The sequence below is a fragment of the Rhipicephalus sanguineus genome, chromosome 10 (genome assembly GCF_013339695.2).
Source record: "Rhipicephalus sanguineus isolate Rsan-2018 chromosome 10, BIME_Rsan_1.4, whole genome shotgun sequence".
Taxonomy (NCBI): domain Eukaryota; kingdom Metazoa; phylum Arthropoda; class Arachnida; order Ixodida; family Ixodidae; genus Rhipicephalus; species Rhipicephalus sanguineus.
Genome location: NC_051185.1, coordinates 144,851,071 through 144,923,159, shown reverse-complemented (window position 1 = coordinate 144,923,159; position 72,089 = coordinate 144,851,071).

Genomic DNA, 72,089 nt, shown 5'->3' with positions numbered 1-72,089 from the left:
CAAAGCTCTAGGCTGCAAGGGGCACCTCCTGTACTAATTTAAAGAAAAGAAAAAGTCAATTAACAGCACATTGCTAACAGGAAAAAATAAGTTTGAAAGAAGCAATAACAACACTTGATAGCAAATGAAATAAAACATGATGTCAAAATATATTGAATTACTTGTGAGAATTTGAATGAATGAGATAATCAAGGTAATACAAACGAAAATGCAACGAACAAGTCCAAGTACTAACATGTAACATGGAAAGATAGAACTCATAAATGGAGTACTGGTTACACTGTATCTGATATACCAATTAATAATAGTGAAACAGAAAAAAAGATCAAGTGTTGTGTCACAAAACGGCATAATTGCATAACCTTCAGACTTATGAAAACAAGGGAACTGTATTATGATAGAAGATTGAATAAACGTCAAAGACAGCAAAATAATATCAATAGACAGCCTAAATTACAAAAGAATTAGTTACAAGTAAGTACGAAAATTGCTTTTTAAAACTGCCAATACTACAAGACATCTTTACATCACTTGGAATACTGTTCCAGAAAGACATTGCCTAAATTTAGTCTATAGACTTTCTATAGACTAAGCAAGGCAAATAAAATTAGACATCTTATTGATTTTCGTTTATAGAAAATCTATGGTATGGAATAAACAAATATAATATGCCAAATTGTCTTTTGTCTATATATTGCGTATAGACTGAAAATAAAGAAAAACAAACACACTTTTTTGACTTTTGTTTCTACACTATCTGTAGACTAGAATTATACAAAAAATAACATACGCTTTTTTATTGTTCTTTGTAGACAATCTATAGAATACAAGTAAACAAAAAGGTAACATGGATATTTTCGACGTTTATCTATACATTGTCAATACAAGGTTTGGAAAAAAATAGTAAATGTAGACAAAGCAAAATCGTCTACAAAAAGTCAACAGGCACTCCATAGAATGTCTAAATCCATTTTTGTCTGAGCTAGCACTCTCCTACCGCTCTGAGTGTACATGTACTGTTGATTGTCTGAATAAACTGTATTGTTCAAAGTTAGCTGTGTGTGTTTTGTGTCTCTCACTTTATCCCGTCTTCGATGCGCTATACCTTTGGATGCACAGGTCCGCTTGCTTCAAAGCTTTGTCACTGCCCACAGTGCAAGAAACTGCTCCCTTACCTCCTGTACAATGATCGAAGTTGAATCAGTAAGCTAAACGTGGAAAAGTTGCTGATACTCTTACTAAAAACTCACTAGTTGTGGCTGGCTGAACACTGCTTCCCTACTGTTTGCGACCCCAGACCCGTCATAACAAAGAGCACGATATGGCTTTTTTACGAATAGCGCTGACGGAGCTTCCACTGTGGTACTTTTGGTAGGAAAAGAAGTTGGTAGTACTGCTCTTGCGCATGGGCATACATTATACCGCACGTTATCACATGACGCTGCGCGAAAGAAAACACGTCTTTTTCTCGCAGCTCCGTGTTTATTTTTGGTGGCAGCGCGTTCTGGGTCTGTAAACCAGCTCCCGCGTGTTCGCTCCCAACGTAATGCCCAAGAAATTATCGCTGAGTCGCGCAGCGCCGGCTGGAGCTTCGACGGTGAAGTGGTGCAGAATGTTTGCGAAGTAGATGAGCAGTACCATGGTGGCGACGGATTCTCCCGGGCACGAGCGTTTCCCTGCACCAAAATTGCAAGAGGTAGAGACATACTCCCATTAAATGTGTACAACCATGTCCTCTCCACCTTCCAGCTATTTAGACCGAGCAATATAGCGATCTTTGGGTACCTAACCGCGTGTAGCGTCACACGTGCGAATGCCCATGAGTGCCGTCATCGAAGTGTATATACAGCTAAACTCCGATATAAAAAAGGCGGTAAAATTGGCAACTTACGGCGTTATATGGTAACTTCGTTAAATGTAAATTCGGCCGCTTAAGCATAGTGTAGTTGCCATAGTCATGTTATTATTCCTTGCACGGGAAATACCTTATGTATGTTTGAATAACATGGCACAACAAAATGTAACTTCAATAAGTCGAAAAAAATAATACTTTTTAACCTGAAATCTAGCGGCCTTGGCTTGACGCTACGTCCACGACGTCTTCTTCACAGCGGCCAAACGCGACACCCTAATACGAAAGAAAGGCAGGTGCTATGCACTGTCGTAATGCGCGATAACCAAAGGTATCACGCCTGCTCTGCCGCCGCGACTTGTCATCACAACCTCGTGTGTGGTTCGGAATAGTTCACCATGTTCACCAAACCCAACCACCTGCTTTCCACTCGTTTCAGTTAATACGCAATGTCGAAAACAGTCACACGTTACAAAACCAACAGCGTGGCGGTCTAAAATCGCATAAAATCAAGGTGAAAGCCTGAGTTACGGCACCTCCGTTTATGGTGGCGACAAAATACCGTAAACTTGGGCTTGTTGATGTAGCATTTCACCCCACAGGCGCACAAACACGACGAGGACAAGAACGAAGGACACGCCACCGCGCTGAACTTACAACAATTTTATTAGAAGCACATAATTCTTACATATATAGCCAATCAACTACATCATTGCCAATATCACGAGATTTACGCTATTGCGTCAGCTTCTAAATCAATAGTAATAAACAGCGCGAGCGAAAAACTATAGACAAAAGGGAACAACAACTCGGGACGAGCGCTGACTGCCAACTGAAACATTTATTACGCATAACCATGCTTAAGTAACAGGGCTGCATATCACGTGCACCAGATGGTCCGGTTAGAAAAGCAAAATAAGACCAGTTAAAGAAAAGAAGAGCAAAACGATAAGTATCTTCGTACGTTCAGATAATCCAGCTCTTTGTCAAGTAAGGCAGTTGAGGCCTGAGCGACGCATGTATCTGACAGAGCACTGATGAGGGCAGCCTTCACAATTTCCCGCTGCGTCTGCCCCCCGTGACGGTACTAACGGGGACGTTTGCAAACAAAGGAACACATGCGCAATCACGACAGTGTAGCGACAAGTGCGAGCTGGCTTGGCCTTTGACAGAATTGTTGTGCTCACGCAGGCGCACATTAACGCAGCGCCTCGTCTTCCCAACATACACACGGTCACATGAAAGTGGCATCGAGTACACCACAGACGTACAGCAAGGGATGTAATTATTGGCGTGTCGGATTTGACAGGCGCGGTCTTGCGTTGGCGACCTGCTCACGATACTGCGGTCTACCTTCGCACAAAACTTACCCAGCTTATTAGGGGCAGACATTAAAACTTGAACATTGTATCCAGAGGTGACCTTCTTATTGCAGCGGGTCATGCCATGCATGTAGGAGAGGACAGCCATGCTATCTGAGCGTACGAAGGTAGTTATCGTCTTGCTGTTTTTTTAACTGGTTTTATCTTGTTTTGCTAACCGGACCCTCTGGGGCACGTGTTATGCAGTTACGTTACTAAAGCATGGTTATGCGTAATAAATGTTTCAGTTGGCAGTCAGCGCTAGTCCCGTGTTGTTCTTCACTTTTGTCTGTAGTTTTTTGCGCTGTTTATTACTAAAAATACATACAAACTAACCCAGCTTACCACTCTCTTGTAAATCCTACTCGCAGAAATTGCAATTCTTTAGCAGATAAAAATTCCGAAGCCGAGCTAACTGCAAACGCACACTAGCCTAATTGGGCGCTTCAAGGACTGCAATCATCCTTAATAGTACCTGCACCCGGACAGTACTCCCTTAGGTTGTAATGAGGTGGGTGTAATAAGGTTCTGCGTCCTCAATTTTCGTTACAAAATTATGTGGAAGAAAGGAGGTAAACTCACTTTCTGAAGCCATTCCTCAAATTGAGTTTAACAACAAAAAACTCCCATCCCACTTCCTGTGTCATGTTTTCTCTATTTTTTTCCGATGCTTTCTATAATGCCTGCAGTGCTTGAGGGCATGTATGCAGCTGTGCGGGTTGGAAAAGTAAAAGAAAGAAAGATATAAGAATGTATATAAGAGGAAAAGCGCGCGACCCTTGATGTGACTTATCGGCACCGCACGCACACTCAGTTTACGCTTGTGTATAACGAATTGGCTAGAGGCGGCACACTTAAACGCGCTGAATAAAATCCCGTGCACAAATAGCCCAAAGAACAGGATATACGCGACTCTCTTCGAGCGGCCCCACTGAACGGTTTCTGTATGCGTTTGAGAGAAAGCGAGAAAGCATATTAAGGTACCTAAGCACTGTACCTTGATACGTATGCATGAAGGAACAGTGAAATAGCATATTATTGTACATTAACGCGATTATCTTGGATTCATTTAGCTAGAAAGAATACATTATGTTAAAGCTATATAATGACGACCATATCATGTGGCAGACATCTGCTAAGTGACAGTGAGTATTGTGAAGCACATGCATTTTATGGTATTGAATGAATGAATAAATGTTCATTACAGCAAAATACAAGAAATGGGCCTCGCGCGAAAAGCTACAATGGTAGCTTGAGAAGTACACAAGGCCAAGTAGAGTAAAAAATACAGAGCAGCATAAACGTGTGCACATTCAAAGGCAAAACACATACACATAAAAAAAAAGAAAAGACAAAGCAGGAGAAACGTGCACATTCAAAGGCCAAACACATACGCGAACTGCAAAGTGATAAAATCAAAAAGGGTGAAAATTCGCGCTAGTAAAAAACTCAGTTTCACCGCAAGGGCGAAGCAAAGAATGCGATAGCAACAAATTGTAGTGTTACACGAAGTGAGGATGGCAGCTAACTGTTTTGTATTCGATCTCGCGTAACATCAAAACGATGGTGTAAGAGAATACAGGGAAAGATGCTCTCCAGGGACAGATGCTCTACGTATAGCAACTTCGCGTTGAGAGCGCAGCACGTAGAAGGCTATACGAGCCGCCCGCTGTGATGGTTCTCGAGATAGCGCGCGGGACAACGATAGCGACCGCGCCCTTACATACAAAGTTCAAAGTTGCTCCTCGCGCGACCCCTCCCCCCCCCCCCTCCGAGCGAATGCACCCTCCGAGCGACGGAAGGTGCATGCGTCTTTTTATGCTCGTTAAAGACGGGCGGGTCGTTTCCTCTCTGCTTCGACGGCAGGCCTCCCGAGCGGGGTGATGTTATCGCATGCACTCTCTGGGCGACGGAAATTGGCCGGCTCGTGTGATCTCTGCTTCAGCCGCGTTCGTCGCCCCCACTCACGCGCTTTTACCCGCGGTAGAACATACGATGCGCGGGGGAATCTTATCAATTCGGACTTCATACGGGAGGGACATGACGGCGATGGCGACAGCGACGGCAAAACCCGTCGAGACTGTCCATATAATTGCTATCGCAATAAAACAATGAAAGTCAGAAGACAGTGAAAACAAAAAAGAATGAACGGCCGTTCAACGGCCTGGACAGAATGCAACTACATTGGTCACAAAAGAGCAGTGGAACTTGCGATGGTTCCATGTACATATTCTTAGCCATTAGGAGATCTGCAAGGCTAATTTAATTGCATGGATATGTCAGTTGAGTCTGTCAAACCACATTGTTGAATCACCTTGTGTGTTTCCTCTTGTTAGTTTGCTGTTTCGCATTATGTTACCAAAGTTTTTAAGGTCAATACATAGTATCATGACTGTTGAGACAATTTGACAAGGTGAAAGTGCTGCTATTGTGCCCAGGCCTTAGTTTCTCCTCATTAGCACTGCGCTGTTTATTTTTGCCATGGTTCAACACCAAGTGGCCCAATCTTCACTCCTAAACAGAGTAGCTGCGGTTGATGAAAACCTTACTAACATTTAGAACCCTTTAAAAATGAAATATATTGATAAATGTACTTAAAGGCCAAGCTACCCGGATAAATATACTTGAACAAAAACTACCCGGATAATGGTAAACATGACAATAGTACACTTCTGGTGGTGTTTCGCATTTTTTACCTCCGTGTAGTTCTCGTCCTGTGCACAGTAAGTGAAAAGCTCACAAGGAAATAATTAGCAGCATCTCACTTTTGCATTTATTTCGTGTTTTGACAAAACGTATGCAATAAGGATAGTCAAGTGCGAGTCTTTGCTAAGACAATCATTTTTATGAATACGCTAAACTTAATGAACTTGTTTTTTTGCGTATATTTCAGGAATACACTTGTGGCAAAGCAGCAAGAGTTGCTTCCTAGCGGTTTGTGTTCAAGACTGTAATGGGGGCATAAGTGTCGGTAGGATTTTTTCTGGGGGTGCAAGGCGGTGTAAAGTAGCGGCCGGGTGAGCGGGAGAGCATTGGTGTAACTTGGGTGGGGTCAAGTGCTGGTGTGTCGTGAGGGGGGCTGGTGCCCTCTTTGCAACCCCCTGCCGACACTCATGATTGTAGGAACACTCTGATGTGCTTCACTGTACACTATGTTGAACAACTCGTACATCTTACATTTGGGCCAACACTGGTATTGATGCAGATTGTTATGCACAATGCTGCGTGCAAACTTTCAGATATTGTGTGCGATTGAAAATTTCGCATTGTTTAAAAAGACGCTGAGTAGAGGCAGTGTTATTCAGCAAACTTAAGTCCTAACAGGGACAGGTGGGCGAGTTGGTGTATATTCATAGTTACAGAGGGTGCAAAAAAATGACAACACAGAGGAATGAAGAGGACAGGATGACGCGCTACTAGTAACTGAAATTTGATCGAAACCACAGAGACATATAGGCGCACTATATGAGAAAATTACAAGACTAAACAATCACACATCCACAGAGGAATAAAGGGGACAGAGAGGGCAATGCGCTACCAGAAGCCGAAGTTTCATCGAGACCAAAGATATAAACACACAGTATGGAAAACTTACAAGAATAAAAAATAATGCATCCACAGAAAGACGACGAAGATGAATAAAAAATGCAAACACATGTTCAACTTCAGTTGTTAGTAGTGCGTCGTCCTGTCCCCTTCGTTGCTATGTGTTTTGCTTTTGTTTTTGCGTTTTCCTTACCAATTAACATAACTCCTGACTGTTTTACAGCCTCTATACATGTGTGGTCAATTTTTATTGAACCTGATGGCTTATCAAATCCTAGGATCGAATGTGCAAGGCGGCCAGTCACTATTCATAGGAAATTTTTGATTCAGTGCATGTGAGTGCCTAAGTCTAAATTGACTTTGCAGCCATGGTACTAGGATTATCTTCAATGGGGTAATTATGCATAAGCCATAAAGAGATGAATTAAAGATGAAAAACGTTTGAGTTGCAGATGTCACTAGCTCGCATAAAAACATTGAAACATAGCTGTACTAATTATGCATGATAGAAATATTTGTACATTGCAGTCATGTGATAATGCCAACACGTTCCCAAGCACACTTCCAGAAATTTACGATGGCTCTCAGATATCTGCGAGTATTTACAGGAATATATGAAGTCAACCTTGTCATTTTTTGGGCATTGCTGAATGCTTTTATGCATCTTGGTAAGTGGGCCTACCGTCAACATCATAGGTGTAGTTTGGACGTTTCTGCAGGAAATCGAATGACCCAATCATGTGTTACATGTTTTGATGCCATATGGCAAACTAACGCAACAAAAAAAAACGTACAACCTGCCTTTCTTCACGGTTGCATATTTCTCAAAAATGATGCTAGCCTTTTGTACCAATTTATTTGTCTACATGTGTAGGCTGACACCAAGTTTCTCGGGTATCCCTTTTCTTTGAATTGTACTTACATACTGGCACGGTGAAGTGCACATATCAATGTGCATTATGATTAGATTTTACGCCCTACTTTAGTGTTGCTTGCTGCAGTTAATTATGTAGAGTGCTCAGGTTCTACTCCATTTGTTGTTCCATGCGTTCAGTATTGGGAGTAGGTTGTGTGCGTCCCGATGGAAATGCAGTAAAGCCTCGGTGATACGAATCTCGCGGGGCCACCAAAATAATTCGTATCATCCGAAATTCGTATCACTAGAAAATATGAAAATTAGCATGCGACAAAAGAAAGCTGTCGTACATTTTCATTTATCATTTTACAGGGTTGCTGCAAAGTCACGAACAGCTCTGAATGATTGCCAGTGAAGTTCACATAAAAAACAGCGCTAAAAAACGGCGGACAAGAAGGACACAGACGGCGGCGCTGACTTACAACAAGATTTATTTGCTAGCACCGCGCAATATATACTTGTGCAGTATCTGACAAATATAGGAAGAACAATAAAAAGATAAAAACAGTGAAAACCTATGGAACATAATCATCGTGATAGCACGCTATGAACCTCAGGTGTGTAAGCGTCCTGAAGAAAATCAATTTCTTTTTGTGATAAGGCAATCGAAGGCCTGCTGACACACGCATCGCCCAGCCTAGCCGTTTCCGCAGCCTCGAGAATTTCGCGTATCATCTATTCCCGGTGACACTTGACCACTGCACAATGCTGGAAGTCGGGAGAACAGCCGCAGTCTCGGCGATGAATGCCGAGGTGCCCCGAAACCGTTGAGGAGACAATGTGAGCGTGCTCTTTCAGCCGCTCATTTAAACACCGGCCTGTCTGGCCGATGTACCTTTTGCCACAGGACAAGGATAGAGAATATACCACCCCTTCAATGAAGGAACGAACTTGTTCCGATGCCTGGTCTCGCATGCTCGCTCTCCCCTGGAACCAGGATTCATGGCCTTGCACAACCTAGCCAGCCTTTCTGGGGCCGAAAAAACAAAGTCAACTTCACATTTGCTGGCCATGTTTTTGAGGTTGTGAGTGACGCCGTGGATATAGGGAATAACGACAAAGTTTCGTTTGTCACGTCCCTTTTTCTTTGCACGGGTGCAAGCATTAGTCTCAGTGCTCATTCTGATTTCCCTGAGCAGACGCTCATCAACGGCGGTCAAGACATATATCGGGAAACCAGCCTCAGTGAGGCGTTCAGTTTGCTGACTAAAGCTGCACAGAATCATGTGATGGCAAGACCTTCGCAATGCGCGTGTGTAGCAAGTCTTCGCAATAGCGCGCTTCACCACTTTTGAGTGTGCCGATCCAAAAGGAAGGATTGGCTTGTTTGCGCGCGGTTCATATGCCCAACCGAAGAGCAGCAGGATGTCGGGGGGAAGTTGTTTGTACCGGACACGAAAGGAGAACCTTCGTGCATCTCGAACCTTCGAACCTTCGTGCACCTAGGCCTTCATTGCCGAGACTGCGGCTGTGCCCCCGACTTCCAGCATTGTGCAGTGGTCAAGCGTCACCGGGAACAGATGATACACGAAATTCACGAGGCTGCGGAAATGGCTAGGCTGGGCGATGCGTGAGTCAACAGGCCTTCAATTGCCTTATCACAAAAAGAAATTGATTTTCTTCAGAATGCTTGCACACGTGAGGCTCATAGCGTGCTATCACGATGATTATGTTCCATAGGTTTTCACTGTTTTGATCTTTTTATTGTTCTTCCTATATTTGTCAGATACTGCACAAGCACATATATTGCGCGGTGCTAGCAAATAAATCTTGTTGTAAGTCAGCGCCGCCGTCTGTGTCCTTCTTTCTCTTGTCCGCCGTTTTTAGCGCAGTTTTTTATGTGAAGTATGTCGTACCAACTCGCCCAAGCAACCACTTTAGCTGCCAGTGAAGGTTTTAGACGTCAACAATCATACCTGCACTCGTAAATATACGGCCCGTGCGCGCGTGTGTAATAATTGAACCAGGTGTGTTGTGACCCGCGACAGCTAGTGGCCCCTTCCAAATCCAAATATGCTTTTTTGCAAAACAACGGACTACTGCAGTGAAAGTGACTTAAGGAGCGCTTTGACGCGATAGACGAAGGCGAGAAAATTTCGCAACCGCGGTGCTACGTTGTTATTTTATTATCGCGGTGGTGTTGAGGATGTTTTTCGAGAGATTTACGGCCGTGCCCGCACAAGTGCGTCCTCAACAGTCGTCCAAGTTGGCGTTGTGAGGCCTAGGTCCTACACTCGTCCGTGTCTTATTTCGGTCCTCGTCCACTTTTCATAGGATGTCCGATGCACGAGGACATCGCTTGTATGAAGGACATGGCTTGTAATCTAAATGCGAAGGCACACGGAGGCGCATTAGGGCCTGAAAGATTCGCGCACATAATATCGGAGGCTACGACGCGTCGCTAAAGGTTTATTCTGATGACTGTGTAAGAAAAGTATTGATCTTACACCGTGATTCTGACGAGTTTCTGAAGAGGGGCGCAAAGGCAGCCGCATACATTGACATAATAGGGAGGGGGGCGCTGCGACGAACCTTCGCCCCCCCTGAAGGGGAACCCTGCGCACGCTTATGCATACACTAACGGAGAGCAGTGGGAGACCGCAATGCTAAGCCCAGACCCAGAAGTGCAACTCCAAGTCCTTCGGCAAGCCGAGGGTGCCGCCAGAGCTCAAGGACTCATGGCTGCCACCTAGGGAAGGGAGCCATTCCCTCAAATCTTGCCGTCTTAAATAAAAGTTATTTCCTCCTTGTGTTTTCTTATCAAACAAGTTGAACAGATGATTCACGCATCATGACACATTGTAGAGGAGAGACAGGCAGTGGAAAGTTAGGCACAAATCACAGTGTTCTAACGTAGAATGGGTGATCTTTCGTCAATAGTGGCATAATTGGAGGTGTCTGTTGTATAAGTAAAGTTTAACATAATGAGCAGGTGAACGAAGGAGTGCACATATGACAGAGTTTTTCCAGTTTTTTTGCATATTTGCTACAGCCCTCATGGTTCTGTGTTATGAATGTGAACTTCATAACTGCGAACAAGCTAACCTGTCTGCCGCTGTGAAAATACTATACTAGTAATTCAAAAGAGCCATTATTTTCTGGATAACCGCTGTTTCATTGAGGAAGACGGTAATGCCTACTTCTTAGTTTGCACGGCATCATGTGTGCAAGAGGAGGGCCAAGTACACATCGGCGTTCACAAGAAAGAAGTGCAAGCACATTAAATTATTGATTTTGCAGGCGGCCTGTCACTGGTAAACTTGGGGAGGTTGAGCTTGACCTTGGAGCACGCGTTAGGGATTCGCTTTAACGCGGTGGCGTGATGCTTAACAAAAAATGTCATAGTTTCGCCGCAAGGGCGAAGCAATGAATGCGATAGCAAGAAAAGCGGCCCGTGATGGACGCGCTGCAACTACCGCGCGTCCATCACTGCCGGGCAGCTAGTACCGCGCGAGCCGACAGCGCAAGGGCAAGGTTCTCCCTGCGCAAATATTAGAAGCGATCGAGCTGGCCGACGCCTCGAAATGCGCTCGTTGCGCTCCTAGCGCCATCTCGCTGGCAATGAAGAAACGCTTATAAGCGCCTGCCGTCTCTGAGTACTGCGGTAAAGGGTGTGTATATAACGCTCGCCGTTAGCTGCGTGAAGGATCTGCGTTCTGTGGCATAGTGGTTAGAGCCTCACGCTGCGGATCGGAAGGTCGCTGGTTCGATTCCGCGCCTCGGAAGCTTTTTTCGGAATTATTTTTATGCGGGACTTTTATATGCATATACATACATATACGCAGCATGATGGCGGCGACGGCGACGGCAAGAACCAGCCGAGACTGTCCATATAATTGCTACCGCAATAAAAAGGTTAATGAGTGAGATAGTATGTAGTCTTCGAGTATGAAAGCAACTAAATACTGAATATGAGTTATAGAGAACCACTGCATGCCGCACTAGAGCGTACATTGCGAATAAGCGCTAATTGCGGAAACAGATCATCGTTCAGCTGCTGAGAGTGCGCTGGTGCCCCTGCGTGCGGCTCGCGACAGTACGCGCGCATTAAATGCACTTAACGTAGGCGCATTACAATGTCCGTGTAAGTCAGGCATCTGGGTGTGTGACTTACATATGAGAACACAGGCGGTCTTCAAACCGCTCAGAACACGCTGCCGCCTCTGGACGCGTGCAATTCGCGGCTCCAAAAATAACGAAAATTGCTCACAGCATACGCTCATGAAATGCACATACGTTCGGTCATCTGAAGGTACCTTTGTCACGCTGGCATTCACGAACTTAGGGCGAGCGAAGCATTGTCGATATACGGAGAAACACTCAAGAGGGCACATGTTTATAATTTTTCTAGCGGCACGACACGATGAACCGAAGGATTCGGAGCCGAAAGTGTCTACCTTGACCTGCATGACGTCCCGGAAATTATGAACTGACCTTACGCAAGCGCAAACACACGCCAATGGTACAAGAACAGAAGTTCGGAGATCCGCCGAGGGGTTACCAGCCGCTCTGTACATGCATTGGAACATATATAGGCCCACAAAAAAGTACGCAAGAAATTGGTGGCACTGTGGTGTAATGGTTGTAGTGTTTGCTTTTGTTGCGTGTGGTCGCGAGTTCGATTGCTGTGTCATGCGTACTTGTATGCAAATGTCAAGTTTGTGCATGAATACTTTGAGGTCTATTTTTTATTATGTCATGGTGAGGAACAGTAGCGGGAATTGTTCGTGGAACGCTAATATACTGCCTGAAATATACATTTATTTTCATGTCGCAACCGCAAAAAAAAGCACTCAAAAGAAGCAGAAAAACTCCCAATGCGCTCCGTTCAAACCCCAAAATTAGTGAAATAAAAACACAAAATTTACCTCCTAAAGACTGTCAGTTCGCTGTAATCACTCTCTTAACAAAGGGTGTAAATAAAGCCTCATTTAGAAGGGGGTTTTGCGCAGTACTTTTAGGATGCACGTTATGCGTGGAGCCCCAAACTCCCTAAAAGACTCAAACCCGTTCACAGTGATAGCGCGTTGCTCGGCCGGCACGCGCCCTCTTCGTCCTCTTACTAATCGCCTGCTCGCTCCTCGATCACGTGCGCCCGGCTGATTAGCTCATTGGCTGTGTGGTACACCTAGCTAATTCAGCCAGGACATGCCATCTTTTCCGTGGTCTACCCATGGCAGTCTTAGAATGAACTGAATGAGTTGCTAGACATGTCTCCCTTTTATATATGAAAGCGGAAAACACACGCGGGGAAAAGGAAGGGCCGTTTGACCTCATTCGAAGCCCTCGTGTGAAGTGTTAAGCAGCTGCAACCTTATCATTACCGGGAAAGTGTGGGAGGGTGTTCCCATTGTTCACAGGTGCTTTATCATCCAGCATGCTGTTTCGATGCTTGTTTTGTGGTTTTCTTTGTTGAAACGTATTGCAAAGATACACCTTTTGCTCTTAATTGTTAAAGGGCCCTCAAACCACCCAGAGGTTGAAATTTAGTTCTGGCGTTGCAGTTCTGCACGAGCCTACAACGAATGCGTTCGTCGGCTCGTCTGTCCACCTCTAATTGAATGCCCTTCCTCAGCGTCCGAGGTGAAAATGCAACGACCGCTCGTATCTGCTTGCATAGGTACACGCGAGCGCGAGCGTCTGTTGGTGGTTGAGGGGCTTGGTGTTTTCGTTAACGACATGTAGGCCACGTGGTGTTTGCCCACGCGTTTTCTGTCCACGAAGACGAAACCGTTGCGGGGTGGAGGTTTACACCTTCGTTGTAAAATAACATATTATGTCCCCTAAGTAAAATAACTCAAAGGGCAACTTATGCAACCGCCTCAGTCGACTCGAAGGTGAAAGCCATATTATGTTTTTTTCTTCTATGTCAATGCATTGTACCTACCGCGGCCCCCTCCGAAAGCTTTTTGCAACTAACGTGGTTATGCGATGCCTCTAGGATTGGAGGCATTGTAACCTTTCTGCACCTCACCTTGTTTCGCACTGCCTCCGTGATCGGCCCACCTTTGACCAAAAAATGATGTCATGTTGTGACGTCACCATGTGAAGTCAGGTTATGTGACGTCTCAGGGACGTCATGTGATGACGTCACGTATTTTGATAATCTCTGACGTCTCGAAGATCTAATACGATGACGTCATCGGGTGATCATGATTTTTGCATCACTCGTGTTGAGGCCGCCGACGCGAGATGCCGGTAATTTTTCGCTTTTCATAAGGCATCTAAGGCTTTCGTCTCAATAATGTGAGCATAGCTGGCGGTTACCTCCACTTACTGAGAACAATAACTACCAGATTTTCCTAGCGTAACGATGACCCTCTTTTTATAAAGCATTGGTGCTCGATAGCTAGAACGCATTGTGCAATAAGCACATACATGCCAAGGATTATGTTTTAAAGAGGAAGTCTGCATTGCAATAAAAACGTATACGTCTCAGTAGATGATACATTACCGTACGAGAATGCAATCAGTTCCATGGGCTTCACCGCTGACTTGCCGTCAGTGGTGAGAAACCGTTCTGGGCGGAACACTTCCGGGTCTTTCCAAAACGCGGTATCGTTGAATAAGGACCATAATGATGGAATCACGATGCTGCCGCGGGGGATGACGTAGCCGCACAAGTTTACGTCGTCCATTGCACTGCGTCAACAAATACCAGTACTGTTATAAACATGCCATCTAATGTGAACGCTAGAAATCCACTGAAGGTACCAGAAAACGCCTGTCATGATTATATTGACATGGGTAAAAAACAAAGAGAAAAAGAGGAAGAAGTAAGATAAAAGAACGTGTTCCAGATGAAGAAATAGGAAAAAGAAAGAAAAAGAATACATATTGAAGAGGGAATTAAGAAAAGAACCTGAGGAAGAAGGAAGCAAGGGGCACGAGAGGCGACGTGGCCGGAACAGGACAGAGCGCGCTTGGAAGGAGAAGTGGCGTGGGCGAGCGGTAGCGGCGGCATGACGTGCGACCCGAGACGGCTAGCAGTGCACCTGGCAAGGACGTACCCCAGCCTTCGCAGCAGCGTCCTGTGAGCTGCGGGAGCACGGCCAGGAGCAGAGCTCGGCCACAACGACGTCATCCCCGTGAGGACACTCCAGGCTTTCTACGGCTACGCCCCGTAGGCCTCGCATCAGAGTGGACTAGCGGTACAGCCCCTGCGGAGAGCTGACTTCGACGTCGCTCCTGAGCTACATCGGCGGTACAGCTGACGGACGTACACCCGCGACGCTGCGAACATCGCTGAAGCGACGAGCCGTACGACGTGACCCCGAAGCAGCAGCTACGTCAGGGCAACGCGCTTGTGACAAACTGTAAATATGACTATTAGTTTTTTGTACATGGTTGCTTAAAGGGGCCCTGCAACACCTTTCTTAGTTATATTGGAATAGTCTCATTATTGACGTATGACTCTTCACGAGTCATATGCCGCAAAATTTTTTCGAATCCGTCAAGTCTAAGTGGTGTTACCAAATTATAGAGATCACGTTCCGCAGCTTTCTCCCTCAACTCAACGCCGCGAGCGCGCGGAGAGCTAGGCAGCGACTCGAGAGAGGGAGCGCAGACGAGCGAGGCTCCGCCCAAGAGCGCCGGCGGAAATTTTTTCTTCATTTTTTTCTCTCTGACGTCTGGGCGCAACCACGTGGTCTGTACCGCCACTTCCGGTCGGCTTGCGTCGTTCTCGTCGAGCGGAGCCGATGTGTATCGCGCGTGCTTGAAAACTGCGCGTCGGTTTGGTAATGTTGGGTGTGCACCTCGAACGCCGTAGTGTTTTCATCGCTCTGCCAACCATGGAAGCAAACCTGCGCGCTCGTTTGGAACGAATGACAGCTGAGATCGGTTTCGGCCCATACTCCGATACACCGCCTCGTAAGACGGCACTGGCAGACGACCCCGAAGCGCCGCCATTACCGGGCGCCAGCATTGTTATCGGAGACATGCTGCACGGCTGCCTCGGTCGGTCGTGAGAACGTGCCGACGATGCAGTTCCCAGCTGACGAGGCAACACTCGAACGGCTGCCACTCTCAACGGCAACCGGCGATGGTCAAAAGCACAGAAATATTCACGTTTTCGGCACTGCGCATGGCGAAGAAAACGGAACCACGCAACTACGAGCAGACGAGCTGTCGGTGAGACCGGAAGTGCTAATATTAATGTTTCTTCGGTGTTTTTAACGCGATAACAGAATATAAGCATACATATTATCTACTTATTGAACTCAAAATTAACAACGAAAGTAATAATGAGGGTGTTATCGTGATTATAACATCAGCCAATGGTGGAACTGCCGACAATCGCGTCATATTTTGCGGACTAATACATCATTTGTCGAGAGAAGAGGGAGCGATTTTCAGCTGACTTTGAGAATTTATTGTAAATTCCAGGCCGTGCGCATCGCTATAATATTTGGCTCGCGTGTTCTCGGGAGCCTCGACTACCGATCGGCAGCGCTTTTTGAGCATGCTCGAAAAGTGTTGCAGGGTCCCTTTAAGGGAGTTTTATAGCTATTTTGCATGACTTGTTTCATACTGGGGTTCTTAATATATACGCTTTTCAGTTATAAAGATTTTTCGTGATCCGCAACGTTCCTGTGTCGTGTGTTCCACCTATGAGACCATGACAATTGGCGAGCCTGCCAGGATCAATCCTGCCCAGTCACTTATTATCGGTTGTTGCGGAGATGGATTGGGACAAGATATTAACTATCATTCGTGAGCGAAAGCTGAACAAAGAACAGGGCTTAGGGTTCATCGAAGAAGAGAGAGCACGCATTCAGAAAGAGCGGGAGCACGTGAAAAAAAGAGCACAATGCCAAACTTGAGGCAAGACGCGTCGAAATGCAAGCAATCTATGCTAGGGAAAAGCAGGCACTAGAACATCAAATAAGATCGGCACAGGCCACGGAGTGCATTAGACCGAATGAAAGAATGCCCACAGAGGTTTCATCGACAGACATTAGTGTGCCAGATTTTGAGGTCTGCGCTTCAGTTGAGAAAGTGGGTAGTGAGCACAAGAGTTGTGTAAATGACAGCAGTCTTTTAGGCACTGAACACAAGGACGATGACTTACATGTTGTGTACAGCTGCAGCAAGGCGACGCTTAGCGAAGAGGACGCGAATGTAGCAGAACAGTGTGTGGAGGAAGTGAACGTGACCCATACTGGTAGCAAGGAGATAGAGAGTAGCTGTTCGCTGATAGGCATGCATATTGAAGGAAAAAGCACGACGCATTCGCGAGAGATGATTCCAGAGGGTGCTAGAATGAATGACGTGCTTCAGACGCACGTTGTGAAACGCGTGAAACTAAGACAAAATGTGACAGCTCCAAAAGCACTGAGAACCGTTCATAATTATCAGGACGCAAGGAGGGTGGTGCAAGTTGTCAGTTGTGGACGCGTGAGACGAAACAAAAGGATCGCTTCAAAAGGGCTGAATATAGGTCCCAATCATCTGGCTGAAAGTACAGTGGGACAGAGAAGTAGTGATGAACATAGTATTAGGACGCTGCCTAGAAAAGTTGTTCAGAAGAGGCGTCGGGTGAGCAGAAATAGAGGCATCAGCTGTAGTGAGCGTCTGAGACGTTGGGTAGCGAGTAGACACAGGAAGAAGCTGAAAAAGTTGCGAAATGTGAAAAGGCACAAATTTAAAGGTGGAGTCGTAAATTTGTGGACACCCATAAAGAAAGCGAGATCTCGTGAGTGGGAGGAGTTCTAAATCGAGCAAATGTATAGTTTTCTTTGTAGTAGAGCAAAATTGCTATGAGCATTTATCTTGCGAACATTTGTACAGTCAGATAATTTGTACCTTGGTAGTTCTTTTTTGCATGCGAGAGAGTATCGATATTGTGTTACGGACAATGAATTCTTGGACATTGAGTGGTTCAGTGCAGTGTTTGGTGATGTGATTCCAGAAAGGCGTAGTGATGACCAGTGAGTGAACGCGAGTTGAAGTTACAGATGAAGGTTATGGCAAGCTCAAGATGGGGGCAAGAAGTTTTTTTTTTTTAGAAAAAAACTTTTGAAAAGGGGGCGTATATGTCACGAGTAAGAAAGAGCCCTTCGCAAGAAAGAAGACGATGAAACGTTCGAAACGGCGCGAGCGCGCTCACCATAGCGTGGAGAAGCCGGAGGTGCGTGACCCGAGCTGTGATCGGGGCGCAAGGAACGACGCGCTGGCATTGTCTACGTGGACTTGCCAGGAGAAGGTTGTCTCGCCAGCAAGCGCACTGGCGACGGGAGCAGCAGGAGTGCGACTCGGCAGCCTGTGACGCGGACGTCCCGAGAGGTGGCCTGACTCCTCGATCCGGTTCGAGTGAGGCGTCTCGGGATGCAGCAACCGCGCATAGCCATCACCGACGTTCCTGGCGCAAGCGCCCTTCGAAGCAAGCCGCCGAAGACAGTCCCCGGTGGGCCACGTCGGCTCTTAGCACTGGGCATCAGCGACCGCCGCTAGGCCTAACCTCGGAGGCCTCCGCCACGTCAGCGACGACGTCATGCGATGACGACGACAGACGACGATTCGGCAGCGGCAAGGACGGCAATGGTCGTCAAGAAGGTCGAAATCACCGACTAGGACACGACGCGACCGATCCCGAACTTTGACAGGAAACGCATCAACGGTACCAAGTAAGGTTGGCCCGAGGCATGAGCAGCACAAGGTTAGAGCGCTATAGAGCCACCTGACTTTTTCTTTATGGGACAGTTTAGTTTGTAGTGTGTTTTCTGTGTAGCTCTAGTTAGAATTTGCAGTCTCTTTTGGCATTTGTTTGGTATATTCTTTGTGTATTCTATGGAGTGCCGTGCATGAGTTCATTAAATGTGTTGTACCGTTAAGAGTCCTGTCTGAATCCATCACCCGCAACTACCTGAAATTCGTGACAACGCCTAATGTCATTTGTGATAGCAATGTCGAGAACACTGCGTTGATTGGTTACTATTATGTATAACAACGTCATTCATAAGCAGGACCGCTATATATCTTGAAAATGAACGCTTCATTGTCAATTATATAACAGCAATCTTTCGCGTAAGAATTAAGCCAGAGGGTGTGACTGCCTAAGTGGTATTGCAAAGTGGTAGAGAATGCCGGTTAAAATACAAAATAATTCATGCGACACCGCACTATTCGAGAAGTCTGAAACATGTTGTTGTCAACACTTTACCTATCCTGTAATTTTGTCGAAGAAACATCTTAGTATGTGCTCATTTCACAATTTACCGCAATATTCGCGAAAATAAGTACAACAGGTTCAAAAATGTCTGATAAGCAATAGGTCAGGAAACCTACGTTTACCAGTTCCCCGAGAACTTCACTTACGTTTTTAACAGCTAAACTGGTATAGCCGGTCGTAAAATGTCCATGGTCAGCAGAAAACTATCATCATCAACGTGTATGTGGCACACAAATTCGGCAAATACCACTACTCAATCCCGGTCCATTAAAAATGAAGAAGGCAACAGTTAGCCTAAAAAATGGCTGCGAAGTAACGGCGGCGAGCCATAAAAAGATAAAAAGAAAAAGAAAACACAGAAGAAGAGAGACATTAAGCGATATATTGAAAGTGGAACATGCAGAGAAATAAGGCAATTAAGACATAGAAACACACAAAAAGAGATGGAAAGAAATAAAAAAGTTCGAAGAAACAAGGAAGGCCACATGGCTGCACTCTTCCTTCAAGCTTGGCACCGCTAGTGCAAAGCTGCCGTAATTTTTGCAACACCGTCATAGTGCGACACTTGGCAACTTCACTCTGCGTGCTTGCCAGGTACACATCGTTTCTATTCGTGCTCTCTGGTGAGAAAATATTCATTTAGATAATGCCGTTGAAAAAAAAAACAGACAATACCTTATCGTTACACCTTCCAGATCTGCATCTGTTTTGACTTTTCCCCCTAAGCTTGAGCACCTCAATCTGCACGCTTCCAGCATTGACAACCGTCGCGCTGCAGATACAAGCAGCAATGCACTCAACGGGCCCTTCCGGACATTGTCCTTACTACCTTTTAACAGTATTGAACATTTAGAAGGAAAGCTGTTTGATAGGTTCATTTGCTACGGGATGACACCTCTTTGTTTTTGTGGCACATATAAGCGTTAAACATATTACCGATAAAACACATGCAGATGCAGTGACTAGGTAAACTTGGCACGAAGATCCTGGTGTCGAGGATATGTGTATCTTCGCGGAGCTCCAAGGTATGGGAAGTTATGGAATCACAGGAACACTCAAAGCACGTTGTAAGTTCTATTTCCAGAGCCGGCGCGTTTCCCTGGAAGAACGAATTAGAACACCACCGCACACTGCGAAAACAAGAGCAATATTGCTGTGCAGAGAGCACCCCGGCGCTGTCCTAACTGCTATATCAGCTGAAACGTAGAGAACCCAGGAAGCATATGTTACTTCTAAAGGCTGTATGATCGTTTGCGTGTTGTTCTTTTTCAGTCGCCACTCATCCGTGGCCTTCGCTAAAACTCAGCTAATCGATCGCGGACAGAAAGTGTAACTAAATGGGGGAGTTATTAAAGAAGTAAATACTAAAGCAATAAGTTTCCTTGGTGAGTCGAGGTTTGTTTGAAACCGTAGTCTGACTGTCCAAATCTACAGTGCCATAACCGCTGGGCCTTGCATCCACGCTTCCACATAGCATGAATTCATGGTAAGCACATGTATGCAAGGGGGAAGTAGCCACGTGGGCCAGTCATCTCTCCCATTTCGCAACGAATCACACGGGCGGCTGCGGGGGTCTTTCTCGATCCGACATTGAGCAACAGGGGGGCCCCCGAGACGCCGAGCGCTAGCGACGAGGCAACGGTGGCGACACTTCCGTTCGTTTTGCCGGTGTGAAAACGAGCTTACCAGGAGAGACGCCGAGAGCAGCGAGAAAGAACGCGCCCGAGACGCCGAGGCTAGCCACGTGGATGCGGCGACGACGCTTCGGGTAGTTTCGCCGATGTGAACACGAGCATACGTGGAGAATCGCTTGGTGGCAAAAAAGTGGAGAGACGTCGGGGAGAGACGTCATCGTTAAAAAAAAAAATTACAGCCCGTTTAGTTGACGGTAATGAAAGGAGCACAGCCAAAAGCCCATGCTTTCACGAGATGCTCATTAAATTACCTCATTAAATTAATTTTAAAAAGGGGGATGACCCCCGCCACTATACCCACATGAACCACGTTGTACTCCTTACTATATGGCAGTTGGAATCCTCTATTCTATTGCAATATCGATATCTCTTCAAGGGGAAATGAACGCACCGAAGACCCATGAGTAAAACGCGTGAATAAACACATATGGTCTTAGAAATATCTTAGCACGTGAAAATTACCTTGTAGCTTTTGTTCGTGTTTAAGCCTGCGGACCTTGACGGCGATACGTGCAAAAACATAAACAAGAAAGCACAGGTGCTCATCGTTGCCCATGACAGGCTATAGAAAGCATCGAGAAGCTGATTTAAATTGTTTAAAAGAAGCTTGTGCACATTATTCATATTCGCAAGAACAGAGTGGTTCAGGTCGGGAATGCGTAAACACTTGAAAAGAAGATTCACAGCTTACCAGCTCATAATGCTTAAAGGGTTCACAGGTTTGCAGCGAATCGTTTCCCAAATGAAGGCCTTCGTGTAGGGCATTTTGTGGTGATCATTCCACACGATGGTGGACCCGGGTTCCCTCCCTTTCATAATGTCATCTGTCTCGGCCCTCACCCGACCCTGGAGCTGGGGATACGCAGCACTCGTCAACAATAGCCACTGAAGTGCAGTGTACGTTGTCGCAGTGCCTCCACCGATGTACGATGCTACGTTGCCGACGAGAAGCTTCCCTGCAGCACACAACCAAAACAACGAATGATTTGATGTATAATACTTTGAAACGATAAGCGCGACGACGACAACAGACAAGACGGAGAGTCATACACACACGGTGCACTGAACACGCATAGTCTGCCATTCTTAGGACGTTTAATATGTTTCCACATATGCCCAACATAAGACGCTCAGCCGTGTAACTCAATGTATATTGGAAATAAGTCATACAACTGAGATAACATCCGACAAAATAAACATCAAAATGATGCCAAAAACAGGTGTCCAAATCAATGAAACCAAACTGAAAGTTGAAGTACTAGCATGAGGCAGTATACCAATCATGGGAAAAGTCCTGAAAGTGCCGTCAAGCATGAGTTATGAGTAAACGATCTAAACTCTCACTATCACAAATTGAGTTCTCTTTCTTTCTACCAATAAAGTAGTGGCCGTTTGTGTAAGTGGAGCCGAATTAGTGTCCGCACAGTAATGTTGAATCACAGACGGATAGGTGCGATGTGATCTGCAGTTAGTGTTGAAGGCGGTAGGAAGCTTTCGGAGGCGGAGAACACTTTTGCTCAGGTGCAACATTTATTTCCCAGTTAATCAACAAGTAAAATGGACAGTGGCATTAAACTATTGATGCTTACAAGATTTTAATAAATAGAACGTGCTAGACGTCAGGATGGCTTGCTTGCAATGCGGTATAGATGGACTTCACCTTGTGAGACAATAACTTGTTCTCGTTTGCGTAGTGAAACGTGGGCCACATCCACTGTGACAGATTGGTCATGAATTGGGTTGTTCTATAAAATGTTACAAAAGTTGAGAATAACGCAAGCATATGATTTTGTCGTGTTTCCACACTTACGTGTGAACATCGTTCCCTGTGCTCCTCCACGCTTCATCTCGGCCAAGAATCCATCGGTGAAGTTCCGGACAACGCCATCGACGTATGACTTCTCGTTCTCGGTGACTGCCCATCTAAGAAAACAAAAAGTCACAGTTTCGCCACAAGGGCGAAGCAATGAATGCCATGGCAATGAAATGGAATGTCATACGAAGAACGCAAAGCAGCTCAAAACTTGCAGCGCGCTGACCGAGCCGAAAGGAAGCACGAAAAAAACACACATGACGAGCGCAAACTAACAACTGTCATAGCTCAACAAATGCAGCGTGCTGCTCAAACACAAAGAAGGACGCACGAAAAGAACGAATGCACAGGTATACACGGGACCAGCGCGTACTAACAACCGCCACAGTTGTTACTTCTTTGTCACTGAGCAGCGCGCTGCAAGTGTCGACTATGCACTACCAACTGGCCCCTACTTTGGCTCTTCTAGCTAGCGGATCACTCCTTTCGCAAACGAAGCCGCTGCAGCGAGCGAAGTGGCCTTCGTGCGGTTTACAGCTTCAACGCAATCTTTGCGGTGAAAGCACAAAACGTAAACCTCCCCCCCCCCTCACGAGATACGGTCGACCACGCCCTGCAGGAGAAAATAAAGGCCGAACCACATGCAGTGTTTTTCCGGCGTTTTCTGGCGTTGTCTCTCGGTGTCGTCACATAAACGTGCCGCCAGAGAGGGCGGCCAACCACATGAGAAGAGCTGGCCCCGCGTCGCACCGAGGGAATGAATTTGACACCTCGAAAAGCATCGTGCAGTTTCCGTCAATGGACCAACAAGAAATATTCCTTAATATAGCTTTTATGTCTCGTTTGGCGTTTTGTACTACAAAACACGAGTCACAGTGCTGCCGAAAGGTCAATTTCCTTTCTTTACTTATAGCGCCAGCTCTTGAGAATAACGAGAACCACACATCTGTAAATATGGCCTCTGAGTTTGAAGTTGTCGCACATCTTTGAGTCCATCTATTCGACCAATACACTCATTACTGCTAAGCTTACCAATATGCTTGAGTATGGCTCTCGCAAACAGTTTAAGGATACAACGAGCGCTTTGCTGTCGAAGCTTCTAGGGAACAAGCTAAGCTAGGTCACACAGTGCACGGCGACAACTTAATAGATCCGCGGCGGGCAGCAGCCATTTCGGCAGCAGCGACGATCCCATTAGGTAACATGACCCCGTTAATGTTCATGATCTTCGCATGTGCTCGGCCGCTCAAGAGTCAGGACACAGACTATGGTCACCAATGAAGTTGTTTGCTTCAAACTGTACAAGCAAGAAGGTGTCACTGTGGCTCATGAAAGACCATTTGTGCAGTTACTCACTCACTGAACTGATTCCGGCGTTGAAGTGCTTTTCTCAACCTTCCGCTGATCCCAAGTCCAAGGTACGATAGTGCTGATCGCAACCACGGGAAAAAGTTTATGGCTAAGACCTGGGTGGAGAGCATCAGCACAGTAGAAATAAACTCGTCGATGTAGGCTCTCTTGGGATGATCCTGCCCGAATCGCCGGCTGAAGAGCAACTCCATCAGGATGTTTGAAGCGCTGGCACTGAGGACGTCTAGTGGGATTGCACGTTTGAACTGGCGTGCTTCCAACTCTCTCAGCAGGAAAGACAGTTCGTTCTGCGCATCATGACCTGCCATAATAAATCATCTGTGAAGGCGTCAACTGAGTAAAATGATACACTATATCGACCAATTTCTGCTCCGAAGGCCAACTCATTCATGCCGAAAAAAAAGTACCAACGTTGAAAGCATAATTTAAACAGTGACAAGGCGAGTGTATCCGTCATTCAAATCCTCACTAATAATTTCTCAGCAATTTAACCGGGCACAAGCGCTGGTACTGCAGGTAATTGCTTGCTCGCTTGCCTATTCTAGAACGACAATAAATTAACCTTGCATGATACCGAGGCTAAAAATATCCAAGTAATTAATGATTAGCGCTTGCTATACATAGCACCAAGTCGAAGCTGAACTGTATAAATGAATATATATATATATATATATATATATATATATATATATATATATATATATATATATATATATATATATATATATATATATATATATATATATATATATCGGTCAGAGACTGCCAGTTTTGCACATTATACGCCTTGTTCTATAATACCTTTGAAACCGACAGTTCAGCATTCATGACAGTATACGATGGGCATACAGCCCTAATCAATACAAAAAAAAACGTTACAATACGAGTGGAGCGTTAACTTTAATATGTGAAATTTGGTAATATCAGCTTTACTATTACGGCAGTTTAGCACTAGTGGTGCCAAGCCAGAAGGAAGTGCGCAGCTGGGCAGCCTGCCTTGCTTCTCTTTATTTTTCTCTTTCTTTCTCTTTGTCCCTTCCTCTCATTTGTCTTTTTTGTTTCTGTTTGTACATATTTCTGTCCCTATCCATGTCATTCTCTTTGCGTACCTTTTTTCTCTTTCTTCCGTTTCTTTCGCGCGCTCTCTCTCTATTTCTCGCTTCCTCCTTCTTTCTCTCTCTTTCTGAATAAGAGGCTGGGTCCGAGCTAGTTGGTACACTGACATTATGAAACCGTTAAGCGCACAAAGACTCTCTTTCGCTCTCTCTATTTCTTTCTCTCTTTCCTTCTCTTTCTGTCTGGCTATCTTTTTCTTCAATCTATTTTTGTATCTGTTTCTATACCTTTATCTCTTCGTCTTTTTCTTTCTCTGTCTTTTTATCTTTTTCTGCCGTTCTTCGTTTTATCCTGTCAATTTCTCTCTTTTTCTTTTTTTTTACACCGTAAATATTTCTTGGCGACTTCACGATCAGTGCAGAATGTCTTATAATTCAATGGCACATTCACATTGTGGGGCTCCCTGCTGGAACTACGACTCAAAAACTTGCACAGTAATCTCATGACTAATGTTCTCACCTATCTAATATGTACACAAGCCGCTAGCGTTGCCTTGAGCAAGCGCGCAGTTTGTCCACCAGATGGAATATAATGCTCCATCGAACGGCAAACGGGATTTCTACATTATCTCGCCGTGCGTTGGACAACACTGAACTATTGGCTTCGGTGCTTGGAGTTTACAAGAATGTTTCCATAAACACAGGCACCTATGAACAACACATTTGGAAACGATTTTCCACACCTGTATGACCACCTGTATGACTGGAGTGCCTGCTCCGAGTTTCTTGAACATCTTTAGGAAGAAGCGATGTTGTTCTTGCCAGCAGGGTCCATTTAAAGTAATCAAACCTGCACATTTACATACGCACGAAAAATGTATATATGTCCATGTATATACGCTATGTATACATGTCTGGAAAGTATATTTCTTTGGCTTTGGGCTTTCGCCATTCACGAACTCTTCGCAAGTGTGTATACATTAAAGATTGTCGTGTACTTAGTTGTGATGAAGCTGTTTCGCACAAGACACATAGGTTGCAGAATTTCGAGCGTTGCTTGATCGCAAAAGCTGCAACTAAATGTAAAACGACTGTGCGGAAATTCGCTTTTGAATTCACCGCACACTCCTTTAGACTTTCCACAAGAGCAGCACGCATATTTTTTTCCGCGAGGTAGCTTATCTTGTCTGCTTGCCGTATGCGCTTGGCTTCTCGCGTACGGTCTTAATTAGGGTCAGCGGATCGTGCGCTCCGTCTTTCACTTTTAGTGATCCAGTAGTGAGTATAGGGGCTTGCCCAATTCGTGTGGCAGGCATTGCCGCCCGCTTGTTCCATAAATTTTAGAGGAGGAGTGGCGAGTATTGGGTTTTACCTTATTTCTGGGCCACATACGTTTCTTAAAGGTGAACATTTGACAGCGTTCTGTCTTTTTGGGAAGAAAATATAATTGAAAAAGTTACACCAACCAACGAATCATAAAAGTAAAAAAACTTCTTTTACTCTAAAAAACCCGACGTTTCGGGTCCAACTCGGACCCTTCCTCAGGGGTGACTGTGGGGCGCCAAAGAGCAACAGAGTTTAAAAAGAAAGGAAAGAGCCTTCCTCTCTTTAGTCACCCCTGAGGAAGGGTCCGAGTTGGACCCGAAACGTCGGGTTTTTTAAAGTAAAAGAAGTTTTTTACTTTTATAGTTCGTTGGTTGGTGTAACTTTTTCAATAACACATACGTTTCTGCCTGTCGACGACTTAATTTTTAAAGCACCAGAGGTAAGTAGTGGAGTTTGCGCAATTTCTATGGCACGTACCAGCGTTAGGAGTTTTGCACACAGAGAGACTGAATTTCCTAGCCATGTACAGTTTAGCTATAGAAACCTCAGTTCGCCTGATGATTCATCCATTTATATTGCAAATAATGTTTTAACGAAAAAAATGTTTGGTGATTGCTTCTTTGAATAATACACTTGCGCGTAAATGAATGTAAACGTCATGTTCACTTATTCTACTTGTATTGCTACCTTTTCGCCTTGACGTAGGAAGTGCTTACTTTCGTATGGGTTGTTGCTCAGGGGAAACTCTTTTGGTCTGTATAGTACAGCTGGATGTGACAGAGCAGCCGTGATTGAGTTGAAGTCGCACAGGAACACCACGTAGCGAGAGCCAAAGTGCACGCTGCATAAAGTGAAGAAGATGAATTGCTTGAATGAAGTCACACTTTCACGTCAAGGCCGGTGCAATGAATGCTAGAGCAGCGAATTGAAATGTTATGAGAAGAAAGCCTAGCAGTTCATTCATTTAGCAAACACCATTGCTGCAGCGACAAAAATGACCTTCATGTTTTCTATGGCTTCAGCGCGAACTTTGCGATGAGAGCACAGCACGTACTAAATTATGAGCTACCTGCTTAACCCTCAGTTCAGATAAGAGAGCGAGTAGAGGTGACTACGACCATTAAGCCAAAGTGCGGGCGCCCTCCGGCTCCTATATCTATACGGCGCGACGAAACGGGCGTGGGGGACGCCCTTTAAAGCTAAAGTGACTTTATTTAAAGCGTGCCTTTTGTGCCGCCTCGCGGGTAATAGAACAAGCCCCTGCCACACTGAAGCACCTTAGAGATGTGCGTACCACCAACGGTAAGTGGTCTATATAACAAGCTCGCCATTAGTAGGTTGCAGTGGATATGCGTTGCGGCCGGCCGGTTTAACGCGTCGGCCCGCGGAACGAGTGGTCACGGGTTTGAGTGGTCACGCATATGGTTTGCACGCGGAACGTTAGAGGTCACTGTAATCACAACGTGCAAGCGTGCATGTCACGTGTAATATTCTTGCATTTCGCAGGCATCTTTACCAAACGGAAAAACACAAATAATTCGACATGAACTGAGAAAGTGTCGAAGCCGATGTTTTTAAGCTGATCCAACTTTCTCATTGCAATTTCTCGCCTAGTTTCGTTGCTTCAAAACTTCATTAAATATTCTTGCCTAATTAAGCAATTAGGCAGCACACAAGAAATAGTGTGTGCCTACTCCGTGAGACAGTCAGAAACAAGCATTTGGTCGCGGCCTCATAGAGCGCGTCGGCATATTTATAAACTCTGGCTTGAGATAGCTGGGGCACCCTGTATATGCGTATGTGCAACATGTCGGCGACGGCAAAATACCCGCGTAGAATGCACAAATAATAATTGCCACCAAAATAAAAATTACCAGTCATAAGTTTAATAAATAAGGGAGGCATGAGAAGAAAACACTACGTAAAGGACAGGACGGACGCCAACTTTCTACCTATTAATTAAGAAACAAATTAACATCTCTTACGCTATGCGAAAAAGACAAGCGAAGCTGCTTGTTATGTTTTAATATATTTAAAATTTTCTCTGTTGAGGCAGACATTTCCCTAGAAGCGTCATCAGTTGCCCCTAAATGCCAACAGGCCACTGTGGTGGGCGAAACGGCGCATGAACATACCGTTACAAAAAACATGGATGACACTTCAGCTTCGCCTTCAAGAGTGGAGCGCGATGGCGTAATCGGGCCCAATGCGCATCGCCTTTGCAATTGCTAGTCTGACTTCGGTTCTTGTTGCGTGCCTGAACCGTACCGTATGGAAACGAACGACTGTGCGCGTAACATTGGCCGTTTCAAACTATCCTGGAATGCCTGCTGCGAGTACAGTTGTTGAGTTCCTACTACATTACAATCCTTTCTTCTGTGAATCAGCGAAAGGCCCACTACGCGTCCGTAAGGCAACACGCGAATGAACGCAGCTGCTCACTTTGTTGAAGCTTTTGTAGCTGATGATTAAATATGTACGAGCGCTTTGTAATGGGAGAACCTTTAAAGCACCCACTCGATGCGCAAGTCAGATGTTGTGACGACTGGCGCGATTCTACGCTTCTGCCACGCAATATTACATGCGCTAAAGGGACCCTGAAACGGTTTTGACAATTTTGTATAAACGCATTGAGCCCGTAAAGCAAGTCCTAAGGATCATCTGAAGACCAGTTTAAGCTGTCTGCGTCAACTGCGTAATTTAACACAAGATTTAAACATGTGAAACGCTACAGATCGCAGCGGCTCAGCCGAAAGGTTTTTCAACTTCTCGCGCCTTTTACTCGTAGGATTGTTCTAGTACACATAGCACGCAGCGACCTATCTGATTGGATATGCCCAGTCCACGTCACTAAACCTCCTGTGGGCAGCGAGCATCGTCTGTCTTTGCCACAACGTGCTCCGTGTTGACGTGAGCTGAGAGAGAGAGAGTAAATCGTTTATTTGATATTCTTGAGAAGATCGGTGAGTGGGATCGTTAGTCCGGGATCCCATTGGCGCGGGCCGCTGCCCTCACCCGTTTCACGAGGGCTCTTGGGTCTTCGGATTCGAGCTGGGCAGAGCTGCCTCCCACCCTTTTATGTTAAGTTGTGTCCTGGGTTGCAAGGGTGGATTGTGGGGACATTCCCATATCATGTGGTACAGGGTGGCTGTTTTATTGTCGCAGAACCTGCGCTGTCGTTTGTGTGTGTGTCGGGATCTATCTTAGATAATACGGATGGGTTAGGGTAGGACAGTGTCTGCAGGCGACGCCACGCTGCCTCCGATTCCTTACTGAGGTTTGGCCCCGGGGGCGGAAGTTTCCGTCTTTCGAGTCATTGGTATTGTAGAATTTCTGCATATGTGAGAAGCGGGTCCATACGTTTAGCCGAGGGTGGGTGCCATATGCCGGGTTCGGAGGTCCGGAAGAGTAAATCTCGGGCCGAGGCGTGGGCGAGCTCATTGCCCCTAACGCCGCAGTGGCCGGGTATCCATATCAGCTGTTTCCATTCTATCTCTGACCATGGGGACGACATCTGTGTGAGGATTCGGTGCGCAATGGGGCCAACGTGGCCTTTGCAGAAATTTCGGTAGGCTGCTTGTGAGTCTGTGAGAACGAAGGTGGACCCGGGATTTCGTAGGGCGCGGGCAATTCCTGCGTCTTCCATGGGAGTTGCGTCTCTGTCCTGGGCTGATATACAATCAATCTGTTTTCCTTGATGAATCAGGCTTGCCGTGTATTTGCCGTTCACTGGTCCAGCTGCATCGACAAAGAAGGCGCCCTCAGTGTCTGGGTATTTGTCGTGAGCCTTCGCCCGTGCCCGACGTCGATGTTCGTGGAACTGCTGAGCGACAGTGTTTATCTCAAGGTTTCTTTTCTTGGACAAAATGAATTGCCCTAGCTGTGTTGTGTACCACATATCTATCAATTGGTGACTTGTAAAGCTGCGACATCGTGTAATGTTTGTGAGGCATCTGGCGAGCGGAATCCCTTCAGCTCGTCGCTGCAATGACCGTCGCGCTCTCGCTATCCGTTCAACGCCACGATCCACTTGTCTGCGGCTGTAACTTCACCCCTGAAGACACAACCACATTGCCCGAGTTTACGCTCATCGGTGATCATTCTCGAATCCTTTTTGTTTGTCCGCATGCTTTTGCAGGTTGTTGCCATGCAGGCGAATAAAATAACATCGGTTGGTAGTGTGGCGGCACTTGTCAGATCAGATATCAACCAATCCGCGAGCTTCGTCTATGTTGCCAGACGGTGTGCTGCCGGGCACACTGGGCCTGCGATATTGCGCGCAACCTGTCGGCGCGCAATATTGGAAGCCGTGACTGGGCGAAGCGCAAACCATCGAGTGCGCTCATGAGAGCGCTGCGATCGCCAGCGATGCCAGCGTGTCGAGTTCAGGAGACAAATCAGTGGTGAGAAGTAGGGTATAGATATAATTGTCCGTAGCGGCGTCGGTACACGGTGCGTCGCTTAATTTGTGGTGCGAATGACTTGATAATGCTCTACTCTAAACGCTGAAAAAGCTTCAAAAAGCCGTTTCAGAGTCGCTTTAGAGACTCCTTTCGCTACATGACATTCATATAGTCATTTTTTCTCGAAGCAGTTCCAAGCAATAGCGGGGATCTGTGGTTGAACGCCTGCTTGCCACGCAGACTGCTTGGGTTGGATTCTCTCTCGAACCGAAGTTTTTGTTAATTATTTTATCTTTATTCATATTTTGGTCACAGACATGGTGATAATTTGTCGTTCACAACCAATGACGCCGACGCCCACACCGGAATTTCTACGTAACGAGCTCCTTTACGTTATCGCATTATTGGACTGCTTTTAGACGTCTTTCTAACGCTCTACACAATTTAAGTGCGGGCTATAAACTTATATGTTCTATTAACATACCATTAAAAACTGCTTTATTTAGATGAAAGACAATTTCTCTAAAGGCAGTCAAAATAATGACAGCAGTCGCTGTCACCACGTGATCCTCCCGTGCAAGTCATACAGACGATGGCGCCAGCTTTTCCAGTGGTGTGCCTCGCGCCTGATATCTCAATGGATTATGAGTGCTCCGCAATGATCAAGAAATATTGCCTTCAATACCAGCAAGCACTTAGTTTACTGTCCCGGCGTATTAGTTTTCGGTTGGTACTTTACTATCAAAGGCAATCGATGCATTGTCGCGTGATGCCTCAATAAAACTTCGCCCTCACTCTCAAAGTATGACATCCTTAAGCTGCGCTATTTACCTGTGTATAGGGACCACTACTGCATTTATGCACCAAATAGCAGCCTTGCTACACCCAGTTCAACTCTATTGGAAGGAAGGACAGCTTACGTGCAAACTAATCAGCAGTATTGCGTTCTTTCCAATATCCTTCCATCTGGACTGCTTGTTATCTTGTAACGTCAGCCGAAATAAATAGCATACATCCTTCTCGGCAGTAGTGGGCGCTAGAATTTCAACTTTTATTTTCTACTTTAAGAAATATTCGGGAGCGTTTATTTATATTTTGTTTGATCTCCTACGGTAGACAAGGTAAGACAAATAGGAAGACCGAAAAAGAAACGATACCACAGGGAAATCCAGTGATGGAAAATGCGCTGTATTACGTGCAAGAAAGTACGCGTTAGTCTTTTTTGGGACCTGAGCTGCCACGCAAATGACTCTTTTATGACTCTCTTTTTGGTACCGCAACTTTTAGAAGAGAGTATAATTATGTCCAATGACCCTTTCAAGAGAGTCATCTAGGTGGCCACTCAATGCTCACAAAATGAGTCGAAGGCATTCTTTTTTTTGGGGGGGGGGGGGGAGGGGAGGGGGGAGTGTGCTTGGGAAACATAGGCTACACGAAGATTATGCAAAGTCTCTAATGTACGCACCCGATCACGTTGCCGTACTTCTTTTTCAGTGCCTCAACTTCCAAATGACCATCCTTGAGCATGAAAGGCAGGTAACCAAAGAATGGAAGGCCGCGAGGTCCCGGCGGTGCATTGCGTCGCCCGTTAGGCGTTAGTAGCTTCCAGATGAATTGCAACAGAGCGGATCCAATGCCAGCAACCAGAGCCACAGCAAGATAACTCCACGATGAGCACAGCATCACACAGCAGTGATTGCACGGTGTATATGTCGCGCACTTCTTAGTGCCGTCGTTTTCTGTAAAAGATATATGTATTTCGAGCAGTCACACGAATATGCAAAAGAAAGCACCGTTTTAACCCTATATCTTAAGCATTGAATCCCATCCGCCAGAGCATATTTGTCCTCTGACCAACGTTATCCACGATTCGCGAAGTCCTCAGAGTTCATGTTGCGTTTTGATCAGCAGAGTTCAGCATTAGTCTGCTTGGTGAGGCCTATTCGCAGTTCCCCAGCGCAGTTAAGGAGCGTGACCGACGAAAAACTTGGAGGCCGCTTGAGCTCTGCCTCAAGAGTATAACGCGATAGCGTAATCGGGCCCCGTTCGCATCGCTTTCTCAATCGATAGCCTCGCTTCACTCTTCGGTGGACACCTCAACCAAGCCGTAAGGTAAGGAACGTCCGGGTGAGTAACATCGGCCGTTTAAAACGACCACAATGCCTACTGCAACTACAGCTGCACAGCGCTCACTACGCCATTCTTCCTTTTGCGAATCAGCGAAGCATCCCCTACGCGTCCGTAAGGCAACACAGGAACCTACGCAGCTGCTCACTTTGTTGATGCGTTTGCTGATGATTACGAATAAATATGTCTGAGCTCTTTGTAATGGGTAGGCCATTAAAACACCTACTCGTAGCGCGATTCACATGTTTTGGTGTCGCGCGCGATTCTACGCTTGTGACATGCAAACATTACATGTGTCAAGGGGACTCCTCGTGTTAGATGACAGTCGTACAGGGTTTTTTTGCTGAAGCAGCTCCGAGCAATGAGGTAGAACACCTGCTCGCAACGCAGAAGGTCTGGGTTCATTTCTCACTAGAAGTGAGGTTATTTATTTATTTATTTATTTATTTATTTATTTATTTATTTATTTATTTATTTATTTATTTATTTATTTATTTATTTATTTGCACCCGTCTCGAAGTTTCGCTGACGGACAACGCTGATTTTTCGCTCAGAACCAACGACGCCGACACCGATGCCGACACTAGAATTTCTGCGAAACGAGCTCTTTAACGCTAGCGCCTTAAAATGCACGCAATGCGCTACCGTGGGAGCATTCCTGCTGTACTAATCTCTTGTGCAGCGAAACATTGAACACGCGCACTATTGCGAAAATTACCGCAACCTTTTGCGAGAATCAGAGCTAAGTGCCAGCAACCTGATGGTACCATTCAGAGAAGGAAAATTATTACTGTCTGCTGCAAAATGTTTACATATGTTTTAGTAAGAACTCGGCATTCAACATACTTAGTTACTGTGGACTTAGAATGTTTTCTGTCCTCCACCCGCACACTTCCCCACGTTAGATGAAAAGCGAGAAAAATTGTATAAGTATGTTGTGTGCACTCACCGAATCAAAGACAAGCGGCCACAGGGCATGCACCGACAAGCACCGGAGTAGTACTGAATTAGTGTTTCGTCAGCCGTGGACACGCACCACTTGCAGAGGAAGCGGCCTCAGCGTGTGTGCTAATTGAAATGACAGCAGGCTTGTGCAACTATGCGAAATGAAACACAGTTTTCAATGGAAATGTTTCACAGCGAAAGCTGTTAGGAGATCATTTCACGGGCCGTTTTTGGCGCCATAGTTGTCCGCCGCCGCCGCCGCCGCTGCCGGTATCTGTAACCACTATGGCTCCAAATAAGAAAAAACATGGTTGATCCCTCCGCCATAGGTGTCGGAATAACATTAAAGTAAAGCGTGGCCTTACAGAAGTAACTGAATGTTTACTGTACATTCATATAGGAGTGTTTGTACAATGTGTATTGATGTCTGGCAGCTATCGCACTGTTTAACGTGGATGCACCCACTTTGATGATTGGTGGTACATCTCCATCCCGATTACTAACGTCCATGTTAAATGATTAAACAAACCCTTGTGGTAGCGGTAGTAGCTAACGGTGAAAGCGCAATCAGAGAACGAGGTGTGATAGCCAGAAGAGCGTCGCATATTGGACGCTGAACGTGGTCGCCATCCCGCGTCATGTTAAATCGTTATTGAACACCACGGCCCGGCGAGACGGAAACGCAAAGCGCGTCATGCCGCCCCGGTAGCCCGGCCGCGATTTTGCTCGTGGCAAGCGCGTGAACGGGGAACGCGGTGTTACAGCCAGGTGAGGCAGGCGCGCGTCGCAAAGCTATTTTGGTTTGGATTAGAGTGACGCTATGAGTGAGGCCGACGCTTTTACGACGCTTGGGCTAAGATCGACACCTCGCGGTGTGTTAAGGCAGTGACAAAATTGAACTTCTATTGAAAACGCACCAAATGGGACGGAGGGGTAACGCGTTGCAGGTGTTAATCGCGGAGGCCGCAGTAATGACGAAATACTTTGTTTTAGCGCTCCCAGCGGGCAACAAACAGCCCGCGGACCGGGGAGTAGCAGATATAAAAGGCGCGTTTGTAAAGGCGCCGGAGTCTGTGACCGTGGCGCAGTGGCTAGCGGGCCCAGCATCTGTTGTTGCGGACCGAGCGGTCGTGGGTTCGATGCCCGTTGACGGAACTTTTTTTTCTTTGCCATCTGATCGTGTAACTTTTACCTACGTCATTTCCGTGACGGAAATACGTCACTGAAGTCTTGGTGGACCCCGGCATAAAACACTTTCGTGCTAAAAAAAAAGGAAATAGGGAAAGAATATCAGGATTGAACGAGGTTCGAACCTCGACCCTCTGCGTGGGAGCCCAGTATTCAACCTCTGAGCCATGCCGGTGCTCGAAACTGCTTTGCAAAAAGGTCCTATACAGGCTTCATGTCGGGAAGGAACCACATTACCATATATAATGTCACAGCCGCTCGATGAAAAACACACGGTGCGGCCTGCCGCGTCGCGGCGCAGGCAATGGGCGAGAGTGGGGAAGCGGAGTTTACAGTTGTCGCCGCATTTCGCTAGGAGGGCGCCAGCAGTGGGGGAGGCCTCCACGCGACACGCGGGCGGGAAGGAGCGCGCGTTCAACGTGTAGGTCGAGGTAGTGGCTGTTTTTCTCCACATAAATCGCTCGCACTGAGTGTCACTCAAGACAGTTTGCGCATTTGTGATGTTTTAAAAGTTAGGCGAAATGCCGCGTAATTGTTGTGTGCCGTTGCGTTCCACGAATGTATCGAAGGACCCGAAAATACGCTACCACGAGTTTCCTAGTAACGCAGAACGCAGGACAGCACGGCTGCGAAACATTTCTCTTCAAGGACCCGGCGGGAAGAGAACAGTGTGGCGGCCTAATGACAGGTCCCCGGTGTGCGCCTTGCATTTCACGGAGCAGGACTACAAGAAGACCGAGAAGTTGAGGATATTTTTGCCGACGGCTCTGCCGACAGTGTTCCCCGGTTATCCAAGCTACATGAGCACGAGGAGCACTCCTGCTCCGAGGAAGAAGCGGCCACGCTTGGAAATAGAAGATGATAATGCGCAGTCGCGTGCCGAGTGCTCGGGCAATCCTGCTTCAAAATAGCCGTTTTGTCATTAGCCAAAACGGCTCGTCAAGTGACAGCACTGAAGCCACGATGCCCAACAACTTTGAACTAGGGAATGAAACGTGTGTGGAAATGGCATCATTTTCAGATGCATCATGTCAAACTACATTCGACCTTGTTAAACTGACAGAAGAAGCTTAGAAAAAAAAATCCCAGCATATCCACGGAGTGAATGATGATGAGTGGGCGAAGCTGCGGAGGTTCATCGGTAAGCCGTGAATCTTCCGTGAATTCTGCCCAGTACATCATCACCGACGTGAGATCGGGCGCGTTTATACTAAAGGTTCGATGAGAGTTATGACGACTTGCAGTTCACTTTAATTTTACATGTACGCTGTGAATTTTCATTGTTTAATCACGCACAGGACAAATCGCACGCACGCGCTGCCTTGGAGGTCACAATCCAGTGCCTATATATACGGGGTGCTCAGTGAACGGTTGTGCAGCGCGAGCGGTCGGTTTTTTCAATCAAGACGCTGCCGCGACGCTGCCTCGCGACACTGCCTGCGTCGGCGCCGCTGCGCCGCGAGGCAAGATAGGGGTAGGGGGGACCGTAGGAGAGAAGAACCATCTGGCGTCTTTCGTTAAGCAGCTGGCGTCTTTTCGTTTTGCTTTAGAAACATCTGGCGTCTTTTCGTTTTGCTTTTAGAAAACATCTGGCGTCTTTCGTTGGTTTATTTCATCAATCAACGGCGTTTTGAACAAAATTTTTATTGTTTAATCACGCACAGGAGAAATATCACCAGGCACAACCTTGGAGGTAAACAATGGCTGCTAATGGGAATGAGAGACAGAAGAAGTCGGCTTTTAGCTAACACTTACACTTCTACTTCTACTAACGTTTCCTACTGGAACATGCAAATGGCTGCTAATGGGGAATGAGAGACAGAAGAATTCGGCTTTTAGTTAACGCACACGCTGCGAATTTTTTATTGTTCAACAACGCACAGGAAAAATCTCCCACCGGCACCACCTCGGAGGTCAAGATCTGGTACTAGCGTTACGACTGGTTACGCACTACGACTACTACGACTACGAGGGACGAACGGGTGCCGCCTTAAGGAACTTCGCCCCTAAAAACGCGCTGCTTCCAAGCGAAGTTTGCTCGTATGAAAAGAGCACTGCAGGCCCTTCCAGAAAACGTAGATGAGGCTGAGTAGCGCGCGCAGTTTTATGAAAAAACACGCACATTGCCTGTTTTATGAAGGTGCTCAATGGTGCTGCGCAAGGTGACAAGACTGCCGAGTTTGTTAGAAACCAAGTTCGCAGTTTCTCGACGAAGAAGCCCCACTACAGTGACGTCAGTGACGTGTAATTTGGAAGGCATGCTTCAACAAAAGTTATGAGCATGCAAGGTCCAGAAATATCTTTCAGCTCCCTTGTCGCTGAACGCTCCAGAATTATGTAGGCCATTTAACAGGTGGAATCGGCGTCACTTCGTTGATAAAGGAGCGGCTGGGAATCGAATTCAAGGGTCTCACTGTAGAGCAAGAAGCGTTCTGCTCCCTGATCGTTGACGAGGTGGCCATACAGCAGAGGGTCATATACGACCGACAAGTCAACAAACTTTTCGATTTCGTTGACCGTGGTGAAGAAGAGCACTCAACAGCGGTACCCCAAGTGGCAAGCGGATTACTGTGTTTCGTAATAGGAGGTTTGTCAACGTCATATATTATTCCTGTCGGATATTTTTTCACGAGATGTCTGAAAGGTGACCAGCTGTTCACTATGACCATGACAGTGCTGAAAGTGGACTTGCGGGGCGGACGGCCACGGTATGGAAGTCCGCAAAGTTTTCATCACAAAGCTCTTACGAACGCTTCTTGCCAACTGGGCAGGAAATGTTAATCGGTCTGTTGAGCGTCTCGTACGCTTGGCGCAAAACCTCTGGCCAGGAAGGTGCTGCGCCTGTGATTCCAATAACACAGTGATCCTTTTTTCACGCACATGCAATAAAGCAAATATGACTCCCCTGATGTTCACAATGCTTTTGTTTCTAATGTGTGAGCAACCGTCATTCCGGAAATACAAGCGCACCTGTCAATGAGCGACTCTCGTGTTGATAAAATAACTGTAGCACAAACATACATTATCCGGGGCGAACAGCGCAACGGCAACTAGAGAGAGAAAACATGACGCGAAAAATCGAAACTCGCACGAGCAAACACTTCAGATAAAACTAACACTTGTTATATTTAGGTTGAAGCATCGCCGGCGCACATTCGGTAGGACGATTACGAATATAGTTAACGCTATAGCAAGTTTATTGTAACCCTTTAAAAACTAACCAGCGCATAGCAGCTGCGTTGTCAAGCCGCGATCCGCCGCAATAATTCCGGCACTCTCGCTTTCGGTCTCCCTAGAGGCTCACCCACTGGTGGCGCCGCGGCGGCAGCCAGGAGCACTGGGCCCGCGACGCAGTATCCGATCCACGCGGCAGGCCGCACCGTGTGTTTTTCATCGAGCGGCCGTGGTAGTGTAGTGTGGTAGAAGAGTAAAATTAGAACCAAGTGTCGCACAACGCGAATACTGTAACCAGGCGTCACGCAATGTGAATTGCGCAGAGAGTGGGTTGTTGAATGCTTCCAACCCATTACAGAGGGCTCCGCCATATTTCTTTATCGTCATTAGGCGCAGCATCAACAAAATGCGCATAATGCCTTACATGCGTTTAGCAGGTACCACGGCTCTCCGTAGAATGACGACAAATACATAGTGCCTGCTTCCCTACTCCTCAAAAATGACAATGATTTATAGCGTAGTGAGTTTCGCGCAAGTGCACTTTTATTGGTTGCCAAGGAAGCCCATAAGCGCATGCTCCATTTCCACGGGGTCTCAGTAAGGTCCTTCGCCCCCGCCCCCCTTTCTCTCACGTCAACGTATGTTATACAGCATGGCGGGAGAAGGAAATAGCGACCGGGCGTCACCAATGCAAATTACGTAACTGGTGGGCCGTTTAAAGCTTCCGACCCACCAGAAAGGGCTGAGCCATAATTCTCCATCGTCATCAGTTCTGTTCCGACGTGGGAGCGGCGCGCAGCGTCCTAGGGCGCGTTTCGAGGGACCGAAATAAAGTTTAATAATCCATCCATCCATCAGTCGTCGCGTCAACAAAGTGCACATAATGCCTTACGGACGTGTACCTGGTGCCTCGCTTCTCCGCAGAATGACGAATAATGGCTTAGTAGGTGCTTCCCAACTTCACAAACTTGGGATTTATGGCGTAGTGGGTACCTTGCTGCTGTACTTGTATTAGTAGCCCCAAGAGAGCATACAAGGGGCTCTAGAAACGCCGCTTTTCCAGCTTTCGCTGTGACTGTGCTGCGGTTTCAGCGCAGGCCTGGCGTTTTTTTTTTGTTCGCAGAGCGGTAACATGTAATTAAATAAACGCTTTAGCGTGATACCCATATATATGACCTAATAAATCCAAGCAAAGCATACGGAACATTATTTGTGTTTTTATCTTTAGTGTAGTAATCACGATATCAATGAAAATGAATTGTAGTGGTCAAAAGAACAACTTGCCATCGGTAGGTAGCGCACCCACATTCTTCGAATTACCCGTGCGGTGATCTACAATTCGAACTACGGCGGCAATCTCTGCCCTGTCCACTCTACTGTACATTTCTGCACGTCTAATCATGGGAGTTGCATTGGGTTTTTTGTAACAGAGAAACGAGCTCCTCGATCCATCTCTATTCTTTCATTCTTCCATATGAAGCAAAACGGAAAGTCGAGCTAGTTGGTACTGATTCATAATGGTGTAATAGTAGCGCAAAAACGACGAAGACAAGAAAACAACCTGATGATGTGATGACCTCTTACTGATGGCGCTTACCCACAAAGGGGGATGGGCCAAGAACCGGGCGGCAGGATTTTTGAGGTAAATACTTATGAAGCTAAAGATAAACGTTGCACTTTCAGACTAAAAGGGAAATTAAAAAAAAAACCTAGCTAATACTTGAAAATTCTGCAGAGCACAGTCAGGTGTGATGTCATAGGGGGAGACGTAGGGCTCGCACAGCGTGGCTCCGCGCAGTCCTGCGCTGCCTGAACGGGGAAGACGTCTACTATGTGGACGTCGCTTCTTACAGGCAACCACATCCTCTAAAGAAACGTCATAACCATCAAAACTTTGTCGCGGTAGTGATTGACAAACATGGTGAAATACTAAATGCGCTCTCGTTCAGAGACTCCTCAGTGGCGGAGGCGGAAACCAGGGCCATCGCGCTGGCCATACATACCGCTGAACGTAAAGGACATGACAGCACCATCGTCACGGACTCTCAGGCAGCCTGTCGTCTCTTATTACGAGGCAGAATTCCCAGTGCATGCCGTGGTTTAATAAAGCCTCGCGTCAATAACGACCATACAATCTTCTGGTGCCTGGCTCACGCAGGGTTGGAGGGAAATGAGAGGGCGGATGCCGCGGCTCGTGCATTAATTTTCCGAGCACAGGCTCTGGCCCCCTCAGCAGATTTACGAACTTCCGCGCCTTCTGACACCTACAACCCCACAATCGCAAAAGACCTGCTTGCCCATCAGCGTTTTACCCGACAAGTATCCGCCCCTCCCGACAAACGCCTAACAGGAGAGGAGGCAATAAATTGGAGAAAAATTCAAACTGAGGTTTATCCCCACTTAAAAAGATTACACGCCATGTTCCCTACGTGCTATCGAAGTTCCTGCCCCTGGTGCGGAGGAAGCCCTACACTCTACCACATTACCTGGGGCTGCTCTAAACACCCCCCACACCTGACACACACAGGCACGATACCAACGCACACGTTGGAGCAGTGGGAGGCGCGACTGTCCAGCTCAGGCCTGGCCGATCAGCAAGCGCTGATCGACCAGGTTGAACGGGCGGCCAAGGCCAGTGGGGCCCCCGACTAGGGCTCCCCCCAAAAGAATTTTTTATTGTTAATAAAGTTTATCTCTCTCTCTCTTGACGGATGTAACACCGGGTTGGAATTAGTAATGAAAATAAGCCAATATAAACTAGCATGGTAATCTTTTTGTTTCCTGTATGTAATCAAACACTGCAGAGCGGACCTCCCTGTGGCTATAACCTAATGTAATGCCACCAAATGATAAAATTTGCGGAATATTGCTTTGTAATCCCAACTTTTGAAGGGGAGCGACGAGGCATCTTTTTCTCTGATTACAATACCGGAGACAGAATAAAAAGAAATGCTCTATTGTCTCTATTTCCCCGCAAAACTGACATAACGGAGACGCGCTAAGTCCAGCTTTGTGTAAGTAATATCTGAACTTCGGAATTCTGCAGCGTAGTCTGGTGAAAGTAACGTCTACTTGCCGTGATACACACCACTGCTTATTCCAGCAAAATCTTAGATGTGCGAAGTCGCTGAATTGATCCAATGAAAATTTGCCTATTTCATTATGCAGACACGCATTTCGAAATCTTATTGCTGTCGCGTAAGCAGTATCTGGTATAATCGGTGTAATGGGTCCCCTTAAAGATATTGTGGCTAATGTGTCTGCCATCTCATTTAAATATATTCCGCAGTGGCCCGGTACCCTTAGCAGCTGAATTTTTCGCAAGTTTGCCGGTACTAAATGATGAAACATATTAATGAGCGGTAAGCTCGTCGCCGAAGAGAGCGCCGAACATCGCTTGTGGTGTTCACTTTCTTGTCTTCGTTTCTTTTTTTTTTGCGCTACTACTATTACATATGGTGGAATCACTTACATGTAACACTGAGAAATCTTTTAGCGATCTCTTTACTTTAGTTTTTCAAAGCGATACTGTTTTGTTTTTGCATTACGTGCAATAAAGCTGCAATTTCACATCAATATTATACAGAATGTCTCCAAATGGTCTCACTGTACAGGTCACATTCCTCCTTAATGCTATTATAATTCGAGATTGCTCGATTATTCAGATTAAGCAAGCAGCACATATTTACATGCAATTCTTAGAGTGTGGCATCACTGCTTCATAATTATTAAAATATATCTATCAAATAAACAAAAAACACGCAAGGATGCTAACTACAGAAAATTGGCGAAGCTTTCTCTAAAGGTGCGCATGACTTAACACTGCGAAGCTGGTGAAATTGAGGTTTGGCATGGCTTTGGTTGTTTTTCTAGGCCTTACTTGGCCTTGCTAGGCCTATGCTAGTCACAACATTAATTAGAACTGACAGGCAAGAAAGCCAAGAAATGTATGGGGAATGTTATTTGTCCTAATTACGTTGTAAATGTGAAGAAAGTAAAGCGGACGAAAAGACAACTTGCTCGCGGTTGGGACCGAACCTGCGACCTACGAATAACACGTCCGATGCTCTACCACTCAGCTACGGCGGCGGTCGTCCTCCCGTTTACTTTATGGGGTATATATGTGCATTTAAACGTAGGAGTGTTAGTCAGCGCCGATCGCAGCATGGCGGCGAGTGTGGAACACTCTTTTTCTGCCAGCTGGCGTCACGAAGCACGTGATATTTTTACGAGCTGGCAGCTGACGAATAATCCCTCGCATACTAACTGAAAGAACCCAGTCTGCCAGAGCGAGACCCTCGCTATGAATGAAGGAAAGAAGTGTTAATTTTTAAGGGCTCATTCTTTTGCTTTTCTTTTTTTTTCCTAGACACAACAATAATGAAAACTGACAGGCCAGAAAGCCAAGAAAAGTATGGGGAATGTTATTTGTAGTAAGTATGATGTAAATGTAGGTCAGTGATAGAGCATCTGACGCGTTATTACACGGTCACAGGTTCGGTTCTTGCCGGCGGCCAGTTATCTTTTCGTCCACTTTACTTTCTGCACATTTACATCATAGTTACGACAAAGAACTTCCGCTATAGTTTCCTTGGCTTTCTTGTTTGTTAGTTCTAATAAATATTGTGTCTAGTAAAGAAAACAACGGGGCTTTAAAATCCCCCTTTGGTTCAGGTCTAGGCTACGAATGTTATGCTTGGTCTCCATTGGCCTGGTGGTGCCAACCCTGAAGGAAGAGCGCAGCTGGGTGGCATTCCTTGTTTCCCTAATTTTTTCTTTGTTTCTTCTCTTTCTTGGTCTTTCTGTCTTTTTCTTGTATTTCTATTTTTGTATGCTTCTTATATTTCTTTCTCTTTCTCGATCTTTCTGGCTCTTTCTACTTGTATTTCTCTTCCTTCCCTTTCTGCCTCTCTCTCTCTCTTTGCTTTTTTCTCTCTCTTTCTTCGTTTCCCTTTATTTCTCTCTTTCTTTCTCATTCTGTCTTGCTTTCTGTTTCTTCTATCTCTTTATGTGTGTTTCTCTGTCTTTCCATATTTTTATTTTTTTCCTTTATTTCTCCCTATTTTTGTCTTCCGCTTACGTTCTATCACTCTCTTTCTCCCTTTCTCCCTTCCTTCTCTCTCCGTTAATGTTTTCTGTCTTCATTTTTTTATGTCTTTATTGCCTTTATTTTTTACCTTCCTATTTATTTCTATCGCTATCCTTCTTTCTCTTTCTCTCGCTTCTTTTTTCTCTCTATTTATCTCTAATCTCTATTTTGTTCTTTCTCTGTCTCTTTTTGACGCGTTCGTGTTCGTTTGACACTCGCACCAACTGCTCACGTGATTCGCGATGCGCCAGAGGAATTGGCTTACCCAATTCCTCTGGCGCATACCCACCTGAGGAGTTTTGCACGATGGAGCATAAGTTACCGATAGCTTAAACATGTTCGCTGTAAAGATAATGAAGAGATTCCGTGCAATTATCAGGGAGGGGCGAATATTTAGGCGCTTCGAATATTCCAACAAATATTACAGTATTCGATTTCGCTTCGACGCAAATATAGATTGCACGAAATTTCGAAGTATTCGAAATGAATGAATACATGTTTGTCCGAGCACGTATATCTTAAATTGTGATCACAGCGCAAAGTAAGACACGAAGTCAGCGCTCGTCTTCGTTGCTCTCAGTCTCGTGTCTTACTTTGCGCTGTGATCACAATTTCAAATGGAATACCTCGTGGTTTTGTGACGTTAAACCCCAGCTATTATTATTATTGAAATGGAATACCAACTAGCCCATACCCAGACCTTGCTTCAGCACTTATAACCCCCCAGTAAAGGCACTTTAACTGCATTGTGGGCGTGCTGTACCGTGAAACCACTTATACAAGGAAAATTCGCATTGCCGCAAAGCTACTCTTCAATGTTGGATGTGCATATTACTTTCACCTCAATTATTACTTTTAAGCGTGTTATACGGGCTTATATGCGCTATGTATAGTAATTTTGAAGATGTAACGTATTGTAGCAGTTATAACTTGCACCTTCCTGCTATACAAATCTGAAGAGAAGTTTTTTGTTGGGCGAGTTGGTGTACAGTTCCGCTCAATTTGATTTTGCAACACGGGAGCGCGTGGCCTCACGAGTTCAAAACCTGCGCATAGCTTCCACTAGCTCTTATTTCCATAACTAAACGCTGTTCTCTTACTTGGGGTTGATCACAAATAAGGTAATATCATTCAGTTTAAAGGTCGTCGCTCCACGCGGATGAGCGCGCGCCTCTACAGGGCGTGGTCGCTTGTGCGCGGGCTTATCTCGTGATGGTGGTGGCTTGTACGTGTCTTGTGCTCTCACCGCAAGTTGGCGTCGAGAGCGCGAAGGTCACGCCACTCACTGCAGCGGCCGCTTTTGCGAAAGGAGCGCGCTACTCATACAGAAACGAGTTACAACTGTGACAGGTAGTTCGCGCTCATCCTGTGTATGTTCGTTCTGTGCGTCCTTTCTGCTTGAGCAGCGCGTTGCATGTTTCGAGCCGCTTGCCGTTCTTAGCGTGACCTTACAATCTGTTGTTGTAGCATTCATTACTTCGCGCTTCGGGCGAAAGAATGCACAAGAAACGCTCAACGAGGTCTGTCAAGACACGTTTCACTTTCGTGTTACACCGATTCATATGACAGAGGGATCAGACATGTTTTTTTCTTAATATGTGATTTGTAATTTTCGAATTCGTTGATTCGAAATTATTCCACCAAATCACTATTCGCTACGAATTCGCTTCGAACCTCAATCCACGAGGAAGTGGCCACCAGGTCCAGCCTGGCGGATCACCTACCTCCATAAGACTGACGACAGTAAAGCTCCGTGCTCTCCCTCACCCTCTCTCAAAATTACTATTCGCCCATCTGTATTAAATATGCGCGATAGAAAAACGACGCAAATACGGCGTTCTTTATAAGAGTGTATGATTATGTATATCAAGTGAAATGAAAAGATGCATGGAATGTACAGTCTCAACGGAAAAAAGATTGGCACAAGTGATCGGTGGTCGGAGCGGCAAGATTGCGACACGCGGCGCTGTTATTCCGGAGCACACCGATATCGAAAGTGCCGAGCACATTCCATTTTTCAAAATAGGGGTGGCCGGCGGAAAGCACTCCAACAAACAGCTTTTTCGGGGCAACAGTGATAACGATACCGCTGCTGGCAACTGCAGCAAAAAAAAAAAAAAAAGAAATCATGTGCATAGCCACATCTGCCGGTAAGCAATGAACAAGCGCTTCTTTAAGATATGGGCTTTCGGGTGGGCTGACAGCTGCATTCCGCCGAACCGCCGGCTACCCCTGCTTTGTAAAATACAATGTGCTTGGTAATCTCTCTATTGGCGTGCTCGTGAGCAAGACACTTGTGCTAATATTTTTCCGTTGAGACTGTACCTGTGGTGTGCGCGCAAACGAGCGAGAGTGCCTGCCTGTGTGTGTTCCGGTTGAACACGACGAGAAGGACACTGATACACGCGTACAAAAGGCGCGCACAGTTGAAGGGTGGGGGGGGGGTAGAAGACAAGAGAAGAGGAGACGGTCTTTCGGTTTCGACACAGTCGGGTGTTCCGGCCCGACTGTCGAAACTCACCTACGCGTCCTCGAGTTTGAGCTAAGGGCTCCACGTGGCCGTGTGCGTTCTGTGCCTCCAACGTCTCGCATCAAGTATCCGGTTTCCTCAACAACCTTGGCGGCCCAGCGCCGACCACTTCTGGGCCGTCTCTTTGCTTGTCAACGTGCCTGTATTGGCCGAGACTATCTGACCTGTTAAATAGTGACGCTCATTAGCTACTTCGTGCCTAGTTTGTGTTTGCATTGTCTACACTTTGTGTGTGTGTGTGTGTGTGTGTGTGTGCGCGTGCGTGCGTGTGTGTGTGTGTGTGTGTGTGTGTGTGTGTGTGTGTGTGTGTGTGTGTGTGTGTGTGAAGTGGATTCGAAAGCTGCAGGCAGCTTCCTCAGTCTTGTGAGACCGTCCTCGTGGGGAAACCTGGATATTTTGAAGAGCCCCACCGTTCATATCACAGTACGTGAGCCCTCATCTGGAATTTACATACCTAGGTGTGTGAATATTCGTTAGGCCTGTTTGGTATGACTTTACATAACGAAAACACAATGAGTGATTCTCATCAACGCACAATTTACATCGACAAAAACATTGGCTATATTGTGCCCTTCCCAACTCTCCCGCCATTGTTTCGTTCAGTTTTAACAAAGCTATATTCAGTCTTGTAAATGTGGTGCTATTTGTAAGAGAATATTTAGTTCTCGCGATTTAGCAAGTTATTTACAATACCCCGAAACTCATTCAATGCCGGGAGCGGGGGGTGACGAAGAGCACTTTTGTTACCACAAGTGCGATGTGTGATACCACTAATGGTGGTAATGTGTGGTACCAAACTTTGGTACCAGAAATATCATACCACACTTTGTAATGAATTTGTGGTAACACACGAATTCAGATCATCTCCTTGAGTTTCAGACTGCCCTGCCACGGTGGTCTAGTGGTTATGGCGCTCGATTGCTGACCGGAAGGTCGCGGGATCGAATCCCGGCCGCGGAGGCTGCATTTTCAATGGAGGCGAAAATGTTTGAGGCCCGTGTACTTAGATTTAGGTGCACGCTAAACAACCCCAGGTGGTCGAAATTTCCGGAGCCCTCCACCACGGCGTCCCTGATATTCATATCGTAGCTTTGGGACGTTAAACCCCAGATATTAATATTATTATTATGCGTTTCAGACTTACATAACCTATGACGAACGGCACATAAACTGGAAGTCATGCGTAGCCGCTCGTTACCGGGCGCTGTGTCAAGACACTTTCTCGGTGGCTATGTATACTCGTGCGCGTAGGGCCAACTGCGGTTGCGCGATTGTGGCTGGGATGATTGCACGAAATCATAGTTTCAGGCTAAGTCGAAGCATAATAAAAAAAAACATGGCTGATCCCTCTGTCATAGGAATCGGTATAACACGAAAGTGAAACGTGTCTTCACAGACGTAGTTGAGCATTTGTTGCGCATTCTTTCTCCCCAAGGGCGAAGGAATGAATGCTACAGCAACAAATTGTAATGCCACGCAAAGAACGGCAAGCACCTGGAAACTAGCAACGCGCTGCTCAAGCTGAAAGGACGCACGGAACGAACATACACAGGATGAGAGCGAACTGTCACATTTGTAACTTATTTCTGCGTGAGCAGCGCGCTCCTTTCGCAAAAGCGGCCGCTGCAGTGAGCCAAGTGACCTTCGTTCTCTCAACGCGAGACGTACAAACCACCGCGATCACGAGATAAGCGCGCGCACAAGCGACCACGCCCTTTAGACGCGGGCGCTCGTCGCAACGGCGACTGTTCAAGCACGCTCTTCGAGCCCTTCGCGCCATCTCGCTAGTGATAACGAAAACACTCTGTAACACAGATCTCTGAGTATAGCCACCGGCAAATGGTGTATATAAATAGCCCGCCGTTAGCATTGCGAAGAGCGAGCCGTCCGTGGCCGAATCGTTTCGCGCTGCGCGCTGCGGAGCGAGGGGTCGTAAGTTCCATTCCAGGTGACGGAATTTTTTCTTCTGGTTTTTTTCTTTGCCCATTGTTAGTCCTTATATTTTACAACGTCATATCCGTTACGGAAATACGTCAGTGTAGTCGTGGTGGACCGCGGCATAAAACACTTTCGTGTTAAAATGGTGCAGTGGCTTAGCTCGGCTATGCCAGGATAACGTAGCGTTATCAAAGGTTTAGCTAATTATTCTTAGCTTTGCTGATTGTCTAGGATTAGCTTGATTATTACGCTTACTGCTGCTCCAATGGCACACACAAGGTATACGTATTATGTGGCACATTATTTATTTTGCCAGGCAACTACTTCGGGATCCGGTGAGTTAAGCTTCTCCGCTCTTCTGCGCTGTTGAGCAGCATTTGCGCTCTCCTTCTCCGTCCGTCTGGTGTGAGGAGGTCGAAGAGGCAGTGTCCAGGGGTGTGACCTCATAAGTCACGTCACTGAGTTGTCGTAACACTTTATAGGGGCCATTGTAACGGGTAAGAAGCTTTTTTGATAAGCCGACCTGGAGGTATGGTGTCCAGAGGAGAACACATAGTGTAGGGTTGCGCGAAAGAACAAGGACGATGGGAAGTGGACAGGACGGGCGCAAAACTTCAACTGAATAAACGGAAGGCCAAAGCCGTTAAAAAGTATGAATCAACATCTGCCTGACACGTGCCTAAAAAACCGAACAAATATAACAACCAAGAAAAGCGGAAAACTAAGAGCAAGAAAAGCGGAAGACTAAGAGAAACAAAAATTTGAAACCTTATCTAAGGTCCACCGCGCAGACGCCAACCTGCTCTGGTCCAGAGGAGGACCAGAGATCCCGGTGGGAAGTGAACGTTTCGGTGGCGACTGTCATAACGGTCTTTTTGGTGTTCTTGTGACAAGGATAGCCGGTCATGGGCAAGATGACAAGCCGCATGGGCTCGAGCAACGATATCGCTGGCGTACTTAGTAGACAAGGGTGCAGCCGAAGCAAGGAGCGTGTCAAAAGGTAACGCTGGGTGTCGGCCAAATAGCAAATGAAACAACCAGCGGTGTCATGTCGTGACGAATTGTACACAAAGGTGACAAATGGGGCTGCTCTGTCCCAGCCACGGTGATCTGGTGAGACGTACATTGAGAGCATCTGAGTCAGCGTTCGGTTCAGACGCTAGGTCAATCCACTCGTCTGTGGATGATAAGCAGTAGCAAGCTTGTGCTTAGTGGAGCAGGCACGCAGGATGTCGTCTACAACACGTGAAAGGAAGTACCTCCCTCGATTGGTAAGCAGCTGCCGAGGGGCGCCATGATGAAGAATCACTTCATACAACAGAAAGTCAGCGATGTCAGTGGCGCAACTTGTTGGCAGTGCTAGCGCGGACATGAGCTAGCGCGGTGCCCTCCGAAGATAAAGACGACGAGTGAGCGAGAAGCGCTTGCGCGTTTGAATTTCTCAGCCATCTTGTTTGGCTGCCGCTTCACTTTTGTAAATCTCCATTAAACCGTCATCTCGCCTCCGTCACAATATACACGCAGGCGAAACCACATATACATAGCCAACTCTAGCATGCGCATGCTCGCGCGAATGCGAAGTCTTCTTCCTCTTGTTCTTCGAGCGCTTTGATGATGACTTTAACGCAGGCAAAACCACATATAGCATAGGTAACTATAGCGTGTGCACGCTCGCTCCACTCCGACAGTGCACTTCGATACTAATAATATGAACGAAGAAGACAAGCCGGCGAGCGGAGGACTCGCAAGGCAGCAGCGCGGGCTCGAAGTTGGTGGCGCCGACGCGCGCTGCAAGCGCGATTTCCTCGACCACACGTTCGGCCACAGCTGCAAGCTCTGCGACTGCTTATGCTTCGAAAACAACCTGACCACAATCGCTACTATAACAACGCGTGACGCCTCTATATGACAGTAGAGGAATTTTACGGGGCATTCACGGTTTAACCGATTACCTCCGAGCCAGCTCCTCAATCATCATTCACTTCGTGGATATGGCGTCGTTTTTTTCTCTTTCGAAGGCACAGTTGCACACTGGCGTCTGACACAGCCAAATTATTCTCGATCGCTGTGCTTTCGTTGCTGCATTTCCCGCATCCACGCTTAGCTGTGAGCACTTGTTGGCCGAAAGAATATAGGGCTTCTATTTTTCTGCGCGCACAGATTACTACAAAACACACTCTTTTAAACCCACTGAAGCGTTCATGAAACGCTAAAAATACTAGGTGGGGCAGAACTGTTCATTTCGAGAATATCAAGTGGCAGTGCATAGTCATGAAAATAATAGCAGCAGACACACCCGGTGCTTTGTACACCAGATAGGAACCGTTTCGACTGTGACGGTAGGATCCTGCAACTGTTTCGTTGTCCCATGCATCACTGACATTTTCAGTAACATGTGGAATCCCGGATGCGGCGCCAGATACGAGAATGCGCATATGCTCTTCCTTGCCATATTTTCTAGCGCTTGAATTGTCGCCTCCAGCAGAGCTGTTAGTGTCGGTTGGAATATCTTCATACCGAACAAAAAGAGGTTTCTGGCGTAGAATGTAACTTTGTAACTGGGGAATTTCGCCCGTACATTCTGGACCCTACTTTTAACCCTTTTTATGCACGGTGTTGAGTGTAGCTGACCATTCTGAACAAAGTCGTCATACGTTATCAGCCTTGTCGACAGCGTATATTTACCAATATAGCAAGTAATATACACTGTCGTCCTGAGAGGTCATCGCGGGTGAAGGCGACGAAGGCAGTGCTCAACTTCTTGGTGGAATCAGGCTTGCACCGGCGGTTATACACTAACGACGTTAGCATGACTTTGAAATGAGTGCGACTTTTTGTGCGTGCATGCTCTCCTTCTCTCTCTATCTTTATATCTCCCCCATCCCTTCCCCCAGTGTAGGGTTGGATACCGGTCCTTCTAGACTGGTTAGCATCCCTGCCTTTCCTTTCTCTCTTATTCCTTCCTTCTCGTGCAGCGTGTTACATCTAAGAAAGGTTATGCTTCTTGAAATTAAGCTTGATAAAGCACGTAACATCAGCTCAAATCCACCCGGCTACAAATGGCCAAGCGGAACGTATAGTGGCAGAACTGAAGATGGCGCTCAAGAAACTGACTGATGGAAGCCTTTCCTGCCGGCTGTCATGGTTTTAGTCCATCACCACACGACACTGGACACCAGAACAGAGAAAACGCCTGCAAAGCTAACGCTTGGAAGGCGGCTGCCGTCCTTTGTGGATGCGCTACCCCCGCGAAAAGATACCCAAAATGGGAGGGTAGATGACATGACCAAATATTATGGGCCAGGTGACAAGGTGTGGATTAAGAATTTCCTCAACAACCCCGCATGACTATCGGCTTTAGTAGCTCGAGAATGTCGAAAAAATTTGGCCGCCATCCCGCCCTGCGAGCGGACGGGAATGTGCAGCAAAGAAAAGATCACACGTGCTCTGGGGAGGGGGGTAGGTTTATTATTACTTTATAGTCATGTTAGTGATAACCGCTTTGTGGTCGCTGTGGTTAACTGATTGGTTTCGCGGCCATTTTCAGTAAGATGAATTTGTTCCTTTCGTCGAGCATTGTTTTAACACTATTAGACTGCTGTCTTCAATTACCGCTGTCTACCGATGACAGTCTTGGAATGAACAGAATGAGTTGCGAGACTAGAGAGAGAGAGAGAGAGAGTGGCTTATGAAAAAAGAAAAATCAGAAGGACGCTATTTTCTGCCTCCCGTCGTGGGGGCACGGCTCAGAGCCTTGAGGGATGGGAAGGGGAAGTGAAAATGATAGCAAGAAGAGTAGACAGAAAGAACGAGTGAGTAGCATGGCAAGAGAGTGTAGCAAGAGAGCCAAAGCGTTCGTTTATAAGGCGGCGAGGTCCACAGAAGCAGCAAACTCGAGGAAGGCTCGCAGGGCTTGTATCTTCGACCGGGCAGGAATAAGTAAGTCCTCCCTTTTATATATGAAAGCGGGAAGCACACGCGGGGAGAAGGAAAGGTCTTTAGACGTCTTTCGAAGCTCTCGTGGGAAGTGCAAAGCAGCTGCAACGTAATCTTTACCGGGAGCGCGCGGGAGCGTGTTCCCATTGTTCACAGGCGCCTTATCATTCAGCGTGCGGTTTTGATGCTTGCTTTTTGTCATTCCTTATTGAAGTGAATACTGAGCTCTATGCTGTATGTCTGATTGCAAACAAAAATAAGCCGTTTGCCTGCATATGCTAAAGGGACCCTGAACCACCTACAGATAGGAATTTAGTCATGGCGCTGCAGTTCTGCAGGAGTCTACAGCGAACGCGTTCGTCGGCTCATCTGTCCACCTATCCGAATGCCCTTCCTCATCGTCAGAGGTGAAAACGCAAGGGAGGCGCGCATCTGCTGGCAGAGGAGCACACTAGCGCGAGAGTCTGTTGGTGGTTTAGGGGCCTGGCGTCCACGGAGACGAAACCTTTCCGGGGTACAGTTATGCAGCTTCGATGTAAAATATCACTCGTAACCGTGACCCAAGATGTCAGGCGGCACTGGCATAATGTTGATCACCAGAAAAGCAGATACACTGGGATTGCCGACGACGTTGAAGAATCGCCCTGTTATTCTTGGCCAGGAAGCGATTTAGACGAAAACACCCGTTCCACCACAAGGCTAAATTCAGGTGCCGAACAAGTGACAAACGATGCGCCGACAGCTTTTGACTCCTCTTCTAACGCGTACGCGGAATCGCCCACTGAAGCAGCCCCCCCCCCCCCCAAAAAAAAAAAACAAAAACAAAAGCCCAGCACACACAACGCTCGCAACCCGTTCCCGACTCACTGTATGCCACGCAGACGCTATGGTCGTATTCTGAAGGCGCTAGAGCGAGTGGGCATTTGAACAGGCCAACATGGAATTGACATATGAGTTCCTGATCGCGTTTAAGCCAGATCGGTATCAGGTCTGTGAACAACGATTGGCTCCCTTCCGCATATTGCGTAAAGGAGCTCATGACGATCAAACAAATACTGTCCGGAGCAGGCCCGATCGCGATCTAAGGTGACCTTGTGACCCCGGTATGAAAAGGGCTTAACGGTCACTGGAGAGGAGAAGTATTATATATCAGCGTTTGGACGAGCAAGCGAAGACGAGGAGACCAAAGTGGCGCCGCCGAATGCTCTGAGCTCGTAGCCAGCCTGCCCACCTTGCAGTGTTCTTAAATGCAACGAAGTGACATATTTATTTATTTTATTTACATATTACGTACATCGCCATATATGCATTAAGTAGTGTGGGGGACCAGTACAAACTAACGCGTTGCAGAGATATATACAGACATATACAAATATCACTGTAACTTCCCTTACAAAAACTAACCGTTTTGCTTGCCGGTACGCAAATTTGCTCAACGCGAACACCTTACGTTTCCTTTCTTCACTCTTACTGCAAGTGTGCGCTTAAAGTTATCATATGAAATGACAACGACCGAAACCAAAATCATGACGCAAGAAAAAAAAATTTCAGCCTCTTCCACGCCGCTAATACCATCGAACAGTCAAGTTCTGACCCCTTTCATCAGGCATTACATTTTCCTGATAAGTTTCGCGAATATAATAATACCTGTGGTTTAGCGTTCCAAAACCACGATATGATTATGAGGGACGCCGTAGTGGAGGGCTCCCGAAATTTCAACCACCTGGGGGTTCTTTAACGTGAACCCAAATATAAGTACACGGGCCTCAAACATTTTCGCCTCCATCGAAATTGCCGCCGCCGCGGCTGCATTTTCAGGGCATAAGTTTCGCGAAAGATTTCACTAAGTATTTCCTATACCCCTCAGCTGGCTCGCGATATGCGTGTCTCCTCGGAAGCTTGTGTTGGTACCGGTAAAACAACCGGCAGCGTCATTACCGCTGTGTCGCCGCTAGCGCTTGGCGTCACTTCTAGGGTTGGTTACCAAGTCTTTGCAACGCGTCGCAAGATTTTTGTGTAGGTCAAGTTTAAGTGCACCAAAGTAGGGGAACTGTCCGGGGGGTTCGTTCTGTGTATTATACACAGCTAATGAAATTGAGCTGAGAGCATAGGTGACATTATTTGTGCTTCTCTACCTACATAGGAATGATTACAGTTTAAATTGAAGGAGATTGAAGTGGATGAAAAATTACCCTTTTGGTTGGTGGGATCCGGACCCAGAACCCTCGAATTTCACGTGCGATCCTCTGCTACTAGGGCTGCAATGGAGGGTGCAACCTCGTTGGCATTTTTGTAGGGTATTTATGTGCGCTTAATACCTGGATGGATAGTTGTTATGAGCGTCCCCTTTCTAACGGGGCAGTGAAAAGTGTGCCACCAGGCTCGACAAATAAAAAAAAACGTTTTTTTTTCGTTTTTTTAACGTTGGCCTAACGCCTCTGCGTCCATTAAATCTATCTTACTACAGGGAAAAAGGAACGTAAATTCTCCGCCCAGTTCACTGCCCTTTATGTCTTTATTTTTTCCAATATTTATTTTTGCCCTCTCTTTCTAGTTTTCTGCCACCAATACTATAACCGCCCCTTACTTATTTCAATGACGTGTGTGTTCAGATTTCCATTGTTGTCCCTAAAACCCAAGGCTTCGCCTATAGCTCGTGCCTAAACGTACACCTGGGTGGATATCTCCCCATTCAATCAGAACATGCTCCGCCGATTCCTTTTCTCCCCACAGCATGGGCATTGTTCTTCTTCTTTACTGAATCTCGCTTTATAACTACGTGCTCAAAGGAAACCCGATCTCGCACGAATGCTGCCCGTTTGACTCACCTGAAATGAAAAGTGTCACTCAATCACTGATCCCATTAATGGGCAGGCAGTCGTCGGGCAGATTCCAAGGGCTGACTTATCGGCCCACCGAAACGCACCACGAAAGCACACAAAAATTTAAATGTAGGTCCTGTTAGTGCGCCAACAAATGCTGGTTGTGGTCCAAAGCAAGAGTTAGAGCCAAGAGTGGACAACACAAACAAAATATATTCTCAGTTAAGGCAGTACAAGCATCACGCAAGCATCCGCACTCGGCAGGTATCAATTAACTCACAACATCGCTTAGTGGTGTTTGAAACAACTGCAACAAACTTACCGTGCTACAAATGCACTCTCATCCAATAGAATCTATCCAAGAGCACTGAAGGGCCTTGAATATTCACCAAACGTGTGCACCCACAATTCTTCGAACGTTTCTGGAATATTTCTCTTCCAGGAAACACTCAAACGAACTCCAGCTCTGGTCACCGTCATTCGGCGACACTCTTCTAAACAGTTCTCCCACGGTGTCATCATCAGATCATCTGGATCATCGAAGATCGACTGACCGCACTACACGACTCACACGAACAACATAACTTTTTCGCCGACTTCACCATACCGTCCTACCCCCCGTCGTCTCTCGTTTGGATCCTTCCCGGTTTTGCGAACATTCCAAGTGATTGTTCGGCTCGTAGCACGTAGCGCAGCGACAGCTAGGGGAAAGAGATTCGTCTCGCCGGTTCGTCTGTGGAATCGGTCGGTTCAACTTTGATTTCTTGAATTCTCCCGATCTGCGCGGGTGTTTAGATGTCGCCACCGTGACGGCGTCTTCGGTGGAGAGGGTAGGGGTTCGCCCCGGGCACCTTTTGATGCTCGTCTTTTTACAGCGAAAGCTGTTATGAGATCATTTCACCGGCCGTTTTTGGCGCCTTAGTTGTCCGCCGCCGCCGCCGCCGCCGCCGCCGGTGTCCGTAACCAGTATTGCTCGAAATAAGAAAAAAAAACGAAATAAGAAAAAATTCCAGGATGGAACGAGGTTCGAACCTGGGCCGTCTGCGTGTGAGCCCAGTATTCAACCTCTAAGCCATGCCGGTGGTTGAAACTGCTTTGCAAAAAGGTCCTATACAGGCTTCGTGTCGGGAACGAACCACATTAGCATATGCAATATAGCGTGTTAGAAGAGTAAAATAAGCACCAAGCGTCGCACAACGCGAATTCTATAACCAGGCGCCACACAATGCGAATTGCGCAACGAGTAGGTTGTTGATTGCTTCCAACCCATTACAAAGCTCTCTGCGATAATTCTTCGTCGTCATCAGGCACAGCATCAACAAAGTGCGCATAATGCCTTGCATGCGTTTAGCAGATAGCACGGCTCTCCGTAGAATGACGAAAAATGGCACAGTGCCTGCTGCCCTACTTCTCAAAAATTACAATGATTTATAGCGTAGGGGGTTCCTCGCAAGTGCACTTGTATTGGTTGCCAAGGAAGCCCATAATCGCATGATCCATTTCCTCGGGGTCTCAGTAAAGTTCTTCGCACCCCTCCCCCGTCTCTCTCCCACGTCAGCGTATGTTATACAGCATGACGGCAGAGGGAAATAGCGACCGGGCGTCACCCAGTGCAAATTACATAACTGGTGGGCCGTTTAAAGCTTCCAACCCATTACAAAGGGCTGAGCCGTAATTCTTCATCGTCATCAGTCGTCGCGTCAACAAAAGTGCACATAATCCCTTACAGACGTGTAGCTGGTGCCTCGCTTCTCCGCAGAATGACGAATAACGGCTTAGTAGGCGCTTCCCAACTTCACGAAAATTTGATTTATGGCGTAGTGGGTACCTTTCTAGTGTACTTGTATTGTAGCCCCAAGAGAGCTTACAACGGGCTCTTGAAACGCCGCTCTTCCAGCTTTCGCTGTGACTGTGCTGCGGTTTCAGCGCAGGCCTGGCGTTTTTTTTTTCGTTGCGCGCACCCGTTGGGTGTAACAGTCGGCGCAGTGGCTTGATGCTGTCGTCAGGATGCGGTGGCACGCGCCTGTTTTAGCGCTCGTTTGTGACAGAAAGTGCTCTGTTACGAATATTACGCTTCCAGACACTGTAAATAACATGGGAATACGTGGTACTTCACAGTAGCGTCTTTTCACACGTTCGAGTTGCACCGCGGCAAACAACAGCTTCGCGTCATCAGACTGCTAGAAAAAGCCGTCTGCCACACACGCGGGCACCAAAGAACCGTACTCAGACGCAGGAAACATGAGGCAAGCTGCTCACACGCGCGGTCACACACAAGAAAGACACGAAAATGCACACGGACACGCATATATCCTGAGGCGACCACATAGTAACACGAACCGGCGTCTGCCTTGAGGACCGTGCTAGTGGCGCCCTCACCCAAAACAGCTGCCGCTTAGCCGACACGCGCTCGCCCGTTGTCGGCGACGCGACGCAGCAGGCCGCACCTGTTTTTTTTTTATGTAGCGGCCGTGCACCGTGGCTGCAGTCCAGTAAATCCTCTCAGCCTCTCTGACTTTTCGCTTAACGCTTTTTGTTGACATATTGCTTACACTACCAGCCGTATACTTACTGGTGAACCTCCTAGTTCTTTTTCTCCACTGTGTGTCCACTCTTTTCCTATACAAATAGCGAAACACCTTCTCTGCCCATCTACTATCCTTCATATTCCTTAGCCTTACTTCGAACCTTATTTTGCTCTGAGCTTGCCTCGCCTCAAAACCTGCCCATCCCATATCGCCTTTTACAACCTCATTTGTCGTCTTCCCGTGAGCACCCAACACGAGCCGTCCCACTGTCCTTTGATTTACATGTATTCCGGATTGCACGTCGGACCTCATGCACGCCACTGAGTTCCCAAAAGTAAGCCCCGGAACCATTACACCTTTCCACAGACCTCGAAGCACCTCGTACCTATTGTATCCCCCCAACGCTCCGTGCTTCATTATTGCAGCATTCCTCTTCCATTTTGCTGCCGATCCTTTTTCCTGTACCACCATGTATCTATCACTCCCATTTACCCACACTCCGAAGAACTTGTATTTGCTTACCCTCGGTATTTTTTGGCCCTGTATTGACACCGTCTGATAGCAGGGATGATTGAATACCATCAATCCACATTTTGTTACACTAAATCTCAGTCCAAGAGCCTCACATTCCCTTCCGCATATATTTGCCAGTCGCTGTATATCATCTCGACTGTCCGCAAATAAGACAATATCGTCCGCATAAAATAAACATGGAAGCTTCTACTCGATCAACACGCCGCCCTGTTTGTGTGGCAGATTAAAAGCAATGTTGCTACCTTCTAGCGTTTTTGCCATCATACCAATGTACAGCATAAAAAACAGCGGGGACAAAGAACATCCCTATCTCAGCCCCCCGCTAATATCAACGTTCTCTTTGCTACAAACTGCTTCCCATTCTATACAAACCGTATTTTCTCGGTATATCTCCCTCAAAAGCTGTATACAATCGTCGCCTATGCCCATTCCATTCAATATATCCCACAAAATTTCCTGATTAATGTTGTCGTATGCCCCAGTGACGTCTAGAAAAGCCACCTACAAAGGCCCATTTTCCATTTTAGATATTTCTATAGACTGAGTAAGTACAAACAGGTCATCGTCTAACTGCCTGTCGACTCGAAATCTATTCTGAAGTTCACCCAAAATATCGTTATGTTATGCCCGCATCTCTATTTTTATTTTTACTGCCTGCATCGCCATCCTGCATAGTACCGATGCAATAGTTAGTGGTCTAAACGAGCGAATCTTATCCTTTTATCCCTTGCCTTTATAGATTAAGTTCATTCTACTTTTGCGCCAACTGTCCGGTATTTGCCTGTCCTGTAAGCATTTTTCTACGGCTTTCAGAAGTGCTTCTTTAGTGTTATGGCCGAGTTCGTTAATGAGGCTAACGGGGACCCTACCTAAACCCGGGGCAGCGCGCTTTGGAATTTTTCCTTCCACCTTTTGCCAGACGAAATTCTCAAGTATTAGCTCTTCCTCGGTTGCTGTCTCCGTCATACTTTTACTCACCGGGGAAATCCCCTGGACGTTTTTTTAAAAGAATCGGCTGTTACCTTTCGGGTGTAACCTAGCGCTTCGTACCCTTCCAATTGATTTCCTCCTTCATCTACAATATGTTGGTGCGTTGTGACAGATTTCTCACCTAGCGCGTTTATGTGGCTCCAATATATCCTTTCGTGGCCTTCTTTTTTTCGTGAATATCTGTCACCCAGCGTTCGCTTTCACCTTTAATTTCTGCCTCGACCAATTTCTGTACCATGGATTTTTTCTCTAAATATATTTCCCACATTTTGTTGACTACGTCCTGCGGCCGCTTCTCCTTTTTAGCCCTTCTATGCTCCCGTGATGCTTCTTGTCGCTTCTCAATCGCTTCCCAGGTTTCCTTGTTGCACCAACTTTTGGCTTCCACTTTCCTTTCCAGCAAATAGTTTTCTTCTCTCCCTATCTCCTTCGTCATTATATATAACAGCTCACTGTACTCCCAGTCCTTGCTTGGTATTTTGCCTTTTGTTTGTCATTTAAGTACGAGCTGCTATACTTTGATTCTATGCTCTCATTTCCAGTCTTAGGTATATCCCATTTGTAATGTTATTCGTGTATGATCAGTACCCAAGCTTTTAATCCCTTCCTCGTCTATTCTCATTTCTCTCAGTTTGCGATAAATTCCTTCAGTCATGAGACAATAATCAATAGTTGAGTGCTTGTTTCCGACTTCCCACGTGAGGTGCTCACCACATTTTTGCCCCGTGGTAACTATCTCCAGATCATGACGCTCGCAGAGGTCTAGCAATAACTTCCCATTGGTGTCTCAATTTCCGTCAAGGTCATGTATGTGGGCATTCATGTCCCCTAGAAGGATGCGGCCCCATTACCAAATTCCTTAATATCCGCACTCATGCAATCCACTATCTCCTGATTCTTTTCATTGCAGTCATTCCCCGTCCACAAGTAGGCTACCCCTATCCACGTTTTCATTCCACCTACTGTGCCCAAAACCCAGCGGTGCTCTGAACACGTCTGTTTCACTCTCGCCCATTCGGCTCCCCGGTGAATTTGCATTCCTACACCCCCACCTTTCCTTTCTGATATGATCCTGTTGCACCCTTGTCAAACATAATTGTCAATATGTGGTGGCTCTTCCAAGTCTCCAAGGTTCGTTTCTGTAACCGCATAAACGCCTATCTGTTCTTTGTTTACCTGCTCGTCAATATTTAACCATTTTGCCTTTTTTCTGTCACCCTGCATGTTTTATTGCGTTAGCAATTATATGGACAGTCTCGGCTGGATTTTGCCGTCGCCGTCGTCGCCGTCATGCACTGTATATGTATAAGTATTTACATATATATAAAAGCCCCAAAGAAAAATAATTCAGAAAAATGCTTCCGAAGCGCGGAATCGAACCAGGGACCTCTTGCTCCGCAGCGAGTGGCGCTATCCACTACGCCACGAAACGCCGATCCTCCACGTAGCTAACGGCGAGCGTTATATACACACCCTTTACCGCTGGACGGACTCAGAGACGGCAGGCGATAATAAGCGTTTCTTCATTAGCATCGAGATGGCGCTAGGAGCGCGACGGGCGCATTTAAAAGTCGTCGGCTAGCTCGCTCGCTTCTTCTTATATTTGCGCAGGGAGAACCTTGCCCTTCCGCTGTCTGCTCGCGCGGTTCTCTCATGGTGAGGGGAAGAGGAATGTTTTTCAGCGTGATGTCCGCGCTCAGGTTACGGAGCGTACGAAAGTCACTCGAGCTCAAGGGACGCCGCTAAACATTTGTAACTAACTGCAAACGCACCTTCTCCCTTTTGCTGCTTTTACCTTTTTTGTGGTTTTTACCTATACTACCTGTCAAAAAGTCCTCCCGGTTTTTTCTTTGTTACTCGCTACCCGGACTCCGAAGGGCCCGCGTGCCCCCCAAGAAAGCTACTGCGCGTCCTGCCAGTCGCCGGCCCACCTCATGACCAAGCCTCTTATCGAAGTGAATTCTCTTTGAAAAGCACCCCACCTGTGCACCTCCCTGTTTATTTCTACTACCTGGAAACCCTTCTCTCCACTAATTCGCCATATGTCTTTGTTTGCGTCGACAACAGCTCTTTGCAAGTTGCCTTTGCGCACTGGTACTTCCGGTACTGTGCATACTACAATTTGCACCTGGGGGACACGACGCGCATGTCATCTACTCTTTCACCACGATTCTTTGTTCAAGACGTCATTTAGCCTTCCCGCAATTACCACGAGGTTACGTCTGTGAGCTTTAGCTGCGAGTTTTTCGCTCGCTTGCCATATGACTGACCCCAGCGTATGCCCTGGGAACGGCTCTACCGAAACTCTTTTGTCGCCTTTCACCCTCTCCTTGATTGCCTCTGCGCATCGAACTAAATTCAAGTTTCTGGCGATAATAACCTGCTGAGACATTCTTTCTGAAACCTGCACTTCGCTACTGACTAGCGTGAGTCACGGCTGATGCTTTGTTCCCTCTCTTCCTTAAATCTGCTTCCCGGAAGCTGGGCCCTGTGACCACTGTATCTGCTTTTGTCATGCCTGATGCTCTTTTCACAACTCCCCCACTGGTGGTCGTCGCCATAATGCTTCCGCCGTCACCTGTGTCTCCATTGTTCACTTTGACGACCTTCGATAGGCCCTCCTCGGCTGACCTAAGCCTTTCTCCCATGGCCTTCGTTTTCTCTCGCTCTTTCGCCAACACATTCTCCAGCTGTGCGATTCCCGTCATGAGCGCATTCTGGACAGCCATCACGTTTTCTATTTTCTCCTTGAACTCGCATTGTCTACACTTGGCGTCAGCTTCTTCTGCTTTCTCATCCGCGCAAACTTCCGTCTTCCAACCTACCCGCATCCTGAACATTTTACGGTCTTTTTGGCCATGGCTAGATCAGTTCACCGATGTCCACGTGTTCCAAAATTGTCATATCAAATAACCGCTGCCCTTCATACGCTACACTTGAAAGTACCTGTGCATGCACGTAGTCGGTCTACGCACACACGTCAGCCACGTGGTGGCAGAAAAAAACCACAATACAAAGTAATACACACAAAAAACAGTACAAAGTAATAAACCCAATCAAGCTTTACGCTAGCGCCTTATGTTCTCATAAAGCTACAAACAGAGGTAAGGTGAAATAATACAAAAACACTTATCTGTCGCTATCTTTCCGGAGCTCTAGAAAAACACGTCCTTCCTCATCCCCAGCAGCGCCTCCGGGAGTGTTAGCAAGCGCCACCCGTAGCCCAGGCGGCGAGTGTGGAAAACTTTTTTTTTTAAGTTCAAGTGCATTTATTTCACAAGATATAGCTTTAGCTCTCGTTCCGTCGCCACGAGCATGGTCTAAACTGCGCATCGCAGGATGAGAAGGGGACATTGCTCCGTTAAAAAAGTATATCAAAATGACCTTCAGGATTTCCCCTAATATTTAAAGAAACGTATCCGGCACTATCTATAGTCCGGATGTGCGTGCGAGCTGCACGCGACAGCACAATGTGCGTGGCTGCACTGCGCACAAGACCCGGCACATAGCCTCTGAATTCATCGGCCGATGCGAACCTGCTTTCTGCGTAGTCGCATTCGTTTGCTTTTATTATTCAGGAATGAGATTTCCGCCATTTTTTTCTTTTTTCTCACAAAGTTGTAATGTTCCTGTCACACACGGTGAAACAATATGGGGCTGACATGCTCCCGTAAATTTCTAGCGAATGCCGGCAATGTTTTCTGACTGAGCTAAAAAATTTGGTAAAGATCAGTCGTATAAGAGAAACGCATGCTGATAGTCGTGAGGCCCATTTTATATCCTTATCGGATAGTAACACGAAAGTGTTTTATGCGGGGGTCAACCAAGACTTCAGTGACGTATTTCCGCCACGGAGATGACATCGAAAAAATGCACAAGATCAAAGAGAAAAGTTCCGTCAGAGGGAGTCGAACCCACGCCCTCTAGTTCCGGGACAACACATGCCGGGCACGCTATCTACTGCGCCACGGTTACATTTTTTTCCTATACTGTCACACACTCTGGAGTCTTTACAAACACGTCTTGTATATCTCGTACATTCCTCTCACAGTGTTCTCGGTTGGAAGGCTGGTGTCGCCACAGAGGGCGACACCACAAGTGAAGTAATGCATCATGACCGTGGCCTCCGCGATTAGCTCCTGCAACGCGTCGTTGCTACGCGTCCGTCCCATTCGGCGCGTTTGAAACGCACGAAGTGTAAATTTGCCAACGCCTCAACACACCACGAGGTGGTGAACTTAGCCCAAGCGTCGGCCTCGCTCATAGCATCGATCCATACCAAAAGTAGCTCTGCGACGCGCACCTGCCGCGCCTGGCTGCAACACCGCGCTCCCCGCTTACGCTTGGCCCGAAAAAAATCGCGGAAGGGCTACAGGGCAGACACGACGCGCGTTGCGTTACCCTCTAGTACGGCTATCATGTTCGATGTATCTTCAACATGCCGCGGGATGGCGACGAAGTTCTGCGTCCAATCAGCGACGGTCTTCTGGCTATCAGACAGCTTTTTTCTGATTACGCTATCACCGTTAACTACTACAGCAAGCACAACGGTTTGTTTAATAAGTGACGTTAGTCGTTGGGATGGAGATGTACCGCCAAGCATCAAATTGGGTGCGCCCACGTTAAACGGTGCTATAGCTGCCAAACACGAATAGATATTGGGCAAGCTCTCTTGTATCAATGTACAGTAAACATTCAACTACTTCTGTAAGGACAAGTTTTAATTCGTGTTGCACCGATTCCTATGACGAAGGGATCAACGATCTTTTTTTGCTATAATCGCCATTTGGGTAGTCTTTCAACGTTGTCTTACAAAAAAAAAATTGTTGATTAGAAACGGGATATGTCAAGCAGTCTGGTGCGGTCCATTGCAGCAATGGAAATCACCGCACGTATCTGCGCCAAGTGTCATGGAGTACAGGAATGCAGCACTTAGATCAGCTAGCATGTAAGAATGTAGCATCCTTACGTCCGGCACATCCACCGATGCAAGCTATCCGCAAGTTGAACTTTTCAAATGCTTATCATTCGAGCTACACACTCTTCATCATGGTTGCCCGGAGGGCAGCCCAACGTCAACGAACTTGCCCATAACCGTGCGCGAGAAATCACGTGCCGCGGCGGTGCGGGCGGGTCCGGAGGCGGCTTCACGGAGAGCTTCAGGGATCCACTTGGCACCTTCAACGAAGTTACTTCGCACTATCAACTGTCAAGGCGGCGATACCCCCTCCCGCATTCCAAGCTTACTAGGCCGCAGTCGTCGGTTCTCCGGATGCTGCAGGCAGGTTCCTTCCCGTCTCGCAGCACGTTTAGCCACTTTGCTGAAGGCATAAATCCAGGATGTCCTAGCTGTGGGGCGGATAATTGCACACTCGCTCATATGCTCTGGCAGTGCCCGGCGTTACTTAGCGCAAAGTTCAGCACAGAAGAGGACTGGGAGAGGGCTCTTAAAAGCAACGAGCTCTCAGTCCAGCTGTCGGCAGTCCAGGAGGCCTGCGAACGGGCGGAGGGCCACGGTCTTCCAGTACCGGCGTGGGCGCGGCCAGCAACTGCGGCGGACCCCCCTTCGAGGGTTGTCTGATCGGGGTTCTCCAGGACCAAATAAAGTTCATTTCATCATCATCATCATGGTTGCCACTGACTTTCGAGTAAATGTCGCCAAACGACGAGCAAAAAGTCGCCAAAAGTCGCCATTTTTTTTACAAATTTCGCCAAAAATGTCGCCATTCTACTATGTGCGGCATACCTAGTAACAAAAATTTCCACTCACGTATAGCCCCGTAGAGTACAGTACCATCCAAGACTCTTAAATTATATCGACGTTTCTCAATACCAGTCGTATCGCCCGCATCACCATGGGAGTGAATGACGCTGCTTCTGCGACTAGCCGCAAGATGTGCGTAGTGGCGCAAGGGTGAATGAATGAAACGCTCATGATATCCTTACATCCCTGTCCGCTCGTTTCAAAGGTAAAAGTGTGGTAAACATTGGGCGAAAACCGTGAAAGCATTGTTTGTAGGCAGCTTTGCGTACCCTTATATGAAATAAAGGGATTAAAAGGTTTATTGAAGGTAACACGACAGAGTTCTTACAGGAACCGATCATTAGTGAGTCTTACACCTTTCCAGTGTGAACTAATATGATACCGGACGCCACCGACCCTGCCTTATAGTCACTTATATCTACACGCGTCAATCCGATGCGTTAATAATGAACAAGTAGACAATGTAAAATGTTATATAGCAATTATTTTCATTGCACACGCTCACCGAGAACAGTGGAAAATGCCTCAATAAAATATTTTTTATTGAACAAATAGCCGCGTATCCGCCTCCAAAACAGTCTTTACGAGCTGAATTGGGGGTACTGCAATAGTGAATAAGCCGCCAAGCTATTCAGAACATTTGGAGCTCTGGCGGAACAAATGGTCGGAACACGCGGCCAACCCGTCGTCTAGCCCTTTCAGAAGCGAAACTTCAGAGAAGCTTAAAGCACCTAAAGCCATAAACTTATAGCCAAACACTGCTCCCTCGCGGTTTGCAAGGCAGTCCACTGACTTACATTTTGCTAAAATGTCGCTGGGGGACGTTTCAGTACCTCCTGCATCTAAATGGGATCCCGGACTAAGGATCCCACTCACCGATCATCTCACAGAACATCAAATAAACGTTTTATTATCTTTCTGGATGAATTGAGGAGATACACACGAGTTACAGGACGGCCATACCGAATGACGCGTGATGTGCACATTCTACTCGTGGGTCTAAAACCAAAAATACAGAGAATGTAGCCGCTCAATCGTTGGGAAGACACTGAGCTTAGGATGCATAACTCAGTAGGGACCTAAGCCGAAAATCGCCAAAAATTCGCCATGTCGCCATTCATAATTTTAGGTCGCCACGGGCCTCTCAAATTCGCCAATTTGGCGAAAAGTAGCCACCATTGGCAACCCTGCTCTTCATATACCGGGTGTCCCAGCTAACTTGTGCCAAGGTTAAACAATGCAATATTAGGGACAGGCGAGTGAAACCAGTTGCATATTGCTGACAGTCACCTTCCGCCCGAAACAGAATTTTTTATTGTGTAATTAATGAGTTTGTTTATTATATTTTAACTAAATTGGTAAATATTGGTAAATATAGTTCGAGAGCGTCTTCAGAAAACCCCAATGCATTATTCCCATTGCCCCAGAAAACCCCATTGCAAAGAAAGTCTCACGTGTACAATTTTTTTCCAAGCTGCAATAAAAGCCCGCGAAATACAAAAACATTCGGCAGATCCCACGTACCGTGGGAGTCGATGTTATGCGAAGCAGGCGGCGGGCAGGTAACTGTGGCGTTAATTTTTTTACTGAGCGAAACGTTACGAAATGACGCTAAAGATTTCTCTAAATTTTAAGCGCACACATATATGTTGAAGAGCCGCATATGTGTAATATAGCCAGTTCTGTTCAGTTGGGTAACGCTGCCAACGGCAACGTGGGTATTATCAACACCAGAAGCGTTAAGCTGATATGTAGTGCTTATACTTGTCCCTTACGATGGAGAACGCACTCACGTTTCACGAACCCATGTGCATGTGTGGAAGAGGTTCTTGACAGTTCTTAAACATGGTCATCATCACCGTGGTCAGTGAGCACCAGCAGCTGGTCATGCCTTCTTATTGGATTCGGTCGTGATCGCGGTGTACGAGGGGTCCATGTGTAGTGAGGTATGAGGTATAGTACAGTTGATGGAAATCATGGATGCCGCGGTCATTTCGTCGACAACTTGTCTGTCGATAGAGCCGGCGACATGTCGGAACCTGAAGTCACCCTTCGCGTTTGTGAGGTATAGGCCGTCGAGGTTCGCAGTCCTGAATAGTGCTACGCAGACCAACATCAGCGGATGGCGCTTGCCGCATTTGTAGACTACCTGGGCGTATGTGGCCTACGTAGTCTAGTCTACAAAGCGGCTGTAAGTCAATCTGGCATCATCCTCGGTCAGCGTGAGGCTTTCGCCCAGCCTCGTAAGAAATGAAGAGGACACTGCGTCGTTCTGGCGGACTAAGTGCACTTTACGGTGCGATGATGTGAATATCATACGTAACTTTCCTTGATGTATTCCTCCGGGAACGAGCAATGCTTCAATATAATTTTCTGAATTATAGGAATACAAATGTAATGTTTATTAGACTGCTATAAAAGCGGAGTCAACACTCGAATCACAGACGTTATTCCGATATGATGCCTTATCGTAGGAGTACACATCGTAGGAGTATCATGCAGTGTTTATTGCTTTCTTGCACAATCAGATAGCCAGCACCACAACCACAATTGACGTTGCACCGGCATTACGCCTGCATGGGCTGTTTTTCCAAACCACTTTAAAATCTGGCGTGGCTCTGTGGTAGAATACCTGATTGCCACGCAGAATTCTTGGTTCGATTCCTGCTGGGATGCTAATTTTCTTTATTTCCATTCTTCGGGTCAACGCTACCGATGTCGGTTTTTCTTAACGCTCTCGCATTTAAGTTACCAATGACTGTTCTCGCCGTTCCTGGGTGGATATAAACTGTCAATCACATGAGGCGCATACCTGTACACCGCGGCCCGTGGGAAACGTGTATGTGCCACACGTGTCTGGAGAAATGGGTTTGACCACGTACGCGACAACATTTTCACGTTATTCATGTCATGACCAGACAGTCATATTCGTCAAATCCTCTTACGCTCCTAAGCCAATTTTGGTCTCCATCAATTTAAGGAGGCCATCATGAGAGCACCCAGACAAAGGCGGCTAGATAGATAGATACGTATATAGAAACGCTCAAAGTGTCAAAGGTTCGCTAAGAAATGCTTCGCATTTAAAAAAACACGTCACTAGCGCATTCGCGCGCCGCGATCGTGCTGCTCTCAACCGTGGTTTGAGCTAACGAAATCAGCTGCGGCCGCGACTCGCCGGCTCTATTGCAGTGGTAGGCCGATAAGTTGGCGGTGGTTTCTTGACCCGAGTCAGCCAGTTGGTGCACGTGATGGTGCAAGTTGTAGCGAGCGCCTCCTACGAGCGCCTCCTAAACAATTCAAAAGAACCGTGGTGGTGTTTTAAACGTACATGTTTTGTCACAAACAGAAAAAAATCGCACAGAGATGTGGTGTGAGGGTGGTCTTCTGAGCCCCTGACATGTTTTCCAGGTTGCGTAGACTAGTGAACATCATCTCCCCCCCCCCTCCCTTGAAGCAAAAATGCGCAAGAGAAGCACTGCCACCCATTCGTACCGTGTGCGTATGGAGTTGTAATCTCCGACCTGCTATTATGCAGCAGGCGTTAAGAAGAGCAGACGGGCGGGTGCCGAAACGATGGGCCCGGACAGCACAAATAGAACGATGTCACGACTGTGGGCAAGCATCTAGCAATGCACTGCCGTGAATATATCTGCGCCCCGCTTTTTGAACGCTACCCCGTGATCGGTAAGCAAGGCGAAAACCTCGTTTCGGAGATTTAAAGATAGCTGAGATTGGAAGGCTGGGTGAACGTTGTGTCATCAGGCCCTCAATCTCTCTAAAAAGGAACTGCATTCCTTATACAAGAGATCACCGGTTCAGAACTTCGATGACTAATGGTTTTATGTATGAAATTGTAACGGGCCATTTCGCCTTATGGCTTTTTTTCCTTTTTGGATTTTATGCAGGCGCCTTGTACTTCATGACGGTGCTATTACATTGTAATGGCCTAAGCTGAAATCACATCAGCAACAGTTAATCTTGTTACGGCAATCTTCTTGAACCACCGCGGTGGTCTAGTGGTTATAGTGCCGGACTGCTAACCGATGGTCGCGGGATCGAATACCGGCAATTCGATGGAGGTTAATTACTGGAGGCCCAGGTACTTAGATTTAGTCGCACGTTAGAGAACCCCAGATGTTAAAATTTCCGGAGCCCTCCACTAAGGCGTCTCTCATAATCATATTGTGGTTATGACCGCAACAGTTATTATTACGGCGGAAACCCTAGATGTCTCAATAAACGCTAAAATTGACCGTCGTCGGCGTGCCGCGGCGTCGGGAACACGAGGGATGCTAAAAATCATCACGTGATGACAACACTATATGACGTCATCATAACGTCACAGATCACGAAAATTTGTGAAGTCACTGTGACGTCATCATGGCGTCACTGTGACGTAATGTCACTAGGTGACGCCATCACATGACATCGTAGCTTGCTCAAAGGTGTGGCGATCACGCAGGCAGCGCAAAACCTCGTTAGGTGCAGAAAGCTTTCTGAAGGTGGCGGAGCAGGATAAGTATAGCGACTGAGAAAAAAAAAAGATAGCGTCCGGCTTTGAGTCATCTTAGGTGAGTGCATAACGACCCTGTAAGTTTTAAGCTTCTTGGCATGTATATTTCACAGCTGCTTCGTTCGTCCGTTTCCTTCTTTCCTTCTTCCATCCGATGCATACCGTCAGACTTACTACGATCGGGAAATAACACCAGTCGTCAGGGAGTCCTTTATCTGTGTTGTATCCTTCGTGGGCTGCTTATTATTTTTATTATGAACCAAATCGCCCAGCATTAGCTTTAGCTGAGTCATTTTACCTCGACCAGGGATGTAGCTAGAAATTTTTTTGCAGTGAAAGCTGTTAAGAGATCACACCAACACTGCCGTAGTTCTCCGCCGCCGCCGGTGTCCACAACCGCTATCGCACGAAAGAAGAAAAAATGAAATACAGAAAATCCAGTGTCGGAGGGGAATTGAAAGCGGGCCTTATGCGTGGCTGTCGAGTATTCTTCCACAGAGCTAAGCTAGTGGTTGAAACTCCTTTGCAAGGAGACCCATAGAGGTGCCAAGTCGGGCAAAGAATCGCACTAACATATGTATAATAGCGTGGCGGAAGCGTAAAAATAACAACCAGGCGTCACACAATGCTAATTGCGCAACGAGTATGTGATTTAAAGCTTTCCACCCACTATTTAGTGCTCAGCCATAATTCTTCCTAGTCATCAGCGACATGTAGCATCAACAAAGTACACGTCTCACATTTGTGTAGCGGCTACTTCGCTTATCCGCGGAGAGACGAAGAGTGGTATAGTGGGTACTTCCCCACATCCCAAAAATTATGATTGTCGGACACGTCCGGTATATAGTTGCCCAATTTTCTTGCTATGCCAATAAATTGACGCACCTATGTTACTGCGCGTGGCACGGGAATATCTACCATTGCTTTCTCTCTTTCTGGATCAGGTTGAAACCCCTTCTCACTCAGGGTGTGAGCCAAGAAATTCACGGAAGTTTTTGCAAACTCGCATTTCTCATTCGATCTCACCCCTGCAGTTTTCAGCCTTGATAGAACTTACTCCAGCCGCCTGTTATGTTCTGGAAGCGTTGCTCCGCGCACAAAGATGTCATCCGTGTGACAGTACTTCCGGCAGGCCTTAATGTATTTGAGTCCTCCTACACTGTAAAAGTTCAGGCGATGAGAATATGCCAAGAAGCAACCTTTGAAAGCAACACCTTCCAATTAGGCTTATAAATGTTGTAAGTAATTGCGAATTGTCGGAGAGCTCCAGCTGCCAGGACCCTTTCTTTGCGTCCAGTTTTGTAAAAAAACTTGGCTGCTGGCAGTCTTTCTAATGTTTCTTCCACTAAAGGAAGTACCCGTTTCTCCCTTTCAATTGTTTTGTTGAAGTTGATCAGATCTACACAAATTCTGACTTCACCATTGGACTTGGCAACCATTACCATTGCTGAACACCATGACGTTCGCTATTCCACTTCTCTGATGATGCCTTTCCCTTCATTTCCTTCAGTTCAGCCTCGACCTATCCCAGCAGCGGCAAGGCCACTCTGCAGTAAGTACTGACGGATACTGGATTGGTCTCTGCCTTGAGCTTGATGCGGTACTCTCCTTGCATTCCTTTTATGCGGGAGAACAGTTCGGGGAACATGGCCTGGTACGTTTCTCGTGAATCTTCCGTAACCTGCTGCAGAAGTTGCACAAGTCTCAAACCCAACCTTGCTCGATGTCCAAGGAAAGCCCCGTGCAGGCCTTCCACAACATAGATCTTATCATGGAAGCTGTTTCCACCACACCTATGTATTGCGTTTAGCTTGCCAACTACTTTTTGTAGTATACAGTTTCATTGTGATGAAGCAACAGGCTTACCAGCACCTTTCCCGCCTGCACTGCACTTACATATGATCTGTTGTCCGTGGATGTCAATAATTTTTCTCCATGCTTCTGCAGTTTTTTGAGTACGCAGGGCTCCCAAAGTCCACACATGCTCTGAGGTAGCACCGTCTTTTATTTCTCCGAGTGTTTTCGTACGGCATATTTTTCCAGTGCCCCCTTTTCCCACACAAATGGTATTTCATACTAGATGCCTAAGAAGTGATTCGGTCCTGGTGCTCATGTCCACCACATCTGTTACAGCTATGATGCAACTAGGAAAAAATAGCGCAAGATTCTCATGAAACAAGACTAAGAATGAACGCCAACAGCGTTTCATCGTTGTCGTTCCTTCCGCCTTGTCTCCCGTCCAAGTTTCGCGCTGTTTTTTGCCCAAATACAAGCATGAACCAACTGGCCCAAGCTTCAACCCTAGCAACCTATGGTGCTTTTAACGCTATAGTATTAAAAAGCTCATTTTACAAGAATTCCGGTGTCGTGGTCGGCGTCATTAATTGTGAGCGAAAAATCAGCGTTGTCCGTGAGCGAAAATTTTAGGCATATAACAATAAAGAAGTAACAAAAATCATTGGTTCAGGTGCGAATCGAACGCAGGACCTACACACGGCAAGCAGGTGTTCTACCACGGAGCCACACCAGTGCTTGAAGCTTTTTCGTAAAAAAAATACGCTATAAGAATGTCATGTAATGGGAGGAGTCTCCTTAATGCATGTAATATATTGCGTGGCAGACTCGCACCAGGTGTCAAAACACGTGAATTTCACAACGAGTGGGTGGTTTAAAGCTGCCCACCCATTGTAAAGCTTGCGGCTGGGCAAGTGCGCCTGGCACCTTACGAACTCATAGTGGGTACTTCGCCATTTTGGAAAAAGAAGAATTATCGCTTACTGAAATACCAAAAAGACGCGTGCCATTAAGGAAAGATTCAAGACAGAACACAAAAGGGCGTCACTCGCAAATGGCGACATATATAATCGTAAAATTGTTGTATATCAAGAACGCAGGATCAGAGGGTGAAAGAGAAACTTTATTGAGCTGCTCGTAGTTACAGAGCCTCTAGCAGACTGCTCCGATGGAGCTGGGTCCTCGAGGAGGAGGAGGGCCGTTACATCGATCTCTGTTTACAATACATGGCGACAGTGGCGTCCCAGGGAACCGTGACTCTACTTGTCCTGAGTTCACGGCTGCTGTAATAGTAGATAAGTCACAGCCGCGCACAGATGTAAACACGGAGAGGTCATGTAGTCTCTCACTACATATTCACGGTGTTAAACACGCACACTTTGCCGTTTCTCATATGTGTGTGGCTTTTTAGTTCCCAACATCTTCCTTCCCCTCTAAGGCTAAAGGTGTCGTAATTCAGACGTTCAGGAAAGCATCTCGTGCGCGTATTACGCCTGAAAGCGTCCTCATTTGCACTGTCTGTGTTGGGAGGTGATTCCGAGGGCTCCGTGTCTGAACACGACGGCGTCCACCCTGGTGCTGACGGCGCCTTACCGACCGTCTGCGATTCGTTTCCATTACCCGACTGTGAGCAGGTTATATGGTCCCCGTAAAATGGGATACCGGCTGGCGCGCTGCGGCTGCGCAAGTGGTCCACGTGGCAGAATC